The sequence below is a fragment of the Scomber japonicus genome, chromosome 9 (genome assembly GCF_027409825.1).
Source record: "Scomber japonicus isolate fScoJap1 chromosome 9, fScoJap1.pri, whole genome shotgun sequence".
Lineage (NCBI taxonomy): Eukaryota > Metazoa > Chordata > Actinopteri > Scombriformes > Scombridae > Scomber > Scomber japonicus.
In genome coordinates this window covers 19,728,235-19,797,461 of record NC_070586.1, presented here as the reverse complement: position 1 = coordinate 19,797,461, position 69,227 = coordinate 19,728,235, and the positions used below count along the sequence as shown (strand labels likewise).

Below are 69,227 nucleotides of genomic sequence, written 5' to 3'. Positions count from 1 at the left end.
GCTTTTTTGGCTCTTGTCTCTGAACTAAATAAGCTGATTGCTTCCTACTGATAGGTTAGCAATAAGCTTGTACTGCTGAATCTTGTGTTAATGCAATATAAAATGTCAAAATGAAGTCCTGCACAGTAGCTGTGACAGTATAATGTGATTTGCTGAAATATGTGGCGAATGGGTGAGATATCCGTGTTTACATTGTGTGTCTGATGTCACAATGGTGAACAGCTTATTTTGGGTGATCATTATCCTTCTTTTTGCTGCTCATCAGACTGTGAATTTGAATTCAATTTTTGTGAAACACCAACTTCATGCAGCCCCATTAAATATCCAGTGCTGCACATTGTTTTTCTTGTAATTAGCTTGGCCTGATATTTTTATATCTGCCAGGAGGCCAGTCTGAAGTTAAAATGGTGCCGATTTAAGTGTTTCGATCAAGTTGCATTCATGTATGTTGGTGATTTAGGAGTTAAGTGTGCTTCTTGTTTTCAATTTCTTCTGAGAAATAATGCACCCTTTTTCCCTTCACAACACACGTTTGTGGAAGCTTCTGAGAAAAACCTCTGCCGCGCAACTGTTTTATGACTAAATGTGTGTTTAGTTGCATGTCCCCTTCATCCCATGTGCTTTCACCCCTGCTGGGAGAGCCCACAGACACACAGACACAGACACACACAGACACACACACACACACACACACACACACACACACACACACACACACACACACACACACACACACACACACACACACATACAAGTGCACACTGAAACACACCAACATGCATACACTTGCTCACCAGTGCACGCTTTTTCTCTGTCAATCACACACACACACACACGCGCACGCGCACACACACGCACGCACATACACACACACACACACACACACACACACACACAAACATTCCCTGGAGGCCAGGTAGGGGGTCTGGCTGGGACAGAAATGGACACATGCTGGGATCAGACCAGCAGTGTGTGATTCACATTTCTCTCTGTCTCTTTCTTTCAATCTCTAGCTTCCTTCTTCGTCTTATCATGGACACCCCACTCCCACCTTTCCCTCCTCTGTTTACCCCCCTGTGCCTTTGAAAACCTGAGTGTTTCAAATGTATTCTGCACACAAACTCATCCGAGAACTGTTACTGAACCTATAGAGGTAATTAGATATTTGTGATTGAAATCTGGTGATTTTTGCTCCCTCTCCCTCTCTCTCAAAGAATTACGGGCTTTCTGTCCAGATCCTATACTCCCCTCCTTCCTTCTGTAACTAGCTGGGTATAAAACTCCTCATTACTGTAATTTAGAGAGCATGCCGCTCCCCTAATGGCCTCAGGGGCCCGAAGAATATCAAGTGCTGTTTAATTCTTTAATTCTATTCAGGCTTTACATTCGTGCCATCCCTGCACCAGCTCCTCTGTCCATCTTTCCATCAATTCGGATCCCATTTAGTGTCTCTCCACAAACAGCTACTAAAAGATGGCTCCAGCCTTTTGCTTGACTAGAGGAGGGGAAAGATGTGAGTTTTAAAAGCATATCAAAGCAGCTCGTCTAGTCCCTCTATTTCATGCCGTCCGTTGTTCCAGGCATCCAACAAGTGTTTACATGTTTTGCTGCTGTTCATGCTCAACTGAATGTGAATACTTATTTAACCCTATCGTTTGCTGAATTAATCAGATCTCCATGGTGACCGAGGCAGAGTTACTGGAGGGCCCTTGAGGATGCATTAGGACCTTCTTGCGACGAGGGAATGCATCTTAGTATCAGTGCATCAGGCCTGCTTCAAGGGCCTATGCAAAGTTCATTGGCTCAACCTGGAGTCTTCCGCAGCTCGCTGTGCATCTAATAATAATGATAATAATAAAAATAATAATAATAAGAAGAAGAAGAAGAAGAAGAAGAAGAAGGAGAAGATATTTAATTTGTACTGCACTTTTCATTCATAGTGAAATTAAAGTTGCAAAAAGTGCACAGAACATAAAGGAAATAGTAGAGTATAGTAGAGTTCAGATGAAAAAGCAAGAGAGGTTTTAAGGTTTTCCTATATAATATAATTAATATGAATAAAACTCCCTGAGAAAGCCAAAAAAGAACATGAGCAACATATAAGTAAAAGTACTCTCACTTCACTCCTATCTTCGGGAAAAAAGGACAGATGTGTAATTGTGGACACTAATTTTAAATAGCTACTACTTCTCTGTGAAATCTGTTGTAGGTCAAAGTCTATTTATTTGGCTGTATTGGTGTGAAAATCATAAAAGAAAATGAATAGCTGCTGATATCACTTTATAAATATAAAACAGTCATTACCCCAACACATTTCATATTAAAGTTTAGTTTATTTGTACCTTCCTTAGACATTACATTGAAAATATGGAAGATGAAAGTGCTCTAGAAAAATGTCACCATACCAAAAAATAATAGATAAATGAATAATTGAAAAAAGGTGAGACTGCATGGCAACGGCAACTAAATGACAAATCACAACAAGTAAAAAAACTGAATTTGGTTAAATTGAAACAGCCTAGATGCAGATACTAATGTCAGTGAATTAGAGTATGTTGAGTGGGAGGGTGTGCACATAAAGACAGAAAGCAGGAAATACATGTCATGTTGCTGTGAGTGTGTGTTTGTTAGCAGAGAAATGTGTGTACTATGATAATGATGAATATATTTTAGGCGTTTTTTTTTTTTTTAATCAGACACATAAAAAGTTGAAAGAGATTTACTATAATAACTGAATAGTGGTATGGAAACTCTTTTCATGAAAGACGTGTGGGTGTTGAGTCTGTGAAAACCATATTTATATGGGGGAGATATTTTTTGTGTGAAATACATTCTTTACTTTAATGTAATAATTTTTTTTTAACTTTTTAACTTTTCATCAACATCAACATATCATCTTACTATTGTGGTATCTTTGATATACTTGGTATTGAATATTTGGTGTTTTATTGTTGGCATACTCTCACTTATTGGGAATTATGTTTAATTGTTTTGTGGTGTTTATCACCTGGGGTTGGTTGGATGGTGAACTACACCTGTCATTGTAGTTTCGATCAACCTATTGGTATTTATATAAATATATATGTCATTTTTAATTCTGACATGACCTGACAAAGATCTGATTGACATTATAACATTGTACATTTAAATACATTTGGTTTGGTTCAGAGACATGTACAGGTGTTGAATGATGAATTAAAATTGCTAAAAATAAATAAATAAATAATTAAGCATCTTCTGAGTCAAGTTTTATTGATTGTTATTTTCTTTAATCAAATTCAGCTTCATTAGCTTTATAATTTGAAATCAAGTGAAAACATAAATGAAAGCATTACATCATGATGATGAGTGTATTCAGTTGCAAAATCATAAGAAAAGGTGCAAATGACAGTTGTTTGTTTTGGAAATGTACACATGGCTTTCATCATGGTCTCTATTGAAACAGTATAATTCATCAACACAACACAGTATAATTAAGACTCGCCTTCTTCTTGCTTCCCCATAAAACCAACCCTCCTTCCAACAAACAACTCTCCTCCCTCTCTCAGCCTCTTCTCAGCTATATCTGCACCCTCTCCTCCCTCTGTCCATCCAATTTCCTCCCTCCCCCTCCACTTCTTCCCTTCTTTTCATTCTCCTCTACTCTTCTTCACCCTCCTCCCTATTCACTGTTGCATTTAGGCTCATCAAATTGGATTTCAGACCAAGAGGTATCTCAGTTTTACTCAGTAACAGCTGATTGAATAGAGCAGATTGAAAGCACAGTGTTTCAACATGAGGTTCAGAGGACACCAAGGATGGAGGAGATGACAGTAAGGGGCTGCAAGAAAATTAAAGGATTGCCTTTCAATATATACTCAACTTTATCTCATTTGAATAATTGGTTGTAGGTTTGCAAACTCAAAAGACAGAGTATTACAGTAATCTAGTAGAGTACACAGTGTTGATGCATGACCACCGTCACCCACTGCCGAGCAGAAACAATTAACCACAAATACTTGCATCCTTGTTTAAAGAAAAATATTTACCTAAACACTACTCCTAATGTTAAAATTGAATAAATTATCCACTGAATGTGAGATTTAAATTTGTTAACATTATGGAGAGCTTAATAAAATACAATTAGTTAGCATTGGCGTCAATAGAAAAACAAACATGGTTACAGGGCAAGACATTTGCAAGAGTGTGATAATGCATTCTAATGGACGAGCAACAGTTAGCAGCCAGCTGGACCATTTCGGATCAGGTCCATTATTAAGACTTGATAAATGTCCCCATAGACATCCAAGACATGCTCCTTGCGTGTGTGATTGTGCATAAATGAATTACTCATTTTGATTATTTGTATAAATTTGCCTCCGCAGGCAACATAACCCTGCTCTTCCCTAAGTGCTATAGCTTATTAGGAGTCTGTGTGTGTGTGTGTGTGTGTGTATGTGTGTGTGTGTGTGTGTGTGTGTGTGTGTGTGTGTGTGAGAGAGAGAGAGAGAGAGAGAGAGAGAGAGAGAGAGAGAGAGAGAGAGAGAGAGAGAGAGTGAGTGTAGCCATTAATCTCTGTTTTTGGTTTCATACAATACGAGTCTGGACAGTAAATCTGAAATTTTACTGTTTTTTACTATTGTTTTTATTGCTTTTGTATTGACTTATTTTTTATTGTTTTTTATTCGTTTTAATTTACGCTCTTCTGCTTTTACAATCCACTCTGCTGCTGCAATAATGGAAATTTCTATATCTTAGCTTATCTTAAATTATTAGCACCCTTCTTTTGCTGAAGAATGAGCCTACAGCATGAGTTGGAACCTGAGATACCAGTGGGGAAAACTCTTTTTCAAACTAGGATTTCTCCAACATCTTTATGTTACTGACCACCAAAAAGAAACAGAACAGAACAGCAACATTAAAACCCCTTAAACACCAAAGATGTGTGCTGTGAAAATCTGTTAGTTGGTATAAATGGGTTAGCATGGCTCTGAGATTCTTCTCCCCAGGTGCTACAGCACAGTGACTAAAGGATTATATAGTTAAATGGTTAAAACTGGACCATTAAATAGAATTAGAGTTATATCCCAATAGACAGTAGGCAGTCCAAGCCAACATATAATCACAGGCATGAATTCAGAGCATGACTGATAATCCTAAAGATCTTCTTTATACACATTTTAAGACATACAGTATAGAAAATACTCTGCTTGGCCTAAACTATGTTGTTTCTTTTTGCTGACTGCTTGTCTGAATATGAATGTTAGTTCTCAGGTCTCTTTAGATAAATCTAAGGATTAAATAAACATTCTTAAATGTACATCTACTCCCTCTTCCACATTGGAAAATCAAGAATATATGACTATGCAAATATTAACTAGTTGTAATGTCAAAAAATCCTGATTCAGATCAGAGAAGCTTTCCACTTTGTAAAACATCCTTCCAACTAGTGACAACATTTACAAGATACCTTCAACAAAAGTGAATGTAAAGGGAGGGTAGGAGAGATGATGTGCATGAATAGATCCAAATGTGTGCCAGACCTGTATCAAAGTATAGCTCATATTGCACTCATTAGATCAACTGATGTAATATCTGAGTCAATCCTCATCCCAGTTATTCATTTACTTTCAGGAAATGGTCGTGCAACGTGTGGGAAATAACATGAAAGAAATATATGAAGGGTAACAAATCACCTTGCAAGCGTTTTTGGACTGTTATTTTTCGATGATTAAATTCTGATGTTTGCTAAAACAGTGGAAATGAATAATTCACGCCTAACACAGATAATAATCTGGTGATGTGCAAAAATGTAAGCATTTTCAATATTTTAAAACAGGGCAATATAAAATAGAAGTTTGCTTATAGATACAATAAAAATGAATTTCTTAGAAAAAAAAATGTAATTCTGTTCAAAATTAGTTTTAGATTTTGTTCCATAGTTAAATATATTGTTATTACACTATTTCCTCACGGTGAAAAATGCATAAAATGTACAGAAATGTGGTTTTAATAGACTAATAGGGAGACTTAATAACGACAAGATACTTCAACTTCAACTTCAACTTCAACTTTATTTATATAGCACTTTAAAACAACCACAGCTGAAACAGAGTGCTGTACATAAATGGATAAAACACCACAGGAACATAAAACAATTAACAGGAAATAATACTAAAATAATTGAAGAACAATAAAACAGAAGAACAATAAAACAAAGATACCACAGAAACCGGAATGGAGGCCATATAGGAGCTAGAAAAAGGACAAGTGAGACAAAGACACACTAGAAGGTGAAGAGACCAAAGGACTGAATGACAATACATTAACATTAGAGCAAAGCCGGATAGTGGGGTGTGACAACATGCTGTGAATACTGTCTTTATTTTCACTACAACTTGAGGTTTATTACTGTATGTCAATCATTACGGCAACAACACAGGCAGTTGCCAATCAGCATTTCAGTCTCTGAGTGTGTTGAGTGAGTGTGTATGTGTGTATGCATAACAATCCTGAGATGAGGAGTCATTTTGATTGACACTGATGAGAGGTCAATCACTTCAACCTTTGCATCGCTGTCTGCACAAATGTGTAAAATACACTCAAACCTCCTCTCAGACTTGAGCTAAAACGTCAGATTTTTGTAGGTTTTTTTTCTGCAGTATAGACGGTCCCCCATTTAGAGTGAGTATTTCCTTGTTCCCCCTTTAACCAGCATACATCCTAATCTCTTCTGGTGGATCTCATTTCCTCCTAATTGTCCTTCTTGTCCCAATGGTTTCCTGATGGTAACCTTTCATTTCATATCCTGCCTCACGAACTAAAGGCATTACCTCTGCTAATAAACACACACACACACACACACACACACACACACACACACACACACACACATACACACACACACACACACACACACACACACACACATTGATGCACATAAGTTAACAAACAACATGAATGTGATGCCTTCACCTAAAAATTTGACCGGATCACCAAAAATATCAACTGCAGTAATCTCCTTTATGAATAAAACATAACAGAAATTCACTAACAGTGTGCAAACCCTGAACAGCTGTCTGCTGACTGATTGACTGACTCACTCGTTTGAGTTCAGAGCGCCATGTTGGCCTGAGCAGAACATACGTTTGATACATTGGCTGTCATTTGGCATCTTGTGAAGTCTTTTCCAGTTTCTGTATTCTCTTAATATTAACTAGTCTAGTGGGTACAGAACAAGGCTTCATGATGTTCAAGAGGTGTAAGGGGGCAGCGAAAGCACTCTGCACAGCTTGTCAAATTATCTTCCTAATGGCCAGCTTGTCAGGCTGCCTCGTCTCTGTGGAGAAAGAGAGGACAAGTGTGGGGAGCGAGCCATTCTCCTCCTTGTCACAGCAAAATCACTCATTCGTCTCTTTATATGGTACATTTGCTTTCTTTTCTTTTAAGTCCTGTTTCTCAAGTACATCCCGCTCGTATTCAAATGGTAGTAATGACTTTGTATGGGAGTAGGATGTAGAGAGAGGCCAGCTGTATTGTGGGCCTGTCAATCGTTCGTATGCACTCTTTCAGAGTTGCCTCACCGAGCGTTAATAGGCTTTCCCATTAAGTCTTGTTAACCATCATTCACCTGAGTCATCAGGAGGAGGTCAAAGACCAGATTAATTGTTTCTCCTTAATTGCAAGATTACATCTTCAAAAATAATTATGGTCTTTTCATATCCTACTCCTCATACATTCTGTCTGAACGCTTTATTTCTGGATTTCCCAATGAAGGAAATTTGATGTGTTCAACATTAGTTTGATAGTTAAAATGTATGTCCTCTTAATATATGTTCACACTTGTTGTCTCATGCTATATGTTGAAACATTGCATGGTTTCAAAATAAATTACTTTAATTTTTTTTTTTTAAGTACCAAATGATGCCAAAAACTTGAAGAAAATGCACCTGATACTTTGATATGGGCACAAAATGGGTTCTTTCTTCAGTCCTTTTCAAAATGCAATAATTATCCCCCTCCATCCAGATGAGCCAAAACAAAGTAGGAAGGTACTTTATTGTTTCCTAAGTCCAATCTCCTCATAATTTTCTACCCCTTTAATGATTCACATCCTCAAGCCTCAGCAGACACACGCACACGCACACACACACACACACACACACACACACACACACACACACACACACACACACACACACACACGCACACACACACGCACACACACACACACACATACACACACACACACACACACACATACACACACACACACACACACACACACATACACAGGAGGCATGTTTTTGCCATGAAGAGAAACCATTTGCTCATTTTGATGGAGGCCTAAAAGAGAGATTGAGCTGTCTAAGTGGATTTTTCATTACTAAACGTAATAGGTCAAAGAAAATTACAACTGCTACAGCAGGAGGGTATTAGGATTGCTCATGTACTTTTTACATTGATATTTATAATGACCAAAGAGGTACAGTGCAGCTGTATATGAGCATTAGAGAAATTAGCACAGTGCTCTCTTTCCCATGTGTGCGTTCTGTCCCTCTCCGTTTCCTGCACTCACCTGCTATCTGCAATTTGGAAAGGTACATCCAAACTCACAGAGGGGAATGAAAAAGCATATTTTATCTCCTGCTACCACTCCGGACTGAGACAGAAGTGGAAGACTAACATAATTGAGGAAATAATATTGCAAATGGAAAGCTATTAGGGCAGTCGAGCCCTTTCTCGTGCTGCTTCAGAAATATCATTTGTCAATGTCATTTGTCATGTGGTACTGCATAGCAAACTTTTAAGGACTCAAAAATTGTAATTTCCTTACAAGATTGTGCAGCCCAGACTTTCAATACACAGAATGGTTGTGCACTTATAATACACGTACAAGGAAATGATGAAGGTCACAAGCTTCATATACGTTCTTTTTTCAAATATTTGCTTTATGTCCTCTGCATTTATTCCCCGTCACTTCTGACCTAACAGTTGTTTTATTTATATATGTATGTATTATCAGTGGTTTGAAGAAGCATTTACATCCTGAACTACAGTAAATTGGTGTGACCAGTGTTATATATGAACAACTATTTAATGTTAAAGGTAGTCAAAGTGAGGTTAATCTTGGTTGCTTAATCAGTTTTTGATTTGAAATAAAAAATATTCTCAAATTTATACTTATGTTACTTTCCACCATTGTATGTCATCATGTAATAAATGACTTTATTTGATATTCAGTTGATCAATAATCCTAAAAATACCCTGAAAACCTTGATGATGGCAGTGAAACCTTGAAAAGAACTATAACACCCCAATATCCATTTAGTGGCTATCCTGGAGCCCTCAGTCATATCACATGATCTTCATCAGTAGATGGAGTTTGGCCACTTTTTCCAACTGTTGCTGAGGATGTCTTGTCCACATTGGTTTAATGGTTGTGCGTCATAGTTCATTGTTGAATTTGAGAACAGCAGCAGAGAAAGCAATCTCACCCTGAGACCGGTCTAGTGGATGTAATTTGTATTCTTTTTTATATTTCTCTCTAATTAAATCCTTGATTCAGCTTTTTTTGCAGTTCATCATACATCAACAAAATTATCACAAACATGTTTTTGGACTATAATTGGTCCTGACAAACCTTTAAACAATAAACAGCTCTTGATACATTTACACTCAGATTTATTTACACCTAAATGACCCTGCTTGTCATATTCTGTCTTCAGTTTCCTTTTTTCATTGTGTTTCTTTGCTTTCCTTCATTTCAACCATATTCACAAAATGTATTTAATCGTTTTTTCAAAAGCAGGCACAGCTACACCGTGTGAGTGCATATGTGCTGTAAGATTTGACTGCAGTATCACTTCTGTACCCACTGAGACATCACTCCCCATTTGTTTCATTTACTCTATCACTCAATATTTATTCCACTTCTATCTCCCTATGGGTTGCCTCTCTCCCCCCCGACACCCCCACCCCTCCATTGTATCCAGCCTCATTAGCACATAACAGCCTATCGACATGCATAGCAGGGTCCTGATTTAGATGTTCAACCTGATTAGCCCTTAATGAAGCAAGACCAGCTACCTGAATGGAAGTGCACACAGTGGCATAGGACAATAAGATTCATGCATGTGCTCTCACAAACACACACAAATGTAAACACACGTACATACTAGCAGGCTCCCTTTATTAGAGTTTGCTAATTATCACACTGACTGGTTTATTACATATGAGCCAAAATACCACCTCATTATACTGTATGATGGCAGACAAGACAAATTAATGTTTGTAGGGCAAATTGTTGAAATGCCTCATCTTAAAGAGAGATTCTCTCTGCAGAGCTACAGTGCTTCTTGTAATTATTATTATGTGTGCTTAAACAGTGCATATCCCAAAGGGGCATTTAATCAAACTATTACAGGCCAAATGAAACACAGTGCTCTGCTGCAGCGCTCCATTTTTCTGGTTATTTATCTAATCTTGAAGAATATGACACTCATTTGCAAGGAGAAATGGAAAGATAAAATTATCAGCGAGCGTTTACTTCACGCATGTTTTATTAGATCAAGTTTGAAAAAAAATTATAAAACCTTCAAAACAATTCTATTTTCAATACACAGAAAATACAGGCAGAGTGACACGTTTGTGGTATATGTATTCATCAAAGACAAAAACATAGATGAGCTCTGTAATGAACAGAAATAATTGAAGCTCATGCCCTCTCCTTTATCTTCCTTTCCTCTCATTCTCCTCTGTGGGAGTTTATTAAAGACCCACGCCGCCCTTGGATATTCAACCTTTTTTCAGTCAGAAGTAATGGATGTTCTGAATGAATGCAAAGACTGGCAATTCATTACAACAACCCGAATATGAATTCCCCCCCCCCCTCCATTCCCTTCTGTCGTCTCAAACGCTTTACTCTTCATCTTCATGTCGTTTTAAATATTCCGATCATGGCCTGTTCTCAATCCAACCATTAAGATAAAGTATAGTTAAATTTCTGTTTACTTTGCTTTGGAAAGATGTTGTGCATTTTATGCAGAAAATAGCTCTCTGAATAGATGAATGAAATCCACTAATGACAGATGACAGAATGTCACATATAGCAGATGGGATGCATTGCAACACGCTGCTTGCTGATTATCAGACAACCAGTTCACACATTGTGCTCCACCAGTCTGAAGCAGAAGGGCAGGTTAATCACCAATATCAAAAGTACCTTAGTTTCAGTACAGAAGGGAACAATTTTTCATGCACTGCCGTTGTGAAATGTGATATTTGCCTCAGATTTGTCCCATTTGCAATTTTTCATCTCTGCTTAAGGGCAATATACTTCTCCGGTTCCTGCAATTTTCTCATTATCACCCACTTCCCCTCAACCTCTTCTCAGTGTTTATTTTCTCCTGTCTCTCACCTTCCACTCTAGCTCCTGGACTACTTTCTCATTGACAGGGTCTGCCTTGGTCACCACAGCATTTTTCCCCTCTGGATCAACCGCGATAGTCATAACACAACACATGTCCACCAGCTCTTCTTGACATCTTCTCATTCCAGCATCCAGCTCATGTCTCCTGGCAGGGTCGCGCTTTAGAGCACCTTTCTCTGCCACAGAGAAACCCAGCAGGCCTATCAAAACCTCATCTGACAGCTCCACGTCCAGGTAACCACTTCCGTCAGATATTGTAGCGCTGACCCGCCAAACACCGTTGTTGCTGCTAAGTTTCCCCAAGAGAGTCACAATGAAAGCTTTGACGTGGATCTTTATGGGATGCGGGTGTGGTTTAGAGATCAGTTCATCTAGCAGGCACAAGTATGTAAATGGTGGAGAGGTCAAGGTGAGAGCGGGGTCAGTGCTGTCACCCTGTGAGTCATTTCTTGCAGATAATCTATGAAATTCTGCAGAGCTTGAGGTGTGACTTTGCCTCTGAGGTATGCTGTGTGAGCTTTCCTTAATTGAGAAGGTATCTGCTTCATTTCTTGATGATTTGCAGGTCACTTTAAAACTGGTGCCTGAAGTTTCTGTTTGATTTGTAGCATACTCTCTGTCTCTGCTAGGTCCTTGGTGAACATCTGGCTCTCCGGTTTGCCCTCCATAGGTGTCTACATCCTCAAGAAAGCAGTCCATATCCTCATCCATGAAATCGCTCTCATCATTAATTAGGCTTCTTTCACGTGATGGCTCTGAAGCTGTTGAGGAAAAGACGGGTTTGAAAGTCGATTCAACTAAAGGTCCTGAAGTTCCTCTCATAGAGCTTTGACTGTCTCTCTGTTGTGAAGGAAATGTGGAGTTGCTGGAGCTAAGCCGTGATGCTGAGCCAGTCAAAATGGGCTGCTTGAACTGATCGGTTTGGGGTTTTGTTGTTCTGTCCAAACCGCTTCCCGTTATTCCGTTGTGATTCTGTGACGTGTTCCTGTGACCACTATCGGACCGTGCAGTTACATCCGTGCTATCCTGAAAAATCACACTGTCCAACTCATCTAGGGGAAGGTCGTCAAAATCTTCATCAGGAAAATCTTCATCTGCCATGCTGTGATCTGTGTTCTCTTGTTGAATCACGTGGTCAGAAGATGAGTGGTCAATGTGGTCAGACTCCTCTTGTTCATCATTGTGTCCGTAACCTTGGACTGAACCACCTCTGCTGCTCTGGGTCAAAGCACTGCTGTATGGGCGGGTAGAGGCTTCACTTCTAGAAGAGACCATAATGTTGGACTAAGTTAACAGCATCTAAACAAGACAGTGTTTTTTTACAGTGTTGGTGGCATTCATGTGCTATTTGCTAATAAGACTAAATTCAAATATGGTTTTACATTCCATTTCAGAAAGTAATACAAAGTTAAAAGTCATTATGCTCCAGAAACCTGAGGACCGTGATTGTTACGTCATATATCACTCAAACCTGTTAAGTCCATTCAATTACAGCCTCAAGTGAGAAATTTTACAATAAAAAGGACTAAGGACTCAATATTTTGGTACAATATTTTGCATCAACTAGAGAGAAAATTACAACTATTTTGGTAATCAAATAATTGTTTTGGTCATTTTTAAAGCAAAAATTGCAACTATTTGCTGGTTTCAGCTTCTAAAATTGAAAAATTTGATGCTTTTCTGTGTAGTGCATGATAGTAAACTGACTATCTTTGGATTTTAAACTGTTGATAAAAAAAAAACCAAGATATTTGAAGAGATCACAATGAGCTCTACAAATTTATAACTATTTTCTAACAATTTATAAACAAAATTATGAATCAAGAAAATAATCATCAGATCAATCGATAATGAAAATAATTGTTGTTTGCAGCTTTCGAATCAACAATAACATTTCTCCTCAATGAGCAGTTTTAACAGTCAAACAGAAAAGCATTACTGCTACTGTCACTTGCTGCAATGAACACCTGACATTTCTTATTAATTTTAGCTCAATTTCACACTGCACTAGGTCCCAAGACTGTTTGGTCCTTGAAAATCAACTGAATGTTGGAAAGTGTTTTTTAAAATATTATGCTCCACACAAGGGAACAACTTGCAGAAGATAGTAAAATTAGACAAACCTATCCCTTTTTTATCATTTTATATCTCTTTTGGCTGACATATGGCAGCGTAGAAGCATGTGTTTTAATGGAGCTTTAACACTTAGGTGGATATATTGCTGTTTTGTCCTAATATGTTTCATAACATGTTTGTGTTTTATTGTTTCTTATATTTTAGATTGTATTGTAATTAGGGTGTCCTTGGAAAAAGAGAGCTTCCTCTCAATGGCCTGCCTTGTTTGAATGAATGAATGAACAAACAGCTGGAAAGTGGGCAAAGATGTAGATGGTAACACCAACAATAATAAGGGTTACATTTTTATAACTTAACTAATTAAATAATTTAATAATAATTTGTTCATGATGTATAGACTAAAAGTGCTAGTTGCTTCTTAAAGAAGTGGAAAGATAAACGCTGATATTTTTTCTGAAGACAAACATGCAAAAATTCTAAATGTCAAGGTATATTTGCCCAAGGGCGGAAATTGAGCAGCTTCTACAATAAAATGTCAAGACACCTAATTGTCAACCACCCACCTGGATGAGGCAGATGAGATGAGGCTCCTGACAGAGGAGCTTCTCGAGGACTGAGTGGAGGGCTCGCTGAGTGTCCTGTAGCCGCTGTCTCTAACAGGCCAAACTGGAGGCCTTTCCACCTCCTCCTGGGCCTCCAGACTGGCCAACAAGTCTTGGTCATCTAGTTCCAGGTCCTCAGATTCCTGGTTGCCTAAAGAAAAAACAAAACCAGGAACTTCATCATGAATTTGCTCAATTCTAAAGTGGGAAAGAAAGAAAATGTCTGAATTCACTTTACACGGTCTTTAAGCTTCACTTGTTTATAAATTACTACAAGTCAAATGACCAAAAAAGTTTTCAAAGCAAGATTGTATTTATATTTAATCAAGTTTTGTGATTAAATATGTGCAAAGTATCTTCAAACCACCATGGTATCATCTTGTAGATGCTTTCTATTATTGGTGACCTTTATAGCACATAATCTCACACCCCTTCACTTTCCCCACATTGTGCTATGTTACATACAGCCTTATTCCAAAATGGATTCAATTCCTTTTTTTCTCATCCCATAACAAAATGTGGGGAAAGTGAAGGGATGTGAATACTTTCCGGATGCACTATACATGTATTCATGGTTGAACCTTGGTGTGATGGCTGAGCCTCTTCCCCATCCTGTTGCTGCTGTTGCTGCTCTTCAGGAAGTCCCAGCGTCCGACACAGCACTCGTTCCTGTCAAAGCAGTACATAAATGATCTCTGTATAAGCAAACCTAGAAATATTATCATTATTGCTTTGTGTGCAGTGTAAAAAGAAAAAAGAAAATAGCAAGTGATCCATAATATCTATCTTTAATCTCAATGCAGTGTTACACACAGTATACCAGAAAAACAAGTGAGTGGGTCCAGATAATAATCTAACAAAATTATAGAAAACACAAACATGGGTTGGTTTAAATCTGCTTGAAGCCGAAATAAGACAGAAACCAAAACTTCACCTGCTTGTTTCTATCCACCAAGTCTTCCACCTCACCACCCAGGACCTTGACGTTGGACGGCCCCAACAGCAGCATCCCAAGTCTGCAAACCATGTTCCCTTGTAACTGCAGCTTCACACCAGGCCTGGCGGTTAGGAGAACCATTTTCAAAAATATGGTACAAAGCTTTCAGCAATTCTTTTTTAAATTTATTTTATTTATGAGAAACTGGTAATGAAATTGCAGTTCATCCACCCATTCCACCCACAATCTAACATAAGGCACAAATAAGTAACAGTACACTCTCTGTTTCCCTAAAATTTGTTCCAATCCATTCTTCATTTCTAAACTCCAGACATGGTTGCCAAATAAATGTTTAAAAAATAGAAATTATGCAATTTTGTGTGCAGCAAAAATCACATCACAGTGTACTTAAGAGTTTCAAAGATCATGTCTTCTTACCTGAGAGCTGAGCTCAGTGCAGGTATAGGCTGATACTCCATGGCTTCCAAGCTCTGGACTCCATCTGTCACCTGTACAACAGAGACAGTGTAGTTGACCAGGGACCACTGAACATGGAAATTATTACAAATTTACACACTCACAAGAAGAAAGTTAAACATATTTCTGCCCTAACCTCATTTCTCCTAATTGTTTCCTTCCTAGAAAAAGAAAACTTGGTTTAAACTTGACATATAAACGTGTGACTTTCAGCTAAATGTAAGTCACTGTATGTCATTCAGCTACAATAATTGGCAATAGGCAATTGGCCCAACTGGCAATACACTTTTTCTTTATACAGTATATGCTGCCTGGCCTATCATTTATAAATTGGCAGTTGGCCAAAGCTTATCTAAGCTTATATGTGTTATTACACTGCTGTTTGGCAGTGATGCCAGTGCATTTTTAAAAACTGCCATGAGTCTTTGCATCCCATGGCTCCGAGAACTGAGGGACTACCTCAACGTTTCTAAGCAACACCAGCACTTTTGAGAAACCCTGGAGCAGTGACAAGTGTATTACTTTAGGTGAAAATTACAGTCTGTGACTTATATTCCAGCAAATTACTCTTTCATATGTTCTCGCTGATTGTACCTGTCCACTATGATTCAGTTAAGTAGAGTGAGAAGCCTTCGTTCTTCTACCCAGACAAACACAAAAAAAACCTGGTCATAGATTAGAGTTGAACAGTCAACCGAGAATAATTGTACATTACTTACTGTTATCTTGTGTAGCACTGTATTTATAATGTCAAATAAACTGCAGTCAGGAATAGTTCATGCATACTGCAATAAAGTGTGGTAACATCATTTTGCTTTTAAACTAATTTAGTTTCATCTAGCCTACTCAGGTCTATTGTGAGGTCAAACCTTTATATCAACAAAATAATCACAGCAATTATTGTATCAATAATAGCAAAACTCTGTCCTTGTCATGTAAAGTTCACTACAACAAAGATTTCTAAAGGAAAGCCTGCACATCTAGTCAAACAATTAACTGTAAAGTGCTCAACATTGTTTCACTGCTGTTGCTTGTGAGAGAATAAATAGGAACATTTTCACAATGCAAGTCAAAATACACATACAAACAACAAACAATTAAAGGTAATTCATTTTTGTGCATTTCATTGCTAGTTTCATTGTTGCTTACTTTTTATTACAATTAGGCTGTATTAATTGAGTGGCTGATGACCTATATCACACAGTCTGTCTTTTTCAACACTGAAATAATTGTAAGGTTATTATGACCTTAATATTAGGAGAAGTGTACATACGTGTTTAAATGTACTGTATAAATGCCACTGACCTGCAGTAGTAGCATGCGGCTTGTCCTGGCTTCCCAGGGCCTCTGTGTGGCCTGTGTGATAGCAGACACCTCGTCATTGGCACATGCTGTGCCCCGCCACTTCTGCAGCTGACCATACGCAGGCTGACTGATGTCCAGTAATGAGTCAACCTAAAACAGAGCGGGACCTTTTTATTTCAGTACTCTACCTTATGTTAATTTCTCTAACTGCACATAAAAATGTAGTGAAAGGTTTGACACAATATCCTGATGACAGTGGTCTCTTAAAATTGTATATTTAGAACCAACTAACAATAAATTACTTTGTCTTGAAGGACTCCCGCTAGGTGCATTTGTTATAAAATGGCCTGTGGTGCCCTGTTATAAAATGGCTTCTGACTGTACAATCATCTCTTTTCCTGCACAACAGGAACTGAACTGCACAAAAGCCTAATTTTTGCTACAACTGCTTGCTTTGTGATTTTGTAAATAGGCTGGATTGTATCGCACAAAAGACCACAAAAAAAAATTGAATCGTAAGTGCAACATCAGTCAAAGGTTTGGACACACCTTTCCATTCACTTGAATTAGAAAGTGTGTCCAAACTTTTGAATGGTACTGTATCTGGACTGCTATACATATTTATTTATTTTTTACAGAAATTGCATTTTTTTTGTGGATCCCACACAGTATATGAAATGTTAACACAAGATACAATAATAGCATTTTAAACTGACCATAGATCAAACACTATAGGAATATTCTGGTTTCCCTGCTTACTGTAGACTGCTATGTGTTTTAACAGTTGTATGATTTTGCTTGCTGTGTGTTGTTGTTACGTGTCATATGAATTTTTACTTGTCTTGTCTTGTGTGTGCCATTTTTTCCCTCTTTCTTGCCTGTGTGCTATACTCCTTTATATATGTTAATTATTAATGAGGTCATTTTATTACATTTTTAGAGTGCATTTTAACATTTGTCAACAGTAAGCCTTCTAGGGTAACTATAAATAAGCCAAACTAAATTGTCCTGCGAGTCATTTGTTACAACTGTATGTCTTTTTCCTCTTCTTTCTTGTCAGTGTGCTACACTCTGTTATACCTGGACACAGAAGATGCCCCTGAGCTCTGTCTTCTGGAGTTGAGCGAGTCCTTCAGGGAGAACAGGGTAGTCCAGGTCCCTCAGATCTGTCAACAGCCACTGGTCCAGTGCCTAAAATTTCACGTGTCATAAAATGAGGCACACAAGACTGTACTATATTTTATGTCAGTCTCGATTATGAGTTATTTGACTATATTTTCCCACTTAAAATTTTGTACATGTTAATTAAGTCTTAACATCCCGTTCTATGATGACAATGGCCATCAAATTATAATACACTAGAAGAAGACACCCCTTTAGACTAACAGTACTCACACTTAGTGCTGAAGACAAGCACAATAGTTAAGTGTCAGAAATTATTCAACAATTAGCTACATATGTCAAAAAGATGTTGGTGCATCCTGACTACTAGTGTCATGATGTTCTAGCAGATTTCTGGTCACTTATTCATGATATGAACGTCCTAATCCACATAATCTAAAAACTGCTCTAATGGTTTGAGATGTACTGTAGTGACCATGTGAGCCACTACAATCACTTGATATCACGGTCAATGTTCCTGGAACCATCGGGAAATTGTGACAATGTGTGCTTTGAGAAGTGAAGCATTATCCTCCTCAAGTATCAATTTGAAGAAGAAAAAAAAGGTAAACTTTCACCATGGAGGGACACAGCTGTTCAGCAACAATATTTAGGTACACTGTGGCGTACAAATGATGCGTCAGTGTAGGAAAACATACCCCACATGACGGCACCACCAGCTGGTACAGCTGACACCCGGCAGAATGGATTCATGCTGTTTACACAAAAATTTTGCCCCACTATCAGCATGTTACAACCAGGATTTGTCAGACCAGGTGTTCTTTCAATCTCTCTTCAATCGCCCACTTTTGGTGATCATTACCCACCATAACATGATCTTCTTGCTTTAAGCTGACATTAGAAGAGCCGTGCATGGTCTTATTTTGTTGCCCACCTGCTTCAAGGTTCACTGAGTTGCAGTTTCCTGTGTTGCCCTCCTATACAGTTGCATTGATCTGTCCATTTTAAAATTTATGCAGGGTTCAATAATAATTTGTCAGTGGGTCCTGGCAGCTTGGAAAGTGTACATATGGTCGCTTGAGGCTTCTTAGCATTCCAACACAAAGTTTTCATGTATGTTGATCATGCTAAGATGCTGTTTTCCTCCCATACAAGAAAGTAGAGAACATGTGTTGTGTCAAGTAGATTATTCAGTTCAGTCTGGGTTATGGATCCATCAAAATATTTTATTTTTCATTAAACTGTACAGTTAGCTAACTAATTAGCCAGCCAGACATCTTGCCTGAAGTTTCCTACCTGTTGGTTGATTTGCTGCTGTGACAGACGACCTGCTCCTCCTGCCTCCTCCTGTAGCCACTCCACACAGGCTTCCAGCCAGGCAAAGGGCACCTGAACATGCCGGGACGACTGCAGCCAGGTTTGGGTTGCACGTACCACAACCTGAATCTCAGGAGCCATCCTCTTCCTTGGTGTGTACTGGTCTTAAGACGATTTCAGTCTTCTCCCCTGCTTGCTGCTAGAATATAGATGGCACACAACTCAAATTGGTTATTCTGAGGATAATTGAGCTCATTAATTAATTTTAAGTCACATTTGTCAGTGATACAGATGCTACATGCTGGGAACTACTATTTTTATTTGCAAATAGTTCACATTTACTGACATGAGACTGAAACTGTTCATAGAAGAGCTTGCATACAAGAAGAGTTTCAAATGTTACATTTAATTTAGTTCAAGGCACCCAGCAATCCCTGTGGGCTAGAAGGGATTTGATAGTTAAGAGGTCATCCTCTCTCTGCATCTCTGCAACCACTTGACACTGGATCTGGTGGTGATTTATCGACACGGGAGATTATATTATTATGTTACAAGAACATGTGAGTATTTCCATCAACGTGGATAAGCCCAGCGTCCCACGTCTGGGGACTATGAAGGAGAGAGAAATGCCGGCATAGATAGCATGTCACATCAGGCAAAACCACACAAACTGAGACAATGTTTGTGTTGTTTAAGATTACCTTGGAAGTACAGAGGCACTCTCCTCCACGAAGTAATCAAGGCGCCAAAACTGACAAGCCCAACTTATTTAGCAGTGTTGACGCTACTGTACCTTAGATTTGTGTCCTTACAGTATGACCATACAAACCCTTATATACAAAATACGTTCTTACAATCAATAGCCATGCCTCTACAAAGTAACACAAACGAGCAAAGACATCGTATAAACAGGAATAACTTGAACAACCTGCTGGATTGTTTTAAGGATCTAAACAGTATCCGGGCAGAGGGCGTAGCACACTACGTCGAAAACGCCCCATCTCTTTTGATTGACGCCAGTTACAGCCAATCAGAACGCTCTGCTGATTGAGTTGCGTTCTCTTCCACCAATTGGCACATTACAGTTGATTTTATACATTTTCAGGTTCGGTAGAGACGGAAAAGGGGGACGAGTGAGTTGTTGCACTGCAGGTTTGTGTTTTTAAAAACGGTATTTCTTCTGTTTCTACAGCACATTGTGGCCTTATGCATTTTGACATACATAGGTACGATACAATAAATGTGCATTCAGTATTTATTGTGTCTACGGCGTAACGCTGTCTAATTAGCTTGGCCTGGCTAGCTCCCCTTGTGCTCAACCGACATTATGGCAACATGGCGAAATTAGCTAGCCGCTTAGCTTGAGGTGGTTCGGGGTGGTCCTTTGTAGTGATCGCTCGCCAATGTTTTGTCACACCGTATTCTCGTTAGATCAGAGGTAATTCACCGTGTCACGGCTCGCACGCATTTGGTGAAGTTTTAGGTGAAAAGTGTAGTGAGTGAAGTCTCTAAAGCTTCTTTTCCGTCTAAAACGTACACGACGGAGCTCGGAGCTAACGCGTTAGCCACAGTTACATTAACCACAGTTAGCTGTAAGTTAGCCTCAATGATAGCTCACTTTCGGTTTTGTCATTTTTATTTACTCTTCATTTATCACTTTAAATTACTAGTTCAGTTTAGATGAATTTAGCTGCATGCGAAGTCGCAGCCTTAAATGATAATCTGGACAAATTGGCTGACGAACTAATGTGTTGATTAAAGCGCATTAAACATTATTAGGAAACCAATAATCAAACAATACTGTTAATACGTCGATGTGATACCATGAATTACAGCTATTTCCCTTTGCTGGATTGATGCCCATTAGATATTCAAGTGGGGGAATTAAATAAAACGGATGTGACCACGGTTGCTACATGTTTTCTCCATTACATTTCAGTATTTTAACCTGCCTCTCCCTTCCCCGGCAGGTCGCAGCAGCTATTTGGTCCTTGCTTATTTAGTTCCGCCTATCAACACGCCCTCACCCCTGTAATAAATATCGGTGAGTGCTGTTTTTCTGTCAGTTTTGTCTCTCGTTTCTCTCTCACTCTCATCGCGGCTACTCGGAAAAAGCCGGGCAACACTTTGTGACTTGTCTAATCTCTTCCTTCGTTTTCTTTGCAATGCTGACAGACTACCACTGCAGCTCACAGGGGCAAGTTTTCTGCTTCTCTCTCTCCCTGCTGCCTGTTCCCTGGACCAAGGTGCCCACTACTCAGTCCCTTCCCGTGTCAGAAGATCATGGAGACAGAAATCGAACAGCAAGAAGAGACCGCATTCAGCAACACAGAGACTAATGGTATAAAACCTAGTGTTGCATTATGTTGTCAAAACGCATAATTTCAGTGATATTGTAGCTGAGTGCTTGCCATGGCTTATATAGCCATATAAATGTACTGGTGTCTATCAAAATTGTAGTCACGGGCAACTGTCTTTCCTAGTGATATTTGTTTTTAGCTTATAATTTTGATAACTGAGTTTGAAAATAAGGCGTATGTTTCTGTGCTTCACTCATGCTTTTTCTGTGGTCTTTTTTGATTATTGAGTTTTATCCTAGGGATGGTTGTGTATATATCGGGTTGTCAGTGTGTGTTTTTATCTCCTTATGCCAGGTAAGCGCCCCGCTGAGGATGCAGATGAGCAGAAATCATTCAAGCGCTCCAGGAATTCAGACGAGATGGTTGAGCTTCGCATCCTCCTGCAGAGCAAAGTAAATCAGCTCTCTTTAAATTTTGTGTTTCATGTTGAACCTGTCTGTGACGATTTTAGTTTTTTGTCTTTCTTTTGTGCACCCCTACAGTAAGACTGCCAATTTATTACACTCTCCATTTGTTAATGGTTTTCATTTTGTTCCCCTGATGACATCTGTCTCTTGAAGAATTATTTTCCACCCTTCTTATCGGGGGTATTCATTCAGTTATTGTATTGATTGTAATATTCTTTTACATCTTGTCTGGTGATTACAGTGCTGTAGTTCACATGTTCTCATTCATTCATTTTGAGTTCAGTTTTTTAAGTATTCTTTATATCCACAGAATGCAGGAGCTGTAATTGGGAAGGGTGGCAAAAACATCAAAGCCCTTCGCACAGACGTGAGTACATCTATTTTATACACCCAGATTTTTTTATTTTGTATTCTTCATATTTTTCCTTCCACTGGTGCACAGCTTCTTAAAAGTAACCAGCGACCTTGGTAGGACAGCAGTTCATTTGAAACCATTAATCCTGGATAACTGATTAAAAACTTATTTTGGTATTTGGCAATCTCTTCTGTGTAAGTAAGGGGTGTGGTTAACTGATGCCTGTATTGATATTAGCCCTCTGTTCATGAGATCATTTGACAAACCATTTAAGGTTGCTTCCTCCTTTTTTCTTCTCACAAGAACATGTGATTGCCTCAGCTAAACTGGCCTTAGGCACAAAAGTCCCATTTCTATTTGTTTCTCCATTATGCTAATTTATTGTAACAATTATGTTGTGGCAACACTGATGCTCTTGTTAATTTTAAATTTATGTGCACAGTGCAGTGTTCATGATGTCACCAGAAGCGCCAGCTTATTTTTCTTAAAAATATATATAAGTGTTAAGGCAACCTGGCCAGTTTTTAATTCATTCAATGTCATTGCCTCTTTCTCTAGCCCTCCACAATTTGTTCTCCCCCTCTCTCTCACTGTCTCTGGTCTATTCCCCAACATTAAACTCTTCATATTCGTAATATGCCATTACCCATTTCCAATGTCACATTTTCTCCTCTTCTCTCTTTGACAAACCAGTCTCTGAGAGAATCAAATTAAATCACATTTGATCAGTGTAGAGCCTGTATATTAAAAATGTATTCCTCTTCCCTCTTCCCTCTCCCTTGTTTATTATTTTACTGTTGACTTTTTTGCCCACTTCCTCCTCTGTTGCCCATGTTCTGGATGGCCCCTCCTGCGCCCGCCCACCTGACACCCTGGTTGGCCCTGCCCATAATCGTGCCCTGTCCCTAAATGGGCGCCTTACTTGATTGACATCTGTGCTCGAATGGCCCTGGCCCCTGCCCATGCCACGCCCAGTACAATGCCAGTGTGTCAGTCCCAGACAGCAGTGGGCCTGAGCGGTATGTCCCTAAGCTCCTCCCTCTCACTGCCTGACTACAGGTCAAACAAACAAGAGAAGATGAATAATAAATAGTCATCCTGCCTCTGTCAAGTCACTGTATTTTAACCTACCTGTTCTCACAGTATTTTTAGCCTGAGTCAATGCGTTCATGTCCAAATCTGCCTGTTGAACCTGTAAAAGCCATGTCAACATCCTTTACATGCCATTTTAAAGTCACATCAACATTGAAACTTAGGCTGGTGTTGTCAGGGTTTTTCCACAATCTGCCACTGTCTTCTCAAATCTTTGCTATAATCTGTTCCAGTGCCAGTGTTTGCAATATGTCAGTTTTGTTGTGTTATTTTCATCGATGATTATCTTATTCCTCTTCTGTGTTTTCACCCCCCCCCCCCCCCTTCAGAGTGGATAAACTGGTGTTCGTTTTCCATTAGTTTCATAAACGCTCACCTGCTTCTTGCACCGTCCCATTCTTTCCCATTCTTTGTGATGTCCCCATTATACTGTTAGGTTCAGATTGTACATCCATTCTGAAATGCAAAAGACAAGCTAGGTGTCAAGTCTTGTGTGTGTTTTTCCATTCCGTCTTTTGCTTCATCTGAGCTTGGTCACTGACTGCTGGAGCTATCAACAGTACGGGACCCTTTCTGTCTCACTCATCTCTTCATTCTTTGGTTTTTATATGTATTGCCTCTCCCATCCCCTAAATTCAAGTGTTGGCAAACTTAATTTTCCTGGGTATAATCTATACTTTTCCTCAGCTGTCTCCCATTCTACTTTCATGTACAAACTTTGCTTAAGTTCTCTGGATTAGTATATTAATTGTGTTCATTTTATTATGTCACTTGGTGGGTGCAGACAACAATATTTGGGTTTTATTAATGTGGCTTAATCAAACATCAAAACCACTGCCAATTTGACCAAGACAATGATGCTTTTATAATGGATGAAGTAGAGAATTCATCCCTTTTTTACTCCATCCTTTCTAATCTTTTTAAGCGCGTGTTGGGCATCTTCTTTGGGGATTGCTATAAACACAATTTCTGTAGTGTGCATCCACCCAGTTATGCTTCAAGACTTTAAAATCTCTCTGGCACCATTGGTGCTCATTCCTGCCAGATCCTTCCCAGATTTCACCCTCCCTGTCTTGCCCCTTCAGTGGTCACCAAATGCAGTCACTTTCCTTTGGGTTCCTTTTTTTTATTCTGTCTCTTTTCTCTTGGCAAAATAACGTTTTTCTTTTAATCGCATTGTTTGGGTACATGCTTTTTGCCAGTAACTGTGTTGGATTATCAGTGACCTACCACGTTAGGTTTAGAAAACATAAGACCTCAACAGTTTATTTAGCTGGGTTAGTTTCAGGAGTGAGTTGATAAAATGGGGTTTTGACTGTTTTCTGTGACAAGGACTACTGAGTGTTGGTATGAACTTTCTGATCTGAAATGCTGTTCCCTTCCTCCTGGGTTGCCTTGCTGGCACCCCCACCCCCCCTTTCTGCGTGGCTGTGCTCTGCCTTGTCATTGGTGGGTGTAACATGAAGCATCCTGAGCATCAGTGCCGACATAGAGACAGTTGGAGAAATCCTGCTGAAGATTATACCAACCCTGGAAGAGGTGAGGTTTTATTTTGGGCATTTTTATTGTTTGATTTAAAATTCTCTTGCCAGTCAAGACCAATTGAACTAATTAAGATAAGCCATTTATTTGGCAGCAACAACAGTAATAGATTTCACCAAATGTACATTATGTTGCATGCTTTCTGGTTCAAATTAAATTTACTATACTGGCCTCAGGCTTATAGTGTAACTTTGTTTTGTATACATGCTGTTATGCATTTGGGTTGTTTTTTTTAATGCTGTTTCACTTGCAAATTAGGGATTTAGATGCGTTTTACACTGGCTTGTTTAAAACTTGTTTGATTGTCTGGGTCTGCAAAGTCTGTTGCATCAGTGGCAACAGTGCAAAGATTGGTATCTTTAAAAAAAAAAAAAAAGGAATCATGGACAAAACTATCAAATTTAGATTTGGCATTGTAAAATGTTCCCACTGTCAATTTCATACCGTCTGCATTAACTTGCCATTGCATACTCTGTGGTGCATGCTTTCCAGAATTAGTAGAAATGTCAGATGGGTTTTAGTTTTTCTGAAAATTCTTGCATTACACTAAATAGGATGTAACGTATGCTCCTGTCCCGCACAGTACCAGCAGTACAATGGAATGGATTTTGACTGTGAACTTCGTCTGCTGATCCACCAGAGCCTGGCTGGCTCCATTATCGGTGTGAAGGGAGCCAAGATCAAGGAGCTCCGAGAGGTATGCTGGTACCATGGATGAGGATCTCTTGCAATGCAGTTTAGTTTTGTGTGTGGTGTAGAAAATACACTTTGACACTGTCTTTGGTTGCTGCCAGTTTTTTAATTTTTAAAAAGAGCAAACATATTTATTGGATTAAACCAAGCTGGAGACACGGATATAAGATTGTCTTCTTTTTTATATAATTTGTTGTTGATTTAAAAAAAAAAAAAAAATTAACGGCTTCATTCATCTGGTTCAATCTTCTATGCTTCATAATTTTAGATTAAATTCGTTTCAACGTGATTGTCATTGCAGAGTACTGAGACAATGAAAGGCAGTTAAGCATCTAACCATAAGTGAAAAAGAAGAAGTGAATGCAGTGTAATGCACATATGTATGATATATATGTGCTAAGTTATGGACAGTATTAAATATAAACACTAGGAAATGCAGAGTAAACATCTTATCAAAAAGATATTCGCACAGATAAGTTATAAACACACTAGACAGTAGTTCAAATTAGGTTACACTATATATTCAGCATGTCTCAACTGTGTGATTTTCCCCCTCAAAATATCCATAAAATGATACACAACCAGTCCAGACACATTTTTCATTCAAGTGAATGGAAAGTTGTATCCAATTATTATTTGACAATCATTTCTCTTTTTGTGTACCTCTAGAACACAAAGACCAGCATTAAGCTGTTCCAGGAGTGTTGTCCTCAGTCGACAGACCGGGTGGTGCTGGTTGGTGGTAAAACGGAGAGGGTGGTGGAGTGTATCAAGACTATGCTGGAGCTCATCGCTGAAGTAAGCATCTTGCACAGTGGTTGAGAGCCTTTCTGTGATTTGCCATGCTTTATACATTGAAGATTTGTAATGTGTTAAAACCATTCATTTAATTCTTATGATTTAATATTCCTTTAATGGTTGGAAATGTTAAATGTAGACAATGTTAGGAATATTGTATTATTTCTAGTAGATGCACATTTATTTGCAGTGCAAACTTCACATTTTAAATAACCTTGAGCATATGACTACATCTTCCTCTCTTTCCCTTCTTCAGGCTCCCATAAAGGGTCGTGCACAGCCGTACGACCCCAACTTCTATGACGAAACATATGAATATGGTGGTTTCACCATGATGTTTGAAGAGAGGGGGGGTGGTCGCAGGCTCATGGGAGGGTTCCCCATGCGGGGGGGCAGGTCCAGCGGTGGAGACCGTGGATTCGACCGAATGCCCTCCAGCAGAGGGGGACGGGGACCAATGCCTCCCTCCCGCCGGGATTACGATGAGATGAGCCCTCGCCGTGGTCCTCCTCCACCTCACCCGAGTAGGGTTGGGAGGGGGAGTGGCCGTGGACGCAACATGCCTATGGGACACCCACACAGAGGAGGGTAAGGGATTAATAAGTGGTTTGTGGTTTGTTTCCACATTTCTCTGTTGCTCTCCTGCTTTGCTTTTACTCTCACTGTCAGACATACATAAATGTGAGTCCTGTCACAGGCGTGGCCAATCTCTTGAGTTTACTGAGGTTTGTGTTAATTTATTGATTTTTTTCCTCTAAAACTTGCAGTTCTACATGACACTGGACATTTTCTTTCGTCAAAAAATGCTGTAAACATTATTTATTTTACAAAATGAATCCTCTAGTGTAAAATATCTACATGATCCATCTTATGCAGTTTGAAGTTGAGTAGTAGTATACAAAGCTTATTCCCTCTTTAGATGCTTATTTTCCATCCAGGTGCATTCTGGATTTCCCTGGTTTTACTTTTTTTTTTTTTTTAACATCCAGTCCAGTATTATGTATGTGATCCAGTGTCATACTATACACCCATCTGGAAATATTTATATTCATTGTTATCCATTTCATAAAGTGTATGTTCTCATCCCTGTATGTCTGGATGTGTTTGTGCATATCTTTTTCCCATCTCCATCTTGCCCACAGAGATGATCGTTACTATGACTCGTACCGTGGCTCAGATGACAGGTCAAAGTAAGTTTCTGTCCCTAAAACTCTCCTGATTCATTTTAACGGGGATACTTTGACACTTTTATATTACATGCACTTGCCACAACTGTAATGGTACATCACTGAAGAAAAGACACCCCCTTTCCTCATCAATACCATTGACGGTTGCTTCATGTATGCTAGCTTTTTACTCAGTGGTCTTCATGAAGAAGTTGTCTACTAGAGCTGACAGGACCTCAGCATATCTTCCATTCACAGATATAACATGATTGGCAAGATGGATTAAAAAAAATTAAGTTCCAAGTGTTGAGGTATCCCTACAAGCTCTCTTTTCCCCAGCCAAACTATTTTTGTTGTTGCAGTTTTTTAATATGTCTGGTTATCCTTTTCCTCACATAGCTCATAAGAATAACACTGTGTGTAAACTATCCTGTAACTCTTACAACTGCCCTGCCAGTATCATTACTGCAGTCTGTTTGCCTGTTATGCCACAGCCTGCACAAATCCCTTAGCCTGATCCCCATCCACCTGTTGAAACTCCACTTACTTGGAGTGCTTTGTGAGGAACTGCAGCAATGTAGTATGACCTCCTCTTCCCTGTGTTGATAACCTACTCAATCTGCTATTCACTCTTAGTGTTTTCCAGGTTGAGAATGTATTGTGGTGGTGTATGTGAGGGTCATGTGCTGATAGGAAACTGGTCATTTTTCAAATATGGACATTAATGCAACTTTCTGGCAGAATCTTATTATACTGCACTTTAAACTACAATAATCTGCAGCCCTCTGAATAGAGGACATAAATGCAAAATATATTTTTGAGTGGAAGCAAACTATTTGGTGGGCTGTCCAAATAAATTATTAGGACGATTAGGACCTGTTGTTTGATTTAGTGTCAGCGGCACACATCCAGATAATAATGTTAATCACTGCGTGATAAAAATGCAGGGTACTTGAAATGATTTTATTTCTGATATGCACTTTTTCTGTATGTGTCATCAAAGCCAAGATGGGATGCAAAATGGCACCAGAGAGCAAAAGCAGCAATTGACATTGAGTCATGTTGTGGCTTTATTTCGACATGGCAGTATGCATGTTCTTCAGGAGGAACAGCAAGAGAAAAACGCATTTCTTGTTCTTCAAACCCGAACACATTTCTTCAGCTAATGCCTTTATTTGAGCTCCGTTTTGTGGAGGGGGGGAAAGCAAGCAGCCCTTGGCTCTCATCATCACCACCACCACCTGTCACTCCTCTCACCATAACACTGTCAGAGCTGTTCCTGTTACTGTGTGGGAAGATGGCTGAGAGGAAATGTGTTTATACTGTAATCTTGCTCAGCGTGTGTGTGCAGTTTGACCTAGACCAGAAATTTTCTTTGGAATGTTGTCAAGCATTTTTCTAAGCATTTTCTATTTCTTTCCACCCCCACCCACATCTCTCTCTCCCTATCTCTTTTTTCCTCTCTTTCTCCCCCCAACCTCCCTCCCTCTATGACACTCTTTCGTCACCAGTGACAGAAGAGGCAGACCGGATCGCTATAGTGATAACATGGTTAGTGACCCTTTGCTAAATGCATGCACTTTTGCTTCTGGCATCTTATTGGGTGCCAGCCTACTCAGGCTAGCATACTGCTTGGTCCCAACACCAGACAATAAGCTGTGATTGTTCATTGTGTTGAATTCATAATAGTGGTTAGTTGACAATACAGTCATAGCTGGTCACCCATGTGCACATACGTGTGCATGCACTCATCTGAGCCCTGGCCATGCAGCCAAGCTAGTTTTGGCATGGTGTAAGCCGTCCCAGCAAATGACCATAATCACCACAGCCGGAGACACCCCATAATAATCAGCTATAATTGCCCTCTTACTGTGTACTTTTCACGGCCAGCCTGTTGGGGGATGGGGAGGATGGGGGTGGCCATGGTTGGTTGCTAGGCAATAATAACGCTTTGTTGACAGACTGGAAGGTCTCTCTCTCCCTCTCTCGCTCCCTCTCTGAGAGCTGGCAGGATACTGCCTGCCGTTGCTCAGCAACAGCTTTTTGAATTGCCTGTTGCCCTGGTGACAGCAGCATCTGAATAGCAGGTGAAAATGGGGGCTGATGGAGATGCAAGGAGAGACGGGAAAAGGGAGGGAGGAAAGGAGGAGGAGTCTGGTTTATGGATGAAAACTGGGTGGCTTTTAGTTGAGTCTACTCTATGGACGAGGCTGCTGCATCATCCGTCTATATAATCCTGTCCATTCATCTGGGATCTGTGCAAAGATGAAAGGAATTGGCTGTATTGTATGTAACCCATCTGTATTTCTGTTTGTTTTTTACAGAGTGGAGGAGGATATGGTAAGTGTTAACCCTTATTTTTTATGGATGTGGTTTCAAGGATGTTCTTCCCAACATATACTATAGTGTCAAGCATTTCTTCTGGACCTAGAGCATGTGTGTAAACAAAAAGTAAATGGCTGAAAGGATATTACAGGTGACATTCAGAAGCTTAGCTGTAATCGTTTGCTTTAATATTTTTCTTTTTATTGAAACACCAGTGTTATGACATTATACGTGAAATGTCTTGCTTGCAACTACTGCCGAAGGTTACATGCAGTTTTCTTCATAAGGTCTTTTAAACATGTATTACTAATTACATTTTTATTGTGGATAGTTTATCACTCAATCCTATCCTTCTTGCTTTCTCTCGTGCTCAGACAACAGTTCCTCATGGGATAGTTATCAGTCAGGTTAGTACATTTTTTTGATCCATCATTTTCTTATTCTCTTATGAAAAATTTGCTGAGCCATGTGCAATAATGTTAGCAGCAAGTATTTATTTTTAGTGTTGTATTCACTTTCTCTCCATGTTTCCCCCTTTCCTTTCCTTTTTTTTCTGCCTTGGTTTTCACCTCTCCCCTTACTCTTGCCATCAGGAGGACGTGGCTCCTACAGTGACATGGGTGGCCCTGTCATCACCACACAAGTGACGATCCCTAAAGATGTGAGTAAATGGCAGCAACACAAACTGGCACACCAAAGAAAGATCAGTCTTCATCACCCCCACTATGACCCATCCTCATGAGATAAATAATGTTCAATCTGAGTAAAATCCCCACATTGTTACATGTGGTCATTTTAAGTCATGTTGTCTGCCACATTGACTTTTTCCACATGCACCCACACTAAACAAGAGCATAGTATCATTAGTGTTTTTCATGTCCACCTAAGCGTGAAGTAGTTTCAAGCACCTTAAATGAAACCGTTTTCTTGGACATATCTGAGAGTGAGGTTTTGTTTATACACCTCCTCTCTACCTTTCACATTAAAAAAATAAATACATTCATGTGCCTGAAATGTTTGTGTTCCCTCTTGTTTTCCTTTTATTTCACTTCCCTCACTCTATTCTCTGTACTCTGCCAACAGTTAGCTGGCTCTATCATTGGTAAGGGAGGCCAGCGGATCAAACAGATCCGCCACGAGTCTGGAGCCTCCATCAAGATCGATGAGCCTCTGGAAGGTTCTGAGGACCGAATCATCACCATCACCGGCACCCAGGATCAGATCCAGAATGCCCAGTACCTTCTACAGAACAGGCAAGTTCTGACACAGCCGCGATGACCGCAGCGACTTGCGTTGTATTACACTAACCTTTATCTTATTTGATTAAAAATCCTTTAATCTGACATGTTTGATTCATCAGCCTTGTTAATTTAACCATTTATCACACCAAACTGTGCTCTTCATGTCTACTGGCCAGTCTTAATAGAGTTGAACCCTCTGAACCTTCTGTGGGCTGATCTTGCATCCGTTTGGTGATAGAAAGTCATTTAAAGCAATTTGAACAAATTACAGATACTTACAAGATGCTAAATATCCTTGTTTGAGTCCACTGGACCATACATTTACAGATTTTAAATGACTATAAATGTTTTCTATGATATTGCATCCTGATGCTGGTTAACCCACTTCTTGTTGGGTTATGCATTTCTGTTGCCTGCTGTCTCTTCTTCACTAACCCCCTTCCTTTCTTCCCCATGCAACCTGCAAGTAGTTCAAACCTTCCTCTTACATGAAATGGCTATGAATGCGTAGACAAACTCATAATAATTGTACATATAGCATATTACATTTTGCAATTCATATTTTTTAAAGGTCAATGACATGTTTTTTTAAACTGTCACATTTGTCCAATGAATATGATTGGAAGAAGAACAAAAACCCAGAATGTCTATTTACCATCCAAGCCGTTTCACTGTGAAGCAGGGAGTGGATTGATTGTTACCCTGGCTGCTGCTGTGTGGAAGACTAGTGATTTTGTTGTTTTTAGTTAGATCAACCGACAACAAATCACAGTCTGCCAAATAGCACGAGCTCCTCCTCTTCTGTCTCCCTTGGCAACCAGTAGGCACGTATAATACACTACTTCCTTGTTGATGCTATCCGAGCTTAGCCTGAATGCTAATACAGCTGTAGACCTGCCGCCTCCGTTATCTCATGAGTAGTGTAGTGTTGCCATAGTAACTAACCCTGCCTCCCTCTTCCTTCCTCTCCTCCCCCTTCAGTTCGCTGCACCTGCTTGGACTCAAGGACTAACCACATCCCTCTTTTTCCTCCTCCTCTTCCTCGCTCTCCTTCAGCCACTTATGTCACATCTCCCACCCTTTCCTCTCGCTGTCCGTTTCCTGCTCTGCCTTCCCATTCTCTTCCTCCAACACTGACATCCTCCCACAGTTGCCTAGTTTTAAATTTACATTGTCATTGATTGTGAATTGCATTGTTATTGTGTTTTATTTATTTTTCCACTCTTTTTATTTCAGTGTGAAGCAGTACTCTGGTCATTTGCTGTAGACCCAGGAGATTCAGATTGAAGCAGACTCAGATTGCCCCCCCTTCCCCTCCCCACTCCTCTGTCAACCTTTCTGCCCCTGTCCAACACAGCCCCTTCAGACTATTATTCTGGATCGTGGGTGTCTTTTTGAATTTTATTTTTGTATTTTTTAATGAAATAAATGTCCCAACATTCCTGTGCATAAAAAGAAATATAGATGTTCTGCATTTTTAAGAGTGTAGTCCATTAGTTTACCTGATATACACTTTTTTTCTAACACACATCTATCAAGATATTCTTCAGTCGCCTGACAGACAGACAAAAATAAACATAACCTTTATTTTTGATGGTTTCGTTTTTTTTGACTTGTATGTGTATGTTTGTGTCTCCAGTTTAAATCTTTCCTACGTGTAAGTGTGCGCACGTATGCTTGTGTGTGTGGGTCAGTGTGCTTTCTGTTGTCTATATTGGTCCATTCACACACCGTTGTACTCCATTACCACTCTGTGCAACATGCAGAATGTAAGATACGTTTCTTTTTATATGAATCATTTAGGGTTTGGTTTTTTGTTTTTGTTTTTGTTTCTTTTCTTTTTTTTAAAAACAGATATGGAAAATTTAACCCTTCAAAATGGATTTGGGATGTTGATGTTAGGACTCTTGTATACACCGGATACAAAGGACACTGACTAATCTTTAAGAATATTCATTAGTTGTGTGATGAAATAAATCTGAATCATTTGAGTAATACCCTACAGATGGAAACATGTAGCTACAAAATGTATGACATTTTATTGGACAAATGACAAATGATGATGAATTTTTTCGTCCCTTCAATTTCCAATTGCTCTGCACTCGTTTGCTCTCCATGCTGTAGACTTCACATTGTCAAATTGTAAAATGAATAAAGATGCCACTTTTTACTGAACCAGTTCTCTTTCTGGTTGATTTCATTCATTCATTGCAGCTGGACCCATTTTCTGTGCAGTGACGACATTTGAACTAAAAGCATATAATTGTTTTGATGACAGTCGAGCTGACATTTCTGCATGTTTTAAGGCTGCATTTAGACATTATATTCAGTATTACTTAGTCTGTAGATTATTTTCTCTCATTATAGTTTTGCTTAGAAAATGTTACAAAGCAGTGACAAATACCCAAAGTCATAGATGATGACTCAAATTATTATAAAATATGGCTTTTCTAGACGTCTAGTTGATTCATAAACAAATATAAAGTGATGATTGCCTGATCACAATTACCTGGTAGGTGTCAAATTACATGCTAATGCACGTGGTAGACCTTGGATCAACTTGATGACCCCCATTGCTCTAAAATGATAGTACTAAGTTTCAGCCCGTGCATATCGTATTCCAATCACATTTACTCAGTTATGTTCCGTGAACTCGCAAGTGGAGGTTGTGTTCCGGTTTCCTCCGCGGGTCTCTTTATGATTGGTTTATCAGCATGTGATGGACCTGCAACGGAGGCTCTGATTGGTCAACAGCTGAAAATCAGGTAGTGAAAGCGACTTCACGTGAGTTTGAGCGTAAATCTGCATGCAGTTTTGGGTAAGTCAAGTAAATCGTTTGTTTATGTACGAATAAACACGACGGTTACTGCTGTGTTGAACATAAAATGTCTTATCTAAAAACCCGCAGTGTGAGAGAGAAGTACGTTAGCATGTGGAGGACAAAGTAGTCAGCGAGAATAGACTTACAATGAGCTCCTTCTTGCACTTTGGTCATGCAGTTTTTCAATGAGCAGCAGTGAGGTGATATAACGAGGCTTGTGATTGACCCAAGGGTACTCTTTCTAGAAAATAAACTCATTTTTGTATTTGAGAGTGGAGAATAAATCATGTGACTCACCGCAGAAAGAAGCGAGAAAATGAATTTAATTCAGTGGACCACTATGTGTGTGCGTCACTATCCCTAATAGCAGTCTATTAGGGAGCACATCATTAACAGAACCTTTGGACACTTCAGGTAGATGGACAAGACTGGGCAGCTTTTAGAGGTAGACAGAGAAGGGACATAATTCAATTTTTTTTTCTTTTAATAATGGGTTTTGTCAGAGGTGCTGCTATGCTGTGTGTGCAGGGCTTTTATGTTTTTGCACTCTACTTCCAGTTATACAGAACCTACATAAGAAAAGTAGTACAGGATGTGTGGCATTAAGATTTTATATTAAAGGACGGGTTACAATTTTACAATTCTGTCTTAAAACAACAATCAGGTTCCCAAATGAACAGTAAAACAGATTTTTCTAGCCACAATCACTCCTCGTGTTCATACTGACCATTTAAAGATCCCTTTATAATGCACTTTAAATGTTTATGATGGGGGCTAAAATCCACAAGCCTCCTGTGAAAAAATCTATTTAAAAGTTTCAAATGAGTCAAATCATGTCAATTTAAACATTACACTGTTATTAGTTCCAACATTTCTCTTTTTGTTACCAGACTTCCACCAAAGCTCAACAAGGAAATACAAAAAGAAGAAGACTGTAAATGTGTCAGATATCCACTTGATATGACTAATTCAGACTACTGAAGCCTCATATAAACTTCAAACGCACTATTTTCTGCATGTTGGACACACTGGATTATTGCTCCCACCACTTGCATTGAAAGCACATTTTACGCGGATCGTTTAAAAAGGAAAACCTCTTTCACTGTTCAAATGGGCACCTGATTGTTGTTTTAAGACGGACTTAAAAAATTCTGAACCTATCTTTTAAGAGCCAGTCCCAAAAGCTCCAAAATCAGGTGGATATAGATATGTTACTCTGTGAGCTCTGTTCTGGTTGAAAAAATGTCAGGACTTGTTCATATTTAGTTTCAGTGCCTCAGTTACATGGCACAGAGTGAATTCTGTCATTATCGTTTATTACTTTTCATCTTGAATTATCTAATAAGGCAGAGGGATAATCTCCAAAGTAACACTTCCCCTGAGATGTATGTCAGATATTGGTGCTTAAATATGAAAAGGCCACTGGCATCCACACTCCCTCTGCAGCCAACCAAGCTTGCCTGAAGTCGTAAGGTCCATGACTAGAACATGGACTACGTAGATATATTTACAATCACAAATGTATTTTGTATCTGAATAATTACTTTAATAATTATCTGTATAAATGAATCTGGAAAGTGCTGTAAAACACTACCAGACTTGACAAGTGACATATCACTGCTGCATTTCATATATGTATTTGTATTAATGCCATCATGTGTCCCTTCAGGTTTGTTTCTGCTCCATACAGTATCTATCATGGAGCCACCTATGTATCCTCGAGAGTCTGGCCAGTTTGTAGCAGAGCGGAGTCGAGATGTGTTTGTGGAGGAGGAAGGAGTGCAGAAAGTGGCAGAGATGCTCTACACTCTCAGACACAGTGATCATCTGACTGCCAGTGGCTGGAAGAAGGCAAATCCGTTGGCCCCGGCACCCACCTCTGACCAGGGGAGTCTGTCAGCAGAGAGCTGAATACATGAGCAAGACATATTGATTATGTTGTTGTTCAATGGAAACAAACAGGATTTATGAATGAATTACAGGGCACAGAATTAATATCGACACTTTTGCCAAAAATATGGACAAGATGGATTTAGTTTTACTGTTGTTCTACATCCTACAGATAATTTATCATTTCTTATGAAAAAAAGAAACATTGTGATTTACCTGTCTTAGTGAAAACCAAAATTTAACCAAAAGCACAATAATAGAACATATTGCTATGATATCTTAAAAGCTAATTACTAGTGAGTTCACTCAGATGTCACATAAATAGATATTAAAGAGAACAACTGGTGAATTGAATGTTTTTATGAGTGTTTGTTGTACATTTTAGTGTCTTTGGTAAGAACTTTTAGGTTTCCAGACAGTTTTTCTCTTGTCTTGATAATCTGTGTTTTTGAACAATGCAGGCTTTGAACTGGGTGTTTGTGGTTGACACCATGAACTTCTCTTTTTGGCCAGAGAAAGAAACTCAGCAGTGCGAGGTAACCTATAAAGGAACCACATACACAGGCTACATGACCTTGTGTGCTGCCATCACCAGGGCCATGGAGGAAGGTGAGACTATAAAGGTTTGAATGAAGTCCTGTAGCAATCAATTGGATGTCTTCGGGTAGTGTTTTGCTGAAAATTGATTTAGCTAGAGAATGTCTGACCACTGTATCCTCAGTGCAAAGTAGAGGTGATGTATTTTAGCTGTTGTCTGCATTTGAATCAGCGCAAAACAAAACTACCAGGGTGATAGAAATGTCAAAATTATGAGACTGTTTGTCGCAGCTGAGCAGAAAAGGTAACTCCATACACTGACAGTGTTACATGGCATGTTTGCCCTTTTTTTGATTGATTTATCCCTCTAGTTAGCTTTATCTCCAGAGAAATACATTTAGATATACAGTATGTTCAAGCCCTTTTTGATGTCTCTTTTTGTTCCTCTATTCTGTGTGCTGTTGTTGTGCACCACAATTGCCAATTATTGTGTATGTGCCCTTTACTTGAACTTGGACTGCTGGGAAATTGCTTGTAGCTCTGCATGCGTCTGTGCATCATTCATAATTAGCGTGACTGACTCCGGATATGAATCAATTATGTCTCATATGGAAAAGTGCTCTCAATGTGTGGTCGTTGTGGCCTTTATAATTACAAGAGATTCTCTGAGAAAAGTAAAGGTAGCTTTGCACAGAGTGTGAATCTCAAGGGTTGGCAGCATGAGATCAGAACAAATTATGTGCCTTGTGAGAAATGGCTACTGTGGAGTTACATTCCTGTTATTATAGCATGCTCTAACTTTGTAACTGAGTTGACTTGAGTGTCCTTTTACTATTTAGTCGTTATTATATAAAGACAGATCCTCATAGTTACTTCTCTTTACTACACAGGAATACCCATCACTGATCCAAAGTACTTCTCTCAGATGAGTGTGGAGGAGTTGGGACATGTCCTTCGATCAGACAATGAAACACCCATGCCAATGCTTCAGGAGCGTCACCAGGTGTGAACACTGTCATGTTATGTCCCTAATACTAGGAATGTAACAGTCATCAAAAATCATTGACACTGTACAATGTTGATCAAAGCGTGTTATTGATCTAACTATTTGATACATTTTCAATGCAGTAACAAAAAGTGACTGACATTTTGCTACTTTCTGAGTCTACTGTCTTCTGAGTTTACTCAAGTGGAATATTTGATACTTTCGAAATGAAGCAACGCTGACTTTTACGTGAACTCATCTACAGAGGCTTTACAGCAGTGGTGCAGCTCAAAACAAAAGCAGGTTTTGCTAACACTGTAAATTACAGACCACAATACACAGCCTAATTATTCCCTATTGACACTAAAGTTTTTGTGCTAGTACAGCATGTACTGATACATGTAGGTACAAGTTAGGGAATAAGTGGGAAGCAATCTGTTAATTTTCAAAGATGTTATACTTTAGCTATGTTAACTACCTTTTTTATTATTATGGGGTAAAGTTAAAATTGACATGTGATGAGTGAGATTTAAAGATCAACACACACTGCTCACTTACTCTGGACGGTGTACAGAACATGATAGCTTTGGGGTAATTAGTAAACATGTACAGATTACATTTGTGTTTAACTTTTGAACAAACAGAGGTCGAGGATAGAGAGTATTGCTGGGACCATACTGTGGGGAACCTAAAGCACTGTTGTTATACTAGGTGTTTCTAATGCAGTACAGTAAATACAGAAAAGCTTTTTTATGATTAGCGTTCAACAGTAAATCAGCTGCACTGAAAACCAGAAGTGTCCATCTAGCAGCCGGAAAAGCAGAGGATCACTGTTATGTCACTGTGTAGCTGTCAAGAGCCTACAGCTTTGTTGCTCAGTACTCTGCTTCATAATATTAGAATAAGTACCAATTAGTTAAAATAGTACAAACAATTAGACTGTAAACAGGGAATAATTATGCTCTATGTTGAGGACTGTAATATAAAACAAACGATGAAAAAGATGTAGTGAGAAAACCACTACAACCAAAATCATCTTATCTCTTTAATCAATACAGTCGTTTCTGGACAAAGAAGGTACATTGAATTGAAACCGAACATACTGTCAAATTCCTACATGAAGTGTCTGAGATTATATAGTCTTGTGTACTGTCATATTTATATATGTATATGTGTGTTTGTGTCTGTCTTTATGTGTACACAGGTTATTATTAATGAAAGTCAAAATAAAAAATGTAATTTCATGCTCACATACTATTTCTTTGCAGATAAGTGATTTTCTCAGATCTTTGAACACCATAATGAGCTCATATCATTGTTTTGTTATTAGTGTTACATTATTACCTGTTAATTCCCTTTATTTGTAAATTTTATTTAAAGTATGCAGTTATTAACCACCTACTGATTATCACTGTTAAATTTTAACACATCATTACTGATTGTGTCTAACAAGGTGCTGACTGAAGGCGGCTGTGTGCTGCTGGAACATGGTGGAAGCTTTCGGAGTTTTGTCAGCCAAGCTGGGAACGACGCCCGGAAGATGGTGGAGCTTATTGTGGAAAAGATTCCCTCCTACAGGGATGAAGCTACATTTGAGGTTAGAGGTGTAGTGGACTGATTCTTACATTTTGCATATGGGAAGGTATATAGAGAAAATAATAATAATTTCCACTCCAAACGTTTTTGAAATTTTATATATTTTTTAATTAACAAGCTCAGGATTTGATAAAAAACACATCTAATTTTAGTTTAGTCAGTTAGTTTATTTTGTTAGTTAAAGATTATAACATTTGCTGTATCGTAGATACAAAAATAATTATAGTTTCCAATTACATAGGTTTCTATTTACAAAAATGTCGCACTAGAACTTCCATAACATTTTGAAAAACATTGCTTTTTTAACTTCTTAATTTTGCAGAATGAAAGCCATTTATACACCTTAAATTCACTGTTCGTGTGAGAAAGGAGTGAATTCAATTAATCTATGTACAGTTGAGTACATATTTTAAATTCATATTCTGATTTTAAAAGATGTAAAGCAAATAGAAATATGTGATTGAAGATACATTGGATCAATAATCATTCAGCACATGAAATTGAACTTGTGATGTGAGAGTTCCACCTCCTGGCCAAAGACAGAGCAACATGTTTTCTCATGTCTTCCTCATTATATAGTCAAACTAAACTCTTTATACAAAATTGTGTTGCTATTATGTTACTTTGGTGATCAACCATTTGTTTATTAATTAATAACAATGACTTAAGAACAAATGAAGACCACACATACTGTACAGTATGAGGAGAGTATAGAGATGTCTTCTGATTTGTTTCAGGGGAAGAGAATCTCATTGTACAAGCGAGCTCAGATCCTGGTGGCAGATTTCTGGGGTGTCATGGAGGCCAGAGGAGAGGGAGATATCATTAGCATGGACTGGCTCACCATGTTCGCTGACTACAGGGTCCCTCAGGCCCTCGTATACCTTGGCGTGCTACGATACTCTGACACACTGATGCAGGCACTCAAGAATGGTAAGACCGAAGTGTGTTTCTGTCCTTCTGAAGAAATGAATGGCTTAAAGATAGTGTGTTATAACTATGCTACTTCTATGTGTTTGTCTCCTGTCTCCCAGGTGAGCTGCTGAGTTCAGGGGATAGGAGAGAAGTTGAGATCCGGGGTTGTTCGATCTGGTCTGTGGAGCTGATCAGAGCTCGTCTTTGCGAGCTGGTGAAGGAGATAGACGGACAGAATTGCGACATTAACTCTGCAGTGATTGACTTCTACCTGTGGCCTTATGCCAAGCAGCACCACAAAGAGATGGCCCACATTCCAATACACCACACACGCTGTATTTACTACTGATAAGCTGGCTGGCAGCTTTACATACAGCAGGCTACACTTCTCAGTGTACAGCCTTGGCAGCAGTGCCTTTCTCTGGGATAAAGCCAACCATGTCTCTGTGCCAGATATATGGGCTTCTCTCTAGCTGTAATGGAAACAGGTGTTAAGCTTTAATGCGGCGTGTTTGTCCTAGTGTATAGTAGCACTCTTGTTCATTTGCAGTCAATAAAAATGTTTACTGTTGTTGATATTGAATACTTTTAGCAAATCTCTCACTGTCATGGAGAACCAGCAATCATGGATTGTATGTGAACATATAATAATGGACACATCTGTGTATCTACAGCGATTTGAATTTGTGAACTGACACTTGATGAAGAGAATAAACCATTTTCACTAGATGGATATACAGTAGTGTGCATGCATTTATTGAAAGGTTTGATTTAAAATGCTTTTAGAGGTAAAAAATAAATATCAACTATGGCCAGAGCCTTCACTTCACTTGTAAGTGCACAAACTACACTTCAGACCAGTTTATTGGGGTCAGTTTGTACGTTTGAGGACAAAGGTCGTGTCCCCAAACTCATCACCCTTCTACTGCAGAAGAATGCGAGGAAATGGCTGGGGACAGGTTAGTGTCACATTTACTAATGATGAATACGTGGATAGGGTCAGGGTGTTTCCTGACATACACAATTATTTGTGTCGATATACAACGTCTGTCTCACTTATTCTTCAGGAGGGGCCGGGGAAGTGAGGGCTCACCCGTTTTTCAGGGGTCTCTGCTGGAGGTTCCTTATGGATGAAGAGCCTCCATTCATCCCCTAGCTAAGGACTGAGGAGGACACCAGCTATTTTGTTTGTAAGTGCCAACACATGCACACACACCGAACCACTGGAGGACTTTTATTAACATGGTGCTGGACAGACATTAGAGAGACTTTCTGTGTTCATGGGTAACAAGCCGCTGTTGTACTGATTCATACTGGGAGTTGTAGTCCAAATAAACATCATGTTTGCCTCAGGAGGAGGACAGGAACAAAAGGAGGACAGAGAAAAAGACCAGACACTGTCCCGTCACCATTCCTCCATCCTGTCATCCCAGAAATGATGGACAGTGGTCTCCATGACAACGGAGACTTAGAGAAACACAGGCCAGCTGTTAAAGATGAGGACTTCTCCTTCCCTTCCTCTTCCTGTCGCCAACGACAACATGTGTGGTGAGGTTTTTAGGAGGTGGATGAAGGCTATGAGGAGGAGAATGAACTTCATGTGCGGTCCAGTGAGGAGGAGGAAGAGTCTCTTGCTCTAGAGGAGACAGAGGAAGAGGAGGAGGAGGAGGAGAAAGAAGGGGAAGAGCAGGAGGAAGAGGAGAAGTTGCAGGAGGAGGAAGAGAGGAAGAAAGCTCAGTGGTCTCCATGGAAACTTCAGAAAGACCCCTTCCTCCTCCTGCCAGTCTGTCCATCATCACTCCATCGTGACAACAGGACAGCCTCTGTATGTTTCTCTTTTCTTTTTCTAGTTTCTTTTTCTGTTGCTATGGAAGTATATTACCACGCCAGAAAAAGAAAAATAGACCAGTATCACCTCACAACGTGAAAAGTTTATAACAAAATGTTTTTCATGTTAATATGATTTTATTACAACATACAAATGTATCATATAACAATATACTATTTATTTTACTCATCCATCCTTCTGTGCTGCCCCATACTGTTTACAGTAGAGATGAAATGAATGAGAATACAATGCACAACAATATACGTTCTGTTATAAGATAAATTATATATTGTTATAATAACAATAATATTTACTATAATGATAATAATAATAATAATAATAATTAACTTTTCACTTTGTAACATTTTTTGTAACAGTTACTGACCTGAAATTGATGTTTACTGATACTGATTTATTACTTCCATAGCTTCCTTTGTCTTGTCTTTTCTTTTTCTTTTCTTACTTTTTATTTCCTGTCCTTGCAACTTAGTAAAAGTAAACATTAAAAAACAAACAAACTGGTTTAAATAAGCTTTTTTGAACTGAACATAATTATAAGTCATTTTGTTAACCTTTATTTTACCTCGAAAGACCATTGAGGAGGAATCCTCATTTATAATGGTGTCGAGAAATATTAATATATATATATATGTATGTAAAATGCAGCTATGTAATAACATAACTTTCATCTAACAGTTGAATAAAGTTTTAAGAGTTTGTGAATGTGTCCTCATCACTTTGTAGAGACCTCCATGATCATCTACAGCATGTTTAAAATAAAACTACTACTTATTAGAAGACTGAGAACTCCCACACACTTTAATTAAAATAATAAGTTCATCAACAGAAAAATGTGTCAGTTGAATGCTAGTATGTACAGAACAGTAGTATTTACAGGAAATGTCTGTGGTAATATCTAAACATCTGATTAATAGAGAAAAGAAAACACTCACTCCTAAAGAGAATAATGACCAGAGGTTAAAACAGTAGATTTCCCTCCACTCCATATTACTACCAGTTAAAAGAAGCTTGAACAGTCTTCACTGTACTGTTGGACATCTTCATTGGATCACAAAGTAACATAACTTAAGATAGCACTGTGATCTGCACACACAGGAGGGCTCAGCTCCAGCCCAGTGAACCACACAGCAGTGTTTCATCAGTCTGACCCTTCAGGGGGGTCTGGGGCCCGGCTCCCCAAGAAGAAAAGTTTGTAAATTTTTTTGTGAAATGCATCACTCTGGTGCACTCTGAGAGCAAACTTAGGAGGTTATATATAGGCTATATATAAAGTATAATGTATAATGTCCTTTAATTAAATCAAACATATCTTCCTCTACGTGTTTCTTCAAATTACTAAACTAACTGTCTTTGCTTAACAATAAAATACTCCAGATGACTGAGAAGTGGATCAGGTGTAGAGTTGATTTATTGAGCAGATTGAAATAAAGAATATCTCTCAGTAAGCTCCTCTCAGTAAAAGCAATCTCTCCTCCCTGTCGTAAAGCGTTCTTGTCCCAGTGGGACTTGTTTGACATTATATTTACTTTTTCCTTCAAGTTTAAGTTACAACACTTTTTTATTTTGATTGGATGGGCTAGCTGTCAATCTGGCCGGCACTGGCCCGCCCAGGCCTGAGCAGTGGAGGATGGCGCTGTTTATTTGATTAACCACATGGTCGCTCCTCCTTGACGACTCTTGAATCGCCGACTCGACGACTGCTTCACCGGTGGCGGTTTCCAGGACAACCGAGGAGCGACAACAAACGGGACATGGGACTAAGTTAAAAACAAGTGACAGCAACACGCTGAAAAGATGGCAACGAAACCTAAACAACCAAAACCAGCACCTTAATGTTTAATGAGGTAACATGTAGATGATTGACAAGTGTTTTTTTCGTATTCAACAAGTTTTCAACTTCACATATTTCCCATTTCACCGTCATCATGAGTGAGGTGTGTGTCCGTGTGGCGGTACGTGTACGCCCCCTGCTCCCCAAAGAAGTCCTCCACAACCACCAGGTGTGTATACGGGTGGTGCCGGGCTCCGCTCAGGTGATGCTCGGCTCCGACCGACTCTTCTCCTTCGATCATGCGTTTGGACCGACATCCAGCCAGGATGAGGTGTATGAGTCCTGCGTCCTGCCGCTGGTGGAGACCCTGCTGGACGGATACAACGCCACCGCCTTCTGCTATGGACAGACCGGGTCAGGGAAGACATACACGCTGGGAGGGGGGAGCCTAGGTGAGTGAGTCTCATCCCCAGTATTGAGTATGTAAAGATCCAGTATGGTGGATATTTTGGAGGACAGAGAGGAACAGATGAGAAGACAGGGCTGTATTTATTGAGGAGAATGAGTCAACAAATGGGAAATATAATCCATAGGATTTGGGAATTTGTTTATTGACACCCCCATGACCAAGGTGATCTGTGCAGGCTTGAACATATCACCACAGTTTACAGGATCTAATTTGGAGGAATTTGGGAGCAAAGAGCAAAGTGTGAAAATAAGATGACTTTGGTTTTGAATGTTGGGTTGCAGTGTTTTAAATAGGGTTGATATTAGGGAGTCATAAATTACAATATCAATATATTGGCCGATAATCTAATTTATACAGGATATATACATCAATACACATGTTTTGCAATAGTCCCTCTAGTTATCAAACACTTGTGACAGACATATGTCTAATAAGGAGGCAGGATATTTTACAGTTTACCAATACACTTTAATGTATAAAATGACATCAGTATACTGAAACAGTAAACTTCACTGGGAATTTGATTATAATTATAAATTGAAAAAACATGTGTAGTTACATATTTAACTTGAATCAAGGAAGATCACCTAGAATGCTGCATATAACTTTAAGCCATGAAGGTCTCTGATCAGTATTTGTTTCTTCCCTGTTGTTGTACGTTACAGCTTTTACCTACATTATAATGAGCTGTATGTATCTTCCCTCCAAAACCTCTCTCAGATAAGGAGGGTGGTATTATCGACCACGTTGCCCAGGATGTGTTCTCGTTTTTGGGGAAGAAAAGGAACAGCAGTGAGACTGAGGAGGCAACAGTGAGAGTCTCATATATGGAGCTGTACAGAGAGGAGCTGCGAGATCTGTTGGAGCCCCACACTATTCATAAAGAGCTTCATATCAGAGAGGACGACAAGGGAAACACAGGTGATTTAAAAATGTTCTTTTAACTGGCAGACAAAAGGGAAGAGTTCAGGGGAGTTCTTCAAAGAAGCCATTAAACACATACTGTCAGGCATAACAGATGACCACTTTACTCTTTTTATCCATGTTTTTTTCATCTAACCTCTGTGTTACATGTGCAATTTTGACTTCAAATTGACTTGCTACTTGTTTTCACTATTCCTATTTGAAGGCATGCCCTCATTCTTTGCATGCCAAAGATGTCCTTGCATCCTTCACATCTTTCTGGCTTAGTTATGCAGTGAAGGTTTTGAACAAGTGATTGAAACATTGCACAGGGAACTTGCAAGTGATCCAAAAAAGGTCAAATTCAATACAATAGCAGCTTCTAGTTCCTCATATTAAGCTCCAAATACAGCTAGTCTAGAGCCTACACTTCCCATCATGCATTTCATTAGTGACATTTTTTTGTTAAACCTTACTTACCAAGCAAATGTCTTTCAATCTCAGTACCCAGATTTTAATTCAGACCTCCTGTTAAGGATTTTTAGTCTCCAAGCTCAAAAGAAGACCCTAATAAACTCACTAGAGTTGTTTTCTCCAGCTTGACGAAGCCAAACAAATTTGCAGCACACATTAAATTGTAATAAACACAGCAGTATCAGTATTAGTAGTACTTTAAATAACTAGTACGCTGATCTTGACCTGATACAATCAGATTAGACCCAATTTTGTGCTAAGTACATTGGATTGCTTTCTCTTATATAAATATGTACCATTAATACAGATCATTGTGTGGTTGTGTGTGTCTTTTCAGTTGTGGTGGGAGCCAAAGAGATGGTTGTCACCTCAGCAGAGGAGCTACTCAGTGTTCTAGAGATGGGCAATGCCCTGCGCCACACTGGCACCACAGGAATGAACGAGCACTCCAGTCGTTCTCACGCCATCCTCATCCTTCAGCTCACTCAGCATAGCCACAACGACTTCTCCTTAAACTCATTCCACTCCTCTAAACTCTGTCTGGTTGATCTCGCAGGCATGGAGCGTGCTGGAAAAAGTGGAAACACAGGGACACGGCTCAAAGAGTCTGTTCATATCAACACAGGCCTGCTCACATTGGGCAATGTCATCCGTGCCCTCTCTGATCCTGGTCGCAGTCGCCGTGGGAACACCTGCAGCAGTGCACACATACCATACCGTGATGCCAAAATCACTCGTCTGCTCCGTGATTCATTGGGAGGCACCGCTCATACACTGATGGTGGCATGTGTAAGCCCCTCCCACCACAGCATAGCTGAGACACTGAGTGTCCTGCAGTTTGCATCCAAGGCTCGTCACATTCGCAACCGTCCTAGAGCAGAATCTTGTAATCCAGAGGTTAAATCATGTCCTACAATGTGGGACCCCAGTGAAGCTCGACTAGGGGAGCTGGAGTATGAAATACAGACACTGAGAGAGATACTGGAAGAGAAGGAGAGAGGGATGGAGATCGAAAGGGAGAAGATAGGTGGAAGAACTGGAGGGGAGGACAGCTTTAAACAGTCCAGTCAGACTCAGATTTCTCAGCCAGATAAGAAGGTGAGCCAAGAGGAACCATTGCAATACCGCCTCCTGGTACATGAGGCTGCAGCTCTACTTGCAGAGACCTGTGGATCCACTCCAAATCATTCTTTCAGACTGCAACTGCAGGATTGGCAGGAAAGACTCAGAGCTGTCAACAATGTACATAAAACTGACGATCAGGACTATTCAGAGGAAAAACTCCACTATGTCACCATATCACAGCTCAGACAAGAACTCAAGAAATGCCAGGTAAGTGAATAAAACATCAGATCACTGTTAAAAATCAAAGACATTTGGAAGGAAAATACAGGGAATGGATGCTGGATGTCCCTGTTTTGTTCAGAGTAAAATGATGTGTAAATGATTAATTATGATCATGTAACACTTGTATTAGCACAGTGCTGATGAAGGAAAAAATATGGGTTTACAAGTGCACAATAAAGCTATTGTGACTTTTTTTTAATGGCTGCTGAATCTATCATTAAGTTTAGTCAAAATAAATAAAAAACACAAAAATTATTTTCTTTCTCACTCAGGAAGCTCTCACCATAGAGGAACAATTATTGGAGCAGAAAAATGCAGAACTGAGACAGGTGGAAAAAGATGTAGAGAAACTTCTCCAAGAGAGAAAAACCCACCTCCAAACCTTAGAGGAAGAAAAGGAACATACTCGTATACAGGTGAGAAAAAGAAGTGCTCTGAATTATAAATGGCAATTATAAATCTCCATAAACAATGGAAAAGGTGCCACCTAGCATTGATGGAATCTGCAAATATGGAGACCATAAAGTGAAATTTCAGTTTTGTGTGCACATTTGTCTGTGAATGTCTTCAGGCTGAGCAGCTGGTAGATCAGCAGATCTTCATTGATCGTTTGCGCTGCGACCTCATGACCTTTAGACGTGCAACTTCAGGGGCTTCTGGGGACTCAGGCCAGAGACCTCAGAGTGTCCCTGTGATCAGACATAGCTGTGGACACAGGCCTCCTAGGAAGGTAGGTCGCTGCACTGTTTGTCTGTCTCTTGTCCCAGTTGCTTGACTTGACTTTTTCTTGCAACTTTGATTGACACAAGTACAGTGTTGCTATGTTGCATTAAGGCCTTAGAGATGTCTCCATTAAAGCACTTGCACAAGTAGACAAGACATCCAAGACGGGATATAGGAAAAGCTTGTCCTAAACCTAGACTTTAAATAAGCTTAATTCTAATTCTAAGTAAGAACATTTCTTGCAGTATTCCAGCTATTATATATCTGGATTTATTTGGATACTTATAACTCAAATGTGCGTCCGCATATTCTTGTTCATGGTTGCACATATATCTGTCTGAATTGTGTGTGTGTGTGTGTGTGTGTGTGTAGATCCACTCCAGTCCCCCAGCCTATTCACTGGAGAGGGTGATGGCAGCATTTAAGATGCGTGGTCACCTCCTGCTGGCTGAGATTGAGGAAAAGGATGAGGTGTACTCTCCATTCATAAAACCACAGACTAAGACCAAAGACAGGGATCAAGAGAAGGAAGATGATGACTTTGTGAGCAGAATGGGATTTAGGTGATTATTATACACATTTTTGTACCGTATCATCAAAAAAGTGGTTCTGTGTCAGTGAAGTGGCATTTTCATAAGGTGCTCACTTGCTCCTGGTTTATTTAACAATGATTCACCATGCACCAAAACAGGAAGAAGTTAAACATAAACATATGTGCTTTTGTGAAGTTCAAAGTGTACTGCAGGTTTGATTTTTTACCAATTAAATATAAAAACAATGCTGGAATTTAAGAGTTTAACATGTCACATCGATAATCTTTCATTCAACAAATCTATTGTCAGATATGTGAGTTAAAGGACCAATGATTTAGTAGCATCTAGCTGAATGGAAGTAATATTCAGCCCAGGACAGACAAACCAAACACTGGCTAAAGAGGGCTTTTTGTGTGTTTTGGAAGTTTCATGGTCACTTTAGGTTCTCCTACATGCTTGGAAAAGAAAAGTGAGGGGAAGTGTATTCAGTTGGTTGCAATCTGCAACCTCACCACTAGAAGCTCTTACACACTGGTCCTTTAAGTCTGACCTAATCAAAGTCTAATTGTGACATTACATCAGGCGCTCTTTGAATCGTACGTGGACCACTCGGCAGAAAAAATCAGCTCTGGAAGAAGAAAACACTAAACTGGACCAGATATCTAATGGAATCCCATCAGTACAACAAGCCCAGCAAACCACAGGTAAACTTGAAGTATATTTGACTGTTTTACAGTATGTATTGATAGATACATTTTATCCTGTCTCCAATCTCTTGTGTGACATTTAAATGAGTTAGTTTGTATCCAAGAAGTTGTTTTTTTTTTTTATATATCGTTAGTTTTATTTCTTTCAGGGATCAAAGAACATCATGCCATGCAGTGCCATATGAAGAAGACAAGACAGAGTGTCAGCGTCACTGAGAGAAGGATCCAAGCACTTTCAGTCAACATACACATGAAAGAGGAGCTCATCAAAGAGCTTGATAAAACTGGTGTGTTTGTTGCATTTACATACTGTATGTAGCTGTGTCTTTGTCAGTTAATAGTTTTACTCAAACTTTTATATTGAGTCAAGAACAATGATAGTCGTGGCTTAATTTGTATGTGTATCAAAACAAGTGTGGGAGAGTTTGTGTTAGCTGAGGTTGGTGAAAACATTCTTGCAGTGCTGATAAGAAAATCCTGCAGAGGCTTCTGCTGAGTGAATACAAAGACAGTGACAACAGCAGATAAGTAGAAACAAAAGTATGCTTGTGATGATAAAGCAGTAACATACATACAATAAGATTGTCAAATTATCATCCTTCTTGGGATTAACTATATGTGTGTTAAATCAGACTTTAGTCATGTAATTGTTTTGTGATTAAAGGCTCTATGTGTAGAATTTGAAAACGTCTGACTTTAGTCCACACAGTGGTAGGATCAGAAAGTATACGTAAATAAATACACACAGATACAAATGCTTCTACTCTGACAAATACTGGAAAAACATGAAAAGATGGAATATTTGTATGAGCAATAACATGTCACAAAGCATATGCACATGCATGAATCTTCAAAAGCAACCAAACTCATGGTCTAATAGTAAAAAGGGAAAACAGTTTTGGATATAACCATTGTAGTGGGAGGCCTTATTACTCTGAGTCAAAGTCTCGGTGATGATAAAGAGCAGAAGGAAAAAATACAGATTTGCAGTCTTATACTGTGCCTTTAACCACGGGCAGGCTTATTTACCTTAAAGCAGCAAGGCTTTTGCACTGGAACTACAGTCAACAATTCCTCTTTTACTAGACATGAATATTGTGACTTGTGTGCATGTGTTCGCCCGTATGTCATTGCGATTGTGCTTTGGCACAACACTACTGAATTAAAACAATGAATGAAACACCTTTTCAAGCCTGTAACAATAATTGTATTAGTTTCTAATTTGTTTTCTTTTTCTGACAGACAAGGAGACACAAGCAGTGGGGGGACCTGGCAGGCACAGTAGTGACAGCAGACAGGTTGGCGTATTGGCAAGACTGTCCATGCAGAGCCACCAGTTCAGAACGGAGCTGTACCGCAGCCTGCAGCACATGAGAGCGCAGAGAGCACAGCTGCAGACTAGCCTCAGACAGGAGAGAAAGACCAGTGACAAGAATAAAGAATTTGACCATGACAAGGTTAGTTTTGCTTTATTTCAAACTATCTTTGGACTGCAGTAGGAGTGGAGATGAACATATATCTGAAATACAAAATTGTAAATATTGGAAGTATTCACTTCTTTGAGAGTGTTACACAAGTTCAGATAAACTCTATATATGGTTTAAATCATGATCAGTTTGTAACACTAACACTTTATTTTACAGATCCTTTCATTTTTATGTATATTATTCAGAGAAGGTGGTGTAATTTGGTACCAGTTATCAGAAAAAAATGAAAAAAGTCTTGTGTGCCAATTAATTATATTGGGATTATATGTAGTTGTTAGTTTGCAAAAAATCTTAACAATCTAAATCACAAAGAATACCTCATTTTAAGTGTGTAGTTTTGTTTATCAAATTGCATTAATACATGTTGGGGTGTTTATTAAAAACTCTAATAAGTGGGTACTTACCATCTTAACTCTGCTTTCTCTAATACTACCCTCTGTAAAATGTCCTAAAAATTAACTGTGAAATACCAGTAAATTGCTCACAAAATTGTCAGGAAATTTGTATGAAACCTGTATGAAAGGGATCTGTAAACTAAAGGGTTACCCACTATTCCATCAACTACTGTTAAGTCCTCTGTAAACCATAATCTTATCAACATGAACAAACTTCCCAAGAAAGAAAAAACGGCCTCATTTATGATTTGAATTATCTTGTTTCAAATTAATCATTTATGGTGGAATTCACCTTTAGCAACCAACCATCCAGGACGACAGCTGACATTAAGTATGGTTAAATCAGTAATGACTCATGACTCATTGACTAAAGATGGTTTGTGCTTTTGTTTACAGGACCAAAAGGCAGAAGATTTGACTGTGTGCAAAAGCAAACTCCAGGAAGATTCAAAGGAAAAGGTAAAGCATTGTATTAAAAGTTAGAAGTATGACGGATTCCTCTGTATCTCTATATACCTCTTTGTTATTGTCATCTGTTGTCGTCTTGTCTTCTTAATTATCCTGTTATCTCCTTCCTTTACCCCATCCCCTTGTTTTGCTCTTTTGCTCCCTCCTGTCACTCCTTGCTTCTCCTCCTCATTGTAGGCACATGACAGTTGTTGGCTGGAGAATGAGGAGGAGCAGGTGCTTATGAGGAAAGCAGAACTGCAAGAGCTGGAGGAGGAGCTGAGGAGGAGAGAGGAAGTGCTCCTGCACAGGGAGGCCTGTTTGCAACAGAAAAACAAACTGGAGATCAAGAGGCTGCGCTCCAGTCAGGTTAGCCTGTTTGAAGTTTTATTAAAATTTAGCAAATGTTGTACAAGACTGTTGATTAGTGACTCTCACAGATTAAGATAATGTGTGTCACTGAAGCTGTCACCTGGAAACTTTTATCAATAACTTTCCAGGTTCTGAGTCAGGACCTGTTGCGGGTGTCTGTGCAGTTGGAGTCTCTGGAGGAGCAGCTGCAGAGCAGGCAGAAAGGAGGAGTCACAACAGAGGAACTGCAGAAGGAGAGAGACATGCTTAAAAAGAGGAGAGACACGCTGGATGCACAGCTGAAGGACAACAGAGTGCTCACTGTGGAGGTCAGAAAAAAGGGAACTGTCAGTGTGTGTGATTTTAAGAAATACAGCCATGGATTGCACATTTAAGAAACTATTCTGTTTTTGTGGAATTATATAATTATGTATATTTTTTAAGTATTATCTGTGTGTTATACATAGGAGGAACATTCCCTGCTCCAGTTAGAAGAGGTCATTGAAGCTCTGGATGCAGCTCTGGAGTTTAAAAGCTCCTCAATCCAGGACAAACAGATAAAGCTGTCAATCACAGACTCCCCTTCATGTCAGTCACAAAACGCTGCGCCCGCTCACCTCTGTGACGTCATAAGCAAACTGAAGCAGCTCTCATTACCTGAGGCTTCGGAGCTGCTTGTCAAATATTTCAACAAGGTGAGATCGTATGTAACATTCAGATGCAAATCCTATATGCTCTCCTTTTCTAGTTTCTTTACCAATGCTTTAATATTGTCTATCTGTTATCACTTCCTTTCTGTTATTTCTACTGTATGTGTTCACATTCACAACAGAAACTTTCCCTCTCTCTATCACCACCCTTGCTTCTCTGTCCAGGTGACGTGCATCTGTGAGTCAGAAATGCAGCATCTCTATTTTTGTTATGCTAATTAAATTATACCTCTCCCTCTTTCTGCTCCCCCACTGCACACTTCTGTGCCCTTCACCTTTCTAAGCTTATTCATCTTAATATGCTTATAAAGTAAATCAAATTCTCTTCAGGAGGTCTGTCTGTGCCATTAAAATACTATATTATACTGTGATAAGCTTCCTCCCACCTGTTAAACTCTGTCCTTGTTTTCTTTCTCTGCAGGTGGCAGAGGTTAAATAAAAGTACAAGATTCAGCCAGTACATGTGTAATTATGATTTATATCAATATATATTTTTCAGGTGGTTTGTCTTCGGGAGGCGGAGCGTCATTTGCGTTTGCGTTGTGAAGAGCTGGAACTTCACGCTGGAGAGCAAGAGGTGGTGCTGAGGGAGATGGAGTCCGCCATTCAGCATCTGGCCTTGGATGCAGACCGCAGGCTCACCCAGCAACACCGAGATCACCAGAACAACATTCAGCTGCTACTGCAGAAACTTCAAGGTGAAGACACTGTGTGGACAAAATATATTATTAAAAGGTTTTAACATTATAACATTATAATTTTTTGGCCTGTATGTCTCACGATGTCCCCATAATGTTTATCATTAGCCTGTTTGAGGATATGTGTGTCTTTTTGGACACACCGCTGTTTTATATTTTCATTTTCATGTATGTGTGTGTGTGTGTGTGTGTGTGTCTAGAGGGCGTCTCGGGAGAGGCAAAGCAGGCCGTCCAAGACAGACAGCAGAATCTGGAGAAAGAATTGTTTTTCTACAAGAGTTCCAGCCGCCTGCTCAAAAAGAAACTCAAAGAGCTTCTTGGTGACGCCCTACACCCTGCTGAGCAACCGTCACACACACAAGAACACAAACAGACACACAGTACACAGATACACACTAGTACAAACAAAACCCTGACACAAAATGAAGAAATAGAGACAAGGACACACATTGCGACAACAAACACAAAGATAAACGCTGAGCAAAGAGACAAAAAGACACACAATGATGCTCATATGGAGAGGCATGCGCACCAAATCCCATGTCCGTCCTCATCTTCTGACCTCCAAGCACACAATAAGACTAAAATGACTACATATACCCAGATACACACACTCGCACAGTCCCAGGGGAAGAATGAAAGAGGGGCCGATCTGCCTGGGGAAAGTTTAGAGATGACACCTGTCCGTCTTTGTCGCAAAAAGCTGAGACAGGTCTCACCGGCTAATCTGCAGGTATGTGGTTCTGTCACAAGGAGGAGCCAGTCTGTTGTGGACACCAGCACAGAGTCAATGTTAGAGGACTCTATAGAAGTGCCCAGAAACACTGACAGATGATATTATTATATGCCAGTTAGATGCTGGCAAACAGGAAAATGTGTGTCATAAATAACTGATGACAAAAACAAAATGGTAATTAACTAAGCACATGTTCATCTCAACTTTAATAACTTATGGAACTGTATCATTTGTAGGGAAAATATTTTGTTTTTGTCACTTAATTTAAAGAGTTTATGGGGCTTTGAGGACCATGAAAAATACCCGTGCACATGTTAAAGTACTGAGAGAAACAAAATACTGGCATATATTCACAATATGATAAAAGAATAAGATAGATGTGTTTTAGATTAACAGGTTTGTTTTCAGTTTTTCTGTAGAAACACACACTGGTCCTTTGTTAAACATGTCCATACCACTCTCAATGTAATACCACACTAGTAAAACCTGAGGATAAGAAGGTGAGATGTCCATTAATGTTGAAATGTTTGAAGTGTTTTCAGTGTGACACAACTGTCCTTCTGTTCATCCTTCTTGCTCAGTGGTCAAAAGGAGTTATGCCATTTAGTAAGAAGAGAAACTCAGAGAAAGAACAATATTGTCATGGCAACAGTAAGACCCTGATAAATATCCAATTACTTTGTACTCATTCCATTCCATGTTTTTCCCCTAAATGAATTTGGGGCTCTTTTTGTTTCAAGCTCTTGTTGTTGCATAAAGACATTGTTGATAGCTCATGGTATGGTTATCAGCAACTATCACAAACTAGAGACTTTTATTTAACTACAACTTAATGCACCTGTACACAACCATAGAAAAGCATACCCTTTTACAAACTACTAGTTTAAATGATAAGGGAACACGTGTTTATCAACCTGTTATTTAATAGAATCAAATAGTGCCTTGTGAGGAGAAGTGGTTTGTCTTTCACCTTCAATTTACAGCACTATCTAGCACTTAACGTGATCAGTAGGTATAGTATGCTCTCTGCACTAAAACAGTAATGTCAATATTAGTTTGTCTTTTTGATACAGACTTTTTTTTATCAGTGTGCACTACATACTATAAGTACTAAGTTATATGTTGATTGCTGTGTTGTTGTTTTTATCTGTGCGGCTCATATTACAGTTAAATAAATTAAACATACAAATATGCACATTTCACAGTTTTGTTTTTATTATGATGGCTCCTCTCCTCTCTCATTCCCCCACCCCCAACTCATGGGGGTCCCTCGTGCATAAATGTACTATGGATCCCTATGACACCCTTGTCTTCCAAAATCTGCATCCTATCAATTGCTGTAAATAGATGTATAATGCTAAGTGCTTCAAGTATGTACTTAAAGTTTTCTGCTGACCACCTTCACCTTCCTCCCTTTTTTCCAGTATGTAAGCAGCATGTTACTGTACTGTAGGTGCTGGAGGTGGAGTAAGTCTGAACCACTATATATAGCCTATAGTTAACTAGTTTAGTTTAGTGCTTCTATGCTTAGGGATTGGACCCTCCTTAGGGGTCATCATCAGATAAATCTTAGGTGTCCTGAGATGATGGGGTGGGGAAGAAAAAACTAAGTTCTGTTTCTGGAGGATTTTCTATAATCTTTGATGAAATATTGGATCATTTAAAAATGTGTTCAAATGAAACCATATGAGAAGTTTAGAGGGAAAAACACTGTTTGGTGAGACTGTGACCTCACAGACATCTTCAATTGGACCCTGACTACACAGTGCTTTTTGTAAGATATCAAAAGTCAAAAAAGTTGGAAACCACTGGTTTCATCTTTGACAATGTGTTATATTTAAAAAAGCTTCGTCATATAATATTGTGTGTAAAATATTGATCTTGAAAGTAAATTGTACCTAAAGTTGTCCAAGAGTTGAACGTAAGCTACAATATTTACCTCTGAAATGTCGCCTAGTGACGCGCAGCGTAGAATCATATGAGAGTAGGAACAAGTACCGCCCTAAAACTTGTACTTAGTTACTTTCCACCACTGCAAACATTTCAGATAACCAATATCTAAATAGCACTAGCTCTTATTCCAAGCTGCAACAGAGAGGGCGACGACAAGGCGAAACGTGACTGAGTCCTTTTTGTCTCCGCCGGGCTCCTGTACCTCAGCTGTAGAACCGACGGTAACCAGCAGTACCGCAACGGACAGGTGAAAGTCTTCTTTGGCAACTTTTCAAGCGACTACTGCCTCTCCAACACAAGCCAGTGAGTGTATTAAAACGAAAAGATCAACGTGAGTCCATTCATCTGTTTTAGACTGTCATTCATAACTACTTTTGCACTTGTTTAGGAGCTAACAAAACCGGCTAAGCTTTGTTTAGTTAGCTGTATAATGCTAGCTTGGTCAGTCAGCGATACAGTTCAAATTACTTTAAATGTATGAGCTTTGCTGCCTGTTTTGTTGTTTACGCCGACCTTGCAATCTGTTGCTTTACATAGAGCTGTTTGCCGACACACTGTGGTGATTGTATTTGAAAATAGGTTGCAACTAGAAGCTAACTCGTTATGTGACCGGCTTCAAGTTATCCTAACTCAGTTGTTCTTTCTCTCTCGATTGTCGCCAGATAACATCAGGTTTCTGTCTCATCATGGCATCGCCAGCAATGATCACCGTCCCTACCACCGCCTCCCGCTTCGCCCTGCTGCAGATAGACTCGGACTCGGACTCCGACACCTCTGAGCCGGGGAAGACCTCAACTAAAAACGGACGGGACTCGTCCGGGAAGATCCGGCAAGGAAAGGCAGGAGCAGCTGGGGGTAAAGCAGGTCAGGGCAACGACAAAAAGAAAGACAAGAAAAAGAAGAAGAAGGAACAACAGCAGAGTGAGGCAAATGAGGTGAGGAGGTGCAACTCACAACCCTCTGCACAGGTCTCTGTAATATATATCGTGTACATGGCTTTGATTTCATGCACAGACATAAACAGACTATGCTCTCCTGTTGTTTCACTTCAGCTGAACTGAAAGTGCAGACGAGGTGGTGTCAGGTATAGATAATGATCTATCACTGTTTACAGTGGTGACATCCAACCAGTTTAATGGTGTCTTCAGTTTTCTTATCTACCTAAATCAACAGCCAAAAAGGCCCATAGTACTCAATCTATCACATGAAATAGGGAAAAGGAGGCAATTATATATATATATATATGTGTGTGTGTGTGTGTGTGTATATATATATATATATATATATATATATGTATATATATGTGTGTGTGTGTATATACACACATTTTGTCAGTCAAAATCACATAGGCCTTAAACAAGACAATTCATTTATATGGAGTTTTAACTCAAAATGTTTTACCTTTTAAAAATGCATAAGTAAAGACCTGTTAACCCATTCAACGGCAGTAAGGAACCCACATGCATTAACCGCAGACACACACATACTGTTATAATCTTAAGTCTAAGTTTTCAGTGTACTAAGTGTATGGATCTCATACCATCAGGAGGCTTGTATCAAAGAATAAAAACCAGAGCTGCATCTCACTCCAGGTATGGTTAGTAAAACAGTGCCTAATGCCCTGGAGGGGTCTGACTGGATTGACATCAGTGAGCAGAAAGCCCTAAGCAGGCCCTTATCATTTTATCACTCAAAACTTAAAGGGACAGTTCACACCAAAATCAAAAATGCACCCATTTTTCAAACCAGGTTGTTTTGGTGTGAGTTTTTTTTTTTTTTTTTTTTTTTTATCAAACTACACCAGAGGGAAGTGTGCATCTACTCATGGTTGGCAGGTTGGCATTTTTGATTTTGGGGTGAACTGTCCCTTTTAAACATAGTTTCTACAGCAGATGCACACAGGTTGATGCTCTTCATAGCTGTCAGCAAAGCAAGCTCAGTGTTAAGATTTAGTTTTATCTCTTTTTCTATCAGCTACGCAACCTGGCCTTCAAGAAGATCCCTCAGAAGTCTTGTGTCCCGCCTCCACACATGACACTGTCAGGAATAGCCAATGATCTTCTAAATCCTGCAGCAGGCGACCATAGTATACCTTCAGAGGGTTGGCAGCAATGGAAGCAGAGGGATGAGCAGGTAAGAGTAAACACCCACATAACTAATGTGTGAGCTGATGAGCTGTGTGAGTTTTTCAGAGGTCAGCAGTGCAACAGTATGATTCAAATGCAGGTTATTCTTAGAACTGGTTAATTTATTTTGGGATATGTTTTACTAGTGTTCAAGTGTTCAAAAGCTCTTTCATTCACCTAATTGTACTGGAAACCTTTAAGAGGAAGATGAGCTTCACTGAACCTTGTTCAGTAACAGGAATGAAAAAGCAGATGCATGAAATGCAGTATATTATCTTCCCTTGATGCAAATGTATTTCAAAACTTTTCACATCTGACCTTAAAGACAGTACTGTCTATTTATCTCAAATAGATTTTCTTCCTCGTCTATTTTCCTTCTCTCATAGATGACCAGTGAACTATATGAGGCTGATTTGGAAAAGGCCTTGATTCTCAGTAAACTGGAGTACGAACAAAATAAACAGGTACATTTCCTTCCCCCAACCCCCCTTTATAGGTATTGCTGTCATGGTTCACAGGTTTATAGAGGTATAACTGTCTTACAAAGCTATTAACTTTGTGCTTTATGGATCTGAACACACAGCTGAAGGTCAACACTTTAAACTCAGCCAGCAGATATTAGAAGTTGTGTACAAGAGTCTTGTAGAGAGTGTTTCTAACCTTTCATCACCCAGCCTGGTACAGTCATCTGAGCTGCCAATCTAAGAACATGCTCTCTAAGATAGTAGTCTTAGCCAGCAATATAGTTGGTTCAAGTCAAACCTCTTTGAACCAGCTGTTCATTGATAGGACGAGGAAGAAAGCGAGGAGCATTGTCGCTGACATCTCTCATCCTCTCTTTGACCAGTTTGAGTTTTTGAGCTCTAGAAGGCGCTACAGAGTTCCTCAGGCAACCAGGAATATGTATAAGACGTATTTCATCCCAAATGCAATTAATATTTTAAACACCTCCAAATGATCAATACTCATACAGGAACTGTTATGCACTTGTATTTCTATACCTCACATATTTTATGTATTTATTTATTTTATATATTTCTAGAAACAATTTTATGTAATTTTATGGATTCTATGATATTTATGTAATTTCTGTATACTGTATGTCTGTAGTTTGTCATTATAAGTTGAACTCAAATGATTTGCTTTCCTGGAGCAGACCAGCACAAACACATCCTCGCCAAAGTCTCGTGGAGGGAAAGAGGGCGGAGGGAAGAAGGACAAAAAGAAGAATCAGCAGGCTAAAGACAAAAAGACTGTTTCTTTGCAGGACTTCCAGGCTGAAGGCAGTGTAGGTAAGAGAAATGTACCGATCAGTTTCAGAAAGCAGTTCAGCTAGAATCCATCCTTGCTAGTTGAATAGGAAGCTCCTTACTCTTTCTTTACTCTCTTTTTTAGGTGAAAAAAATAAGAATGCATGTATTGTCTTCACAAAATCTGTTTAACATAATATTATGTTTATGTTAATGTACTTAATCTCTTTGTAGAACACTCGAGTAAGAAACAAGAGAAAGAGGTAAGCAAAATCCCTGAGCTCTTATTTTCTAATTTCATTTTGAATCCATCATAACTATGTTTATATTATTGTATATACATGCAGAACAATACTCATTAGAAAATAGCACAAGGTTGTGTGGCATGTCACTTTTGAAACATCTTTCCATTCAGGATGGCAGACCGGCAAACACAGAATTGGGAGTTGGGCAGGAAGAGCGTTTTTTTAATAAACTGGAGGATGACGTCAGTCGGATTATTCAACGAGAGAAGAGACGTGAGCAGTACTCTAATAACCAGGGACAAGAAGTCAACACCTCCACAGAACACGAACCAGTGAGTTGACAGATAGAAATCCAGCTGTCTTGGTATATTATGCCTCAGGTACTGTATCTACATAAATAAAGCTTGTACATATAGTACCAGACAAAAGTTTGGATGCACCTCCCCATTCCCTTGAATGAGAAAGTGTGTCCAAACTTTTGAGTGGTACTGTTTGTATTGTTGAATTTTTATTCATCCTTGTCAATCTGTCTTGCTAGGACCCCCGTGCCGAGCAGCTGAAATACGAGCTGGAGAAGAAAGACCAGGAGATTGATAAGCTAAAGAAAACAATTTCACAATGGGAGGTCAGCAGTCATAATATTTAGCCAATTATTCTATAGTTTCTCTGAAAAAAAAAAGTTGTTTCAGTGATATATGTATTTGATGATGTAAGCTATAACCCTTTTGAGAATCTGAGGATCTGTTAAGCAGACACAAGATAAAGTAGGGTGAAAGATTGATCCAAGCCTGTGCTTGGTTCATTGTAGTTCATTGGTTTTTTGCAGCACAAACTATGAGCAACTACATGGTAAAGTCCATTAAATCCAAAATCTATATTTTGAAAATCAAACACTAACTTCTTGTGGACTTGAAATGTGTGAAGCTTATAGTGTTTTGCTTCTCAGATTATAGAGGCTGCATAAAATTATATTGGTTACAGATTCCAGTATCGACCAGTTTTGACTGTGAAAAAAACTACCACTTTTGAAACCGCACACATAGCATGATCCACTTCTTGCCTCTCTGTTTCATTAAATGCTGTTTTCAGTTCTCCTTCTTCTCAACTTTGCAGGTGAAATACAAAGAGGTGAAAGCAAGAAATGCCCAGCTGCTGAAAATGCTCCAACAGGGAGAGAGTGAGTTTAATAATGCAAAAATGACAACAGCAAGCTCAAACATTCCCTGTAAAATTGGTGGATATATGATTAATCTGATATTGCCTTTTGTTTGTCCTTCAGTGAAAGATAAAGCAGAAATCCTGCTACAAGTAGAGGAGCTACTACATATCAAAGAAGAACTATCATCACAGGTGTGTTATGAAGAAGAGAGAGATTCTATTATTAGGATACTTGTGTATTTATGTGCATTTAAATGAACTGTTTTTTTTCCCTCAGGTAACATTACTACATGGGGCTCTTGAACAAGAAAGGTCTAAAGTCAAAGGTCTGCAGTCTGAACAGCCAAAACATCAGGTGAGTGCACAAATAATCACCCACTATCACTCACTCAGCTGCCTCTGATTAGTAACCTTAATAGAAACCTAAACTGTGATTTACTGTTGCATCTGTACTCATTCACTTATATCAGAGTTGAGACATAGAAGCTAGGAGATGATGATGATGATCATGATGATGATGTGTTACTCTACAATGAATGGCATGGATGGGATTATCTGGGTATTAGCAGATCTTGGTGTGTGTGTACTTGCATGCATATTCCTTGTTTCCCTCTGTAGACCAGTGAAACGTCAGGCAGTAGGTCAGGTGAAGGGAAAAAAAATTCAGTGTAAGTAAGCCGCACAACAGATGCACAATAAGAAAAGAGTACACTTCAGTTCACAGTTGTTAGGGCAGAATTAAACTTGTCGTCAGATACAGAAACTTTAAAACAACTTTGTAATATTTTTTGTGTTTGGTTCAGAAATAATTTTTGGGTAATTATGTATAAGCCCAGAGACCCATTTATATGTTGGTGTTTTTTCATGTTATATTTTTATTGACCTTTTAACTTGCCTGAGATCAATAAAAATAAGCACACGCCTCAGTAAAATAATTTCTCACATCCATTAATAATTGTGCTCTTTCTGGTCTTTTCTGGTTGGCAGGGAAACAAGAAAGGGAAGAAAGGCTCTGAGTCGGATCTATGAAGGCTCCCACAGGAAAGCACCTTAACTGCAAAATCACATTTAATGAATGAACAAATGAAGAAAAACCCTACTGATCATTATCAGGGTTGTCTTTCCTTATTTTTTTATGTCGGACTCCATGTCAGCATATAATGCATGCCCCTCTAAACACACACATACACACACAACACTCCAGACATAGCAGGATGTATTACGAACAATAATTTCAGAGGCTTTTAAAAATGAGTGACTTTCAAGTTTGTGTTTAAAATGGTGTTCTGGCTTTCAATGCTGCCCTCTGCAGGCATAAACGTGCCACTGCATCTGCAAGGCTGTGTGCCTGGTTTCTCGGTGGGTTTTAAGGCCAAACTGACAGATGTGAAATGTATGTTCTCTTTTCATTTCGAACTTTCTCACTGTTAAGTAAATAAAATACTTTTTCTTTGAGGAAACAAAGTCACATTTTTGTGTCCTATGACATGAAAGTCTTTTTTTTTTTTTTTTTTTTTTTTTTCTTTTTTTCTTTAAACAAAACCTACGTTTCTGAAATGCAGAATGAGACTCCACTGACCTATGCTGTGTTTTTTGTATGCGTATAGTGTAGCCATCCCAGTCCATTAACACCCAATTCCAACCCCACGTGTGATTGGAAGCTCTTGCATGTTGTAATACAAAGAGCAAGAGTTGATTTCTTCCTATTTATCATTTTACAGCATCAAAACCGGCTGTAAAATGTAAATGCTCAGTCAACCCCAAGTCCTCCAGTTAATAATTACCCAGTAATAAAGCATTAAGATGAGATGAAGAAAATATGGTGGACGTTTGTCCCTCCAATTCAGTCACTGTTAAGTCTGGATAGATGCTTTTTTTCAGGTCATGAGATGCGCCCTTCAGTGACCGTGGAGGGACTTGCTTTAAATGTAGGACTGATGAGCAAAATCTGGAAAAAAAGCCCACTTAATTTTAATTTTGTGGTGAATTCTACCTTTAAATTGACTGGTTACAACGCGGTTTATGTGTGAAACAATGCATTACAGAGCTGTAATATTATAAAAAAGGTAACAAAATCTGTGAAGTAATAAAAAAAGTGGATCATTTGCATATGCGCCCTCCCTGCGCAGTGGGGTCTGGGCTGGCACACATCTACACAACTTTCTGCCAAGTCATCGCGACACGGACTCACGTACCTCCGCCCCGGGACTGTGCGCTCCTCTCGAGGTCCGCTTATCATCATCGTCATCATCATCACTGTCTCTGCCCGAACACGATAGAAATGTCACGCGCGGTGAAGGATGAACCGAGAGCACCGTGTGAGTGTCCGAAGTATGACAAGATCCACATTGCTGTCAAAAGTGTTAAAGAGAGCAAATACTTTAACGTTGGAGGAGACTGCACCGTCAGACAGGTGAGGAGACCAAACGCACCTCTTGGTTTTAACTCCTTTGTATGAGTGTAAATGAGTTAATGTGCACTAAATGTATCCTTCAGTTCATTATTTGTATGCCATTTAACATTATACCAAAAATCTAAGTAGGACCACTACTGCCGTATTTTTGTGTGGTTAGATGCTGTTGTGTGTTCATTGTGTGTATCTGTGCGTGCAGCTGAAATGGGGTCTAGCAGAGCACCGTGGAGCCCCGGCAGAAGAGCTGGTGCTGATCCACTCTGGCCGGGCCCTCAAAGATGCAGAACTGCTGAGTCACCTTAAAAGACAGGATGGGTTAGTGAGCCTGTGCATGATCCAAAGGTACACTAACATATGGGCTTTAGTTGGTGATCAGACATGCAGACACACATACAGTACAAGAGAGTTTGTTTTACATCCATATTTACAGCACTGCTCAACAATAGTGCAACACATGCAGCATGTGGATATTAAGCAGGGCTGTGAGCTTTATGGGTTAGCCTCCTTTTTAACAAGGTCACATAGGACAGTTCAGTTAGTGTTGCATTAATCAGGAAAGCACATAAAGTAAGTGTAAGATGCAAAATAAATAATTGCATCATATTGTGCAGTGATTTGTTGATTAAGTGAATTAGGTGTGATTGTTTAACCAGGTTGGTGTAGTGATTTCTATGAAGTCATGTGAAAGAAGATAGTCAAATAATTATCATGGACTGCTCATCGTCATCAATGCTATCATCAATCAGTGCTCACTATCATGGGGCACATAAAGTTTGCAAATATGTCAAATGAGTAATATATATTATTATGTACAATATTGTCCTTTATTATATACTATAAAGCTTTTTTTCTCCAAATAATTTCATTTCAGCTATAATGTTAATATTTGTGGTTGTATGTAGTTGATTATGTCAGTGCAAAAAGTTGTAGGCACTAAAAGTAAAGTGACGATGCTTTAAAAAAAATGATGCTATGTAAATGAAATCAACATGTAGTGTGAGCATGCTTTACCTTTAGAGTAGCACCAGTTCTCCTTGGTACATTTTGCAGGAACGTTGTTTGAAATTTCCACAGATCTATGGATTTAAGTGTCTAAGTTGCTTCTGCCTCTTCATTTTATTTCACACTGACTCCATGACATTGAGATCAGGGTTTTGCAGTAGCTATGCCATCTGTAGTAGCCATGCCATAACCCCAACCGGTCGAGGCAGATGGCCGCCCACTCTGAGTCTGGTTCTGCCTGAGGTTTCTTCCTGGTAAAAGGGAGTTTTTTCTTGCCACTGTTGCTTATGTGGGAATGTTGGGTCTCTTTAAAGTTAAAACCTGAAGAGTTCGGTTTAGAACCTGCTCTATGTGTGCCTTGAGATAACTTTGTTGTGATTTGGCGCTATACAAATAAAGATTGATTGATTGATTGATTGATAGTAGGACTCCTTATCCTTGTTCCTAAAAGTTGTTCTTTATGACTCGGGCTGTACATTTGTGGTCACTGTCATGCTGCAGGGTAAGTCTGGGACAATCTGATGCCTCTATGGTGTTGCAGAATGGATAAGAAACCAATGTTCGTAAAACTTTAGTACAGTACTGTATATTATATAATATGCAAATGAAGTAGTAAAATTGATACATTGGTATCAATATCCAACATTAGAATTGCCTTATGTGTCAAATTAGACTTGAGCACAAACACTTTACACATACACAGAGTTTTTAAAGCAGTAATGAAACTCCAACTCTTCTCAGACCTCAGCATTCATCTGTGGTTCCCACCAATGACCCAACTTCAGAACCACTCCAGTCAGACCTCACAGCCGTTCTTCACCCTGAACCTGACAACTTTACACCATCTCCCACCTCCCCCTTCTGCCTGGGTAAGAATTGGAGAACAAAGCAACACCCATCACTTCATGGTTTGCCTTTAGTAACCTCATAAATGATCACATTTGCACTTCATATTGAGCTCCAGTTATTTTCTGGTTATCATTTTTCCTTTCCTGTCTGTCTGGGCTTATACTGCTGTAGTGGCATGATCCTCATTCAGCTCTTTTGTGCTTTACACGCTCCCGCTGTTTTGATCTGATCGTGTCTTAACAGTGGAAGGTCTGGACAGCCTTGGCCTAACAAACAACGGGCCTGGTTTCTTCCCTGCACTTCAACGCCAGATGGAGAGGCAGCTACTGGCTGACCCGGAGATCATGCGCCATGTCCTGGGCAGCCCCTTTGTGCAGAATACCCTCTCTAACGCCAGCCCTCAGCTCACCAGACAACTCATTCTGTCTAGTCCCCAAATCCAGCAGCTCCTACAGACAAATTCAGAGGAGGTGGGGGATATGCTCAACAACACAGATGTTGTAACACAGGTGGGTGGAGGATGTGTGGTTGAGGTAAAGATGGTAGTGGAAGCTGTGATCGGCAGGGTCTATGGAGTGTATGTGCCACAGCGTTTATTTCACTACGATCACTGTGATAATCATGAAGCTCCAAAGTTGGCATATTACAGGAGTTGAATTAATTACAATAACTATGCCATTTTCCATAAAATGGTGTGTGTGTGTGTGTGTGTGTGTGTGTGTGTGTGTGTGTGTATGTGTGTATGTATGTATGTGTGTATTGATACATGGTTTATTTATGATTGAGATAGATATATGATACTAAACTCACAGGACAGTCTCTAAATGCTTTGCTCACAATTGTCTGGTATTGCAAGATTAGTGTGATACAATATAGCTAATGACAAAAAAAAAATATAATTTCTCATTTCATTGGGATCTAGTTGCTTCCTCTTTGACCAATTTCTCCCACCTATAGTACATATTATAAACCTGCTTGCTCTTTGCCTCCTTTTCCAGGTTTTAGAGCTCATCAGGAACCCTGACATGATACATGAAGTGATGCATGATGAAGACAGAGCATTAGACAATCTACAACCAAAGCAGGACAACTCTGAAACCACCACTGGTGATTCTGATGACTTTCAAGAAAATGACAGTCTCAAACTACCACAAGTACAAGTTTGAGTGTTTCTTCTGAATTATCTATCCATATAAGGTCAAACTAATCTGGCGTCTTTAGTTTTTGTGAGTCATCTCTTTTCTGCTCTCTTTCAGATCCAAAGAGGAGTGCCGCCAGTGGTGCCTGCATCGTCTGAGAATCAACAACCACCTGAAAGAGACAGAGAGAAGACTCCATCACTTTCCAGCCACTCCACAGATCCTCTCAGAGGACTGACTGCCAACCACACACCTGATCCAAACCCTCAGCACACTATTACAGCTGGCAAGAAAACACACAAAATGCACATCCACACAAATTAACTACTCACAACTACACTCATTTCATCTTAGTTTTACTCCCATTTATTATTTTAAAAGTGTTGAAGCCCACTTACTAACCAAAAAATGAAATCAAATCTACAATATTTGCCTCATCTATATGAATTATGTGGCTGTGTTTCTCTTGCCTCAGGTATGCAGTCACTGCTAGAGGAGATCACAGCTAGTCCAGGACTGATGGAGAGCCTGCTTTCTGGGCCTTACGTCAGCTGTCTTCTGAATTGCCTCAGCCAGAACCCCGACCTGGCAGCACAGGTGTTACACGCACATACAGATACATAATACAGATAGTCCATAATCTATCTACACAGTGTTCCCTCACGGTCTGATATCTCTCTAGGCTCTCACAGCTGATACTTCAGCTTTTGTTTCAGATGTTGCTGAGCCACCCTTTGTTCTCAGGAAATCCTCAACTGCAGCTGCAGATGAGACAGCAGCTCCCTCTATTCCTGGAACAGGTTAGTTTATTCTCCTCACTGAACACTCACATTCAACACTCTCACTTACTGCAACTAGATAACAACAGTATTATGATTCGATCAACACTTGTCTAGCATATAATATCATTTGCTTTGAACAACACAGTTTTTCATCTTTTTTCCCTTTTTCCTGAGCAGATGTCCCTCTTACAAAATCAGATACAGTGTAGTCACAATAAAACTCCACTGCTCAAACTCCAATGCATATGGCTAATGATCAGTGTTTTCATTATTAACAGTCTATGATAAATGTGTAGATGCAGAATCCAGAGCTGCTGGGAGCATTGTTAAACCCCAGAGCCATGGGGGCTCTGCTTCAGATCCAACAGGGCCTCCAGACTCTGAGTGCAGAGGCCCCTGCCCTCATACCTGAGTGAGTAGAAACACAATTCAACATGAAGATCACTCACTTAAAGGTTTAATTTCAGGATAGAAGAAAGGTGTTTTTTTAATGAAATGTGCTTTTGATATATTTTACACATTTAACATTTCTGTGCTGCAGGACTGAACTAGGAAATATCAGAGCCAATGTTAATGCTGCCCCCGAACACAGGTCTGACTCTGTGCTGAATGGCCAATCAGCAAGTGGTCCTCAGGTTGCCACAGTGACAGAACAGCAGCAGCAGTTTGTACAACAGATGCTACAGGCATTGGCTAATGCTAATCATGAGGTACCTACACTTTCTGTTTAGTTCAGTGATAGGTATTGCTCTTGAATTTGAAACACGTCAGCTCTAGGCTTAAAGATAACAGGGACATTCTGTGCTATACTTCTTTATATGATAAAGTATATGATACCTCATGTCCCTAAGCATGACCTGAAATGATTTACTGTTTATTGCACAAAGAATAGACATTTTTTAAAGTGCAGAGGAACTATTGCTCTAGAAGGTTGTTATATAACTGGGACAAGAGTCAGTTTTCCTTCCTGTCTATCCTACGTGCATTTTTCCAGTGCAGTCAAATAAGAAAATATAGTAAACATGCTGTGGTCACATTTCTCTTATCAAGACTCAATTTAACTAAAAAGATCATACGATTTTCAGAAACTCCCTGGATCTCTGAAAAGGAGAGTGTGCAGTAGACTTAAAGCACATTTAAATTCCCAGAGGCACAAATGTCTTTACTTACTAATTATTTTTAATCATGTTATTGTAATAACGCAACAACTTTAAATAACTTTCCTGTCATGTCCTATTAGGTCAATCACGAAGAAGCTGATTTTTAGAAGGAGCTGGATCAGCTGAGCTCTGTTGGCTTCCGAGACAGAGCTAACCTTCAGGCCCTCATCAGCACCCCAAGGAGACCTCACCACTGCTGTCATTGACACACAGATGTTTCCTTGTCCACATATGTGCACACATAAATGAATGCACCCACACTGACATTTACATGTAAGTACATACAATCTAACGCTGTCACACATGCTGCACTTATTAAGATGTAATTCATTCATTAACTTCCAGCACTAATCTCTGTGTCTGCAGTTGTAAATTATATCACATCTCACATTTTGTCATCATTGTACACTTAACACTTGCTTTTTATAAAGTAAGAACTGAGAAAACTTACACATATGGGAGGATTTACCTTCCCAGAGTGTGAGCTCTGGATTAATATTCAGGTAGAAGAATACACTCACTTTCACTAACTTGTACTACTCTGTACAGGTACTTGAATCCACCTAACATACTGTAGTGCAATTGCATACATATTCATTATCAAGTCATGTATTATTAATCTCTGTGCAACCACACGATTGAGCTCAGGCCCCTTTTCATGCCACCACCTGGTCATAGTCTAATGAACGCTTTTAACACCCAGAGACAGTCAGATGTCCTGGAAGCACACAGATGAGTCACACACTCAGGGAACAGATTGAACTACAAACACAATCTGCTGTGTACTGTTCCCACTTTCTCTTGCTGCCACCACAGGCTGTAAAGACACACAGGTAGTTATGACCTTTGTCTGTAAAGGTAGACCCAACTGCAAAAGATGTATTTAAAGTGGAGAGGATGACTTTGTGCAAAGCTAAACAGTGTTTGAATGTCAATGATTATCTCGAGGCTATATAGGTGCAGAAACTATGATACGCAGATCTTCTCATCCAGGACAAAAATTCTATCAAAAAATTAATTGAATGCTTTTGGAGCTTACAAAACAACCTACAATGATGATAATTATGATTTACTATGAACAGGTGAATCAGCTAGGAAGTATGTGTGCCTCACATCTTTTACTGCACTGACTTGTAATACCAAGAATGTGTTGTTCTTCTTTTAAGCTTTCCTTCAACTAAGCTCCAGTAAATATACAGTAAGATGCTGCAGTGTTTGTGTGCCATAAAGATATGGTACATTTTGCATTTATTTGGATTTCACTAACAAACTGAGCAATAGACTCTCACTCATCTAGCTGACTCCTGGCTGTGACACAAACAGACTATTGAATGCCTTTCTCACATTCAACATGGTGAATTGCTGTTACTTTTGGATCAGCTCAATGCTGCTTGCCAGTAGAAATTAATATATGTTAATGTGAGATTCTCCATACCAGGGTCTACTGCTTTTGTCATGTAAAGCATGTTATGTTTCTTCCATGCCTTGGTGTTCATGATTTAATTAACAGAAGGATGCATTAATGAATAAAAGTTTGATTCTGGTTGGTCAAAACACATGACATGAATGTTGAAGCCAGAT

General features: G+C 39.3%; 6 protein-coding genes across 9 annotated transcripts; 5 read left to right on the top strand and 1 right to left on the bottom strand.

Moving 5' to 3' along the window:
- Positions 1–10,930: 10,930 nt before the first annotated feature.
- On the bottom strand, positions 10,931–20,190 carry rmi1 (RMI1, RecQ mediated genome instability 1, homolog (S. cerevisiae)). The gene is made up of 9 exons (XM_053325248.1): positions 19,948–20,190; positions 19,226–19,445; positions 17,888–17,998; positions 16,808–16,957; positions 15,464–15,534; positions 15,023–15,146; positions 14,670–14,757; positions 14,050–14,239; positions 10,931–12,671 (listed from the first exon to the last, which is right to left on the bottom strand). Exons 2-9 carry the CDS (start codon positions 19,385–19,387, stop codon positions 11,378–11,380), a joined length of 2,190 nt encoding a protein of 729 aa, XP_053181223.1. The 5' UTR covers positions 19,388–19,445; positions 19,948–20,190; the 3' UTR covers positions 10,931–11,377.
- A 143-nt stretch (positions 20,191–20,333) lies between these two features.
- Positions 20,334–33,400, top strand: hnrnpk (heterogeneous nuclear ribonucleoprotein K). 3 transcript variants are annotated; one of them, XM_053324901.1, is made up of 17 exons: positions 20,334–20,398; positions 21,217–21,290; positions 21,422–21,587; positions 21,901–21,998; positions 22,324–22,380; positions 23,344–23,387; positions 24,927–24,999; positions 25,592–25,699; positions 26,365–26,493; positions 26,750–27,081; positions 27,636–27,683; positions 29,171–29,210; positions 29,984–29,999; positions 30,359–30,391; positions 30,578–30,645; positions 31,068–31,237; positions 32,462–33,400. In XM_053324901.1, the coding sequence occupies exons 3-17, from the start codon at positions 21,530–21,532 to the stop codon at positions 32,490–32,492; spliced, it is 1,305 nt and encodes a 434-aa protein (XP_053180876.1). In that variant the 5' UTR covers positions 20,334–20,398; positions 21,217–21,290; positions 21,422–21,529; the 3' UTR covers positions 32,493–33,400. The 3 variants fall into 3 exon arrangements, with proteins under 3 accessions (XP_053180876.1, XP_053180874.1, XP_053180875.1); XM_053324899.1 differs by having other exon boundaries at positions 25,586–25,699; XM_053324900.1 differs by lacking the exon at positions 20,334–20,398 and adding an exon at positions 20,574–20,684 and having other exon boundaries at positions 25,586–25,699.
- A 621-nt stretch (positions 33,401–34,021) lies between these two features.
- Positions 34,022–40,873, top strand: qng1 (Q-nucleotide N-glycosylase 1). Its single transcript, XM_053324902.1, has 7 exons — positions 34,022–34,043; positions 35,716–35,945; positions 36,398–36,545; positions 37,364–37,476; positions 38,912–39,055; positions 39,792–39,987; positions 40,089–40,873. The coding sequence occupies exons 2-7, from the start codon at positions 35,745–35,747 to the stop codon at positions 40,316–40,318; spliced, it is 1,032 nt and encodes a 343-aa protein (XP_053180877.1). The 5' UTR covers positions 34,022–34,043; positions 35,716–35,744; the 3' UTR covers positions 40,319–40,873.
- Positions 40,874–43,743: 2,870 nt separating this feature from the next.
- LOC128365154 (kinesin-like protein KIF27) lies at positions 43,744–53,668 on the top strand. Its single transcript, XM_053325805.1, has 15 exons — positions 43,744–44,041; positions 44,779–44,979; positions 45,773–46,767; positions 47,055–47,198; positions 47,354–47,512; positions 47,878–48,068; positions 48,621–48,753; positions 48,945–49,032; positions 49,988–50,202; positions 51,024–51,086; positions 51,273–51,443; positions 51,575–51,754; positions 51,893–52,120; positions 52,635–52,833; positions 53,034–53,668. The coding sequence occupies exons 1-15, from the start codon at positions 43,744–43,746 to the stop codon at positions 53,666–53,668; spliced, it is 3,900 nt and encodes a 1,299-aa protein (XP_053181780.1).
- Positions 53,669–55,714: 2,046 nt separating this feature from the next.
- On the top strand, positions 55,715–61,763 carry gkap1 (G kinase anchoring protein 1). 2 transcript variants are annotated; one of them, XM_053325347.1, is made up of 12 exons: positions 55,715–55,853; positions 56,185–56,457; positions 57,497–57,655; positions 58,035–58,112; positions 58,805–58,940; positions 59,133–59,161; positions 59,314–59,475; positions 59,682–59,768; positions 60,257–60,320; positions 60,423–60,493; positions 60,579–60,656; positions 61,289–61,763. In XM_053325347.1, exons 2-12 carry the CDS (start codon positions 56,209–56,211, stop codon positions 61,328–61,330), a joined length of 1,155 nt encoding a protein of 384 aa, XP_053181322.1. In that variant the 5' UTR covers positions 55,715–55,853; positions 56,185–56,208; the 3' UTR covers positions 61,331–61,763. The 2 variants fall into 2 exon arrangements, with proteins under 2 accessions (XP_053181322.1, XP_053181320.1); XM_053325345.1 differs by having other exon boundaries at positions 58,802–58,940.
- Positions 61,764–62,582: 819 nt separating this feature from the next.
- Positions 62,583–67,895, top strand: LOC128364913 (ubiquilin-1-like). The gene is given in 12 exon segments (XM_053325533.1): positions 62,583–62,714; positions 62,914–63,056; positions 64,458–64,585; positions 64,809–65,074; positions 65,564–65,719; positions 65,822–65,973; positions 66,094–66,301; positions 66,421–66,504; positions 66,783–66,898; positions 67,028–67,196; positions 67,727–67,822; positions 67,824–67,895. Coding segments are annotated over 12 exon segments (1,722 nt in total).
- Positions 67,896–69,227: the final 1,332 nt, after the last annotated feature.

Excerpts from the sequence above, each read along its gene's own strand:
- rmi1 (XM_053325248.1), bottom strand. The coding sequence starts at position 19,387 with ATGGCTCCTGAGATTCAGGTTGTGGTACGTGCAACCCAAACCTGGCTG. Across the intron at positions 17,999-19,225 it reads AGCAGCAAATCAACCAACAG|GCACTGGACCAGTGGCTGTT; the intron begins GTAGGAAACTTC and ends GTGAAATTTTAG. Across the intron at positions 16,958-17,887 it reads GGGGCATCTTCTGTGTCCAG|GTTGACTCATTACTGGACAT; the intron begins GTATAACAGAGT and ends GCTCTGTTTTAG.
- hnrnpk (XM_053324899.1), top strand. The coding sequence starts at position 21,530 with ATGGAGACAGAAATCGAACAGCAAGAAGAGACCGCATTCAGCAACACA. Across the intron at positions 25,700-26,364 it reads AGATCAAGGAGCTCCGAGAG|AACACAAAGACCAGCATTAA; the intron begins GTATGCTGGTAC and ends GTGTACCTCTAG. Across the intron at positions 30,646-31,067 it reads AAGTGACGATCCCTAAAGAT|TTAGCTGGCTCTATCATTGG; the intron begins GTGAGTAAATGG and ends CTCTGCCAACAG.
- qng1 (XM_053324902.1), top strand. The coding sequence starts at position 35,745 with ATGGAGCCACCTATGTATCCTCGAGAGTCTGGCCAGTTTGTAGCAGAG. Across the intron at positions 35,946-36,397 it reads CTGACCAGGGGAGTCTGTCA|GCTTTGAACTGGGTGTTTGT; the intron begins GCAGAGAGCTGA and ends TGAACAATGCAG. Across the intron at positions 39,056-39,791 it reads GGGATGAAGCTACATTTGAG|GGGAAGAGAATCTCATTGTA; the intron begins GTTAGAGGTGTA and ends GATTTGTTTCAG.
- LOC128365154 (XM_053325805.1), top strand. The coding sequence starts at position 43,744 with ATGAGTGAGGTGTGTGTCCGTGTGGCGGTACGTGTACGCCCCCTGCTC. Across the intron at positions 50,203-51,023 it reads AAGAATTTGACCATGACAAG|GACCAAAAGGCAGAAGATTT; the intron begins GTTAGTTTTGCT and ends TTTTGTTTACAG. Across the intron at positions 51,755-51,892 it reads ACAGAGTGCTCACTGTGGAG|GAGGAACATTCCCTGCTCCA; the intron begins GTCAGAAAAAAG and ends TGTTATACATAG.
- gkap1 (XM_053325345.1), top strand. The coding sequence starts at position 56,209 with ATGGCATCGCCAGCAATGATCACCGTCCCTACCACCGCCTCCCGCTTC. Across the intron at positions 59,162-59,313 it reads GTAAGAAACAAGAGAAAGAG|GATGGCAGACCGGCAAACAC; the intron begins GTAAGCAAAATC and ends CTTTCCATTCAG. Across the intron at positions 59,769-60,256 it reads AAACAATTTCACAATGGGAG|GTGAAATACAAAGAGGTGAA; the intron begins GTCAGCAGTCAT and ends TCAACTTTGCAG.